Source organism: Camelus dromedarius, chromosome 35 (genome assembly GCF_036321535.1).
Source record: "Camelus dromedarius isolate mCamDro1 chromosome 35, mCamDro1.pat, whole genome shotgun sequence".
NCBI classification, from domain to species: Eukaryota; Metazoa; Chordata; class Mammalia; order Artiodactyla; family Camelidae; genus Camelus; species Camelus dromedarius.
Window position 1 is genome coordinate 3,643,606 of NC_087470.1, and position 72,089 is coordinate 3,715,694.

At 40.1% G+C, this 72,089-nt stretch overlaps 1 long non-coding RNA gene across 1 annotated transcript; it reads left to right on the top strand.

Moving 5' to 3' along the window:
• Positions 1 to 31,282: 31,282 nt before the first annotated feature.
• On the top strand, positions 31,283 to 45,801 carry LOC135319941 (uncharacterized). The gene is made up of 4 exons (XR_010379016.1): positions 31,283 to 31,399; positions 35,128 to 35,371; positions 37,992 to 38,115; positions 44,791 to 45,801. It is a non-coding gene; the product is annotated as an uncharacterized LOC135319941 (long non-coding RNA).
• Positions 45,802 to 72,089: the final 26,288 nt, after the last annotated feature.

Sequence of the window (72,089 nt, forward strand, 5' to 3'; positions counted from 1 at the left end):
TTTAAATCACTGAAGTCTTTTTGTTTGTTTCACATTTTATGGAAAGATTCAAACACGTACAGAAGTAGAGAGAACAGCACAGCCAGCCTGTCTGTATCAGTCACCCATCTCCAGAATTATCAACTCAGAGTCACTGTTGTTGCAACTTTCATCTCCACCTCTTCCCCTCCCCCACTTCGGGATCATTTTGAAGGCAATCCTACGTAGCTTAACCTTTCATTAGTGAAATGACAAGGTCTCTTTCAAATACAATTGGAATATTCATTTTTTTTAGGGTTACAAAATAATTCCCTGATTGTCACAAAAATACACTTTTAAGCAGTTTTGGGGTTGAAATCAGGATCCAGACTAAGTTCACACATTGCAGCTAGCATATCTCTCAAGTGGGTTCTAATCTATAATTTTCCTGTTTCTCATTTTCCTTGAAATTGCTGAGGGATTTCTCTATTTCCTGTTTGGTTGATTTCATTCTCCCCTGTGGTTAGACTTATTTCTCCATCCTATGTATTGGCTTTAGCTAAGTGATTTGATCCTCCCCTAAAAGCTTGATCTGAACGAGGTTCAAATTTGTGCAAGAATATTTGTTATATGGAGTTTTGTACTCCTGTCATAAGGTACATAATGTCCAGTTGACTCTCTTTTTTGTGATGACAGCAGCCAATAATGATTGTCACCCGGGATCATTATTTCATAAGGGATTTTATTTCATGTGGTCATACTCTAATTTCCTCCCACAATTATCAGCAGGATCACAGTCATGAAGAGGCACTTTCTCATTAACCCGGATTATCCTGTAGAACAGTTTTAAAAGAGGAAGTTTATATATTTGTAAATATTTAAAGTTGATACATTTTTCTATTGTTTCTAATGTTTTTTTTCTAATAGAAGTACTGAAGATTGAATCTAGGACCTTATGCTTGCTGAGCACACACTCTGCCACTGAGTGTACCCCATCCCCCTTGAGATTCATATTTATATGATATATTCCTTCTGTTATTTTTGTTTTATGTTATACAGAATTTGATGGCAGGGCAATGGGTTTGATGGCTATTTAATCATTCTTTATGGGATTTTGGGGTTGGTGTGTGTGTTTGTGTTTGTAAAGAAAACAATTTTCCCACTATTTTACGTATGTTTTGTGAAGGAAATTATGTTGATCTGTTCCCTTCTCCTGGTCCATGTATTCCCTTGTTGCTTCCCACTAGTGGCCCCTTGAGCTCTGTGACAAGACTGGCATGTCGTTAATCCAGGTTGAAGGAGATCTGAAGAGATTTATTCAAGGAGATGAAATTTGTAGACAATGAATTGGAAAGTATTGAGAAAGTTATTCATTAGGAGAAGGTATGGGGTTGAATTGTTAAGCGCAGAGAAATCTAAGCTATGAACCACCAAGACAATTATTAACTCCAGGAAAAACAAAGTAGGGAATAAAAAAGTAAGCCTAGCAGACAACTTGCTACAGCTGTGAACAGTCTGTACAGTGTCCTAATAATGTAAAGCAAGGATACTGAGCTGATCAAAATTATAATGTATTTGTATCAAAAGGTTGGAAGAATGAAGGTTTGGGTGTGTAGAGGAGATGTGGTTTGAAAGAGAGCTTAATATTCATTTTCCAAAATAGAAAGTTAAATAGGTGATACATAAAGCTGAAAAAGTCAGTAGGCTGTGTTACAAGGATATTAGTCAGAAATAGGGAGTTTTTATTCCAAGAGTCAGCAGTAGGAGCTGAACATTGTTGCTTCTGACCAGGAAATGGGGTGGTTGTTGGGAACTGCTCCTTTTTACAATCGGTGTTCGAGAACTGTTTGACTCTTTAATGAATGTATGGTATAAGTTTGATAAAAAGAAATCAAAGCTGAATTTTGAAAAATTGATGTTAAGAATTGGGGTGTTTTTGACAGAGAGAGATAACAATCAGACAAAACTACATTTGAAGGGATCCTCATTATTTCTAGCATTTCAGCAAGGACTAGGGGGCAGACATCTGTTTAAGGTTCAAAAATTCTTTCTGACATTCTTGCCGACATGTAACCTTTGGAAGTAATGAACTCTCCGTCATTGTAAATATGCAGGCAGAGGCTGCCTGACCAGCTCTCTAACTGTAGCAGGGTGTGTTTACCATTGGCCAGTTGGAGCAAGCAACTTCTAACATTCTTTCAGTTTTGAATGTGGCATTTTCAGGATGGATAGTTGATAAGAATGTATTACAAAAAGCTTAACAAGAAAGAGTCCAAGACATCTCAAACCCATTGCCAGGGTTTTCTCTGCCAGACACCATCCTGAGCCTGCCATCTGTGAGCCAGGCCACAAAGACCAGTCACATGAGAATGAACACACTTTGTCCCTCCTATCTGATTTGGCATCGGGCTCAGCCATTTTCCCCATGGAATGGTCCACGCCCAGGTCTCTGACGATGGAGCTGGTCTCACAGCAGCCCTGTGAGCGCTGGTCCAGCCCTAGGGGTTCCTGCGTGAAGTTTCTCAGGACTCCAGGCTGTTCTCAGAGCTGAGTCCCCCCTAGGCTAGGCCCTCGGAGCTCATCTCAGCTCCAGACTGAGCCGGAAGCTTCCGAGAGAACTCAGAGCTGAGGAAAGTCACAGGTTTTACCCAGCACTGCCGCGTCAGCAGTGCTCCAGCTGAAGGAAGTATCAGCAGCAGCAAACACACCTGAGCCGCTGCCTCATTGTTCCGCCTCATCCCTAAGCCCTCTGTGTCTGCCTGTCTGTGTCTGTCTCCCTTTCAGGACCAGCCTGGCACCGCTTCGTGCCCTGCCTCCTTTCTTCTAATCTTGCCTCCCTGGCCTGTTCCGTCTACTCCAGATTAACTGAGTAACATTGAAGGGTTTTTGAAACCTAGGAACAGCCGACGTGCTAGATACAAAGAATACAGGGCAGTTCCTTACTCAGCCACATCCCTCCTGCCCTCTCCCATTCCCACATGAGTTTTATAAATATTTTGTCAGAGAGACATTGCACTCCCAGTTGTTATCATTATCAGCCATTTCCTTATTATCTGTGGTTTACGTTGCATTTGCTCCAGGGAAGTTCCCGAGATAAGGCAGACGCAGATGACTGAGCCAGTAGTTGAAGTCCACTTGTGTCAAGCCTGTTAAGAATGATCTTTGGTGGGATTTGTTGAATGTGCCAGACTGTCCAGTGAGTGGTGATGATCCCCTGCATCTGCTCCGGAGTCGGCCTCGTCCCCTCCTTTGCTCTGTTCTCATTTATCTCTCTTCAGCAGGTGAACCAGTGATCTGTATTTCTATGATACGTAAAATACTTCTTATTTCACGGTAGAATTTGGGGGCTGCTGTGAAAACGCATATGTTTTAAGTGTGAATTGAGTCAGAGGTTTAAACTTAAAGCCCCCTTGATTTAGAATCAGAAATTAGTATGATGGAAGGAGGGTATAACTCAGTGGTAGAGTGAATGCCTAGCATGCATGAGGTACTGGGTTCAATCCCCAATGCCTCCATTTAAAAAGCAAATAAATAAACCTAATTATGCCCTACCAAAAAACAAAGAAAAAAGAAATTAACATGAGGATGAAGCTACAGAGTGAATATGTGTTTCTTCTGAAACTACCTTCTGTCTTTCTGCAGGAAATTCTACGGAGAGAAGGTCGGAATCTACTTTGCTTGGGCTGGGCTATTACATTCAGATGCTCCTCCTGGCAGCAGTCGTGGGGGTGACTTGCTTTCTGTATGTATATTTTAATCAAAATAACTGTACTTAGAGGTAACTTCTCTTTATTCCTTGTTACGGTGCTTACTTAACTTAGAATGACATTCTCCAGGAGCATCCACGTTGCTGCAAATGGCCCTATATTGTCAGTTTTTATAGCCGAGTAGTTTTCCATTGTATAAATATACCACTTCTTTAGCCAGTCATCCGTTGATGGACATTTAGGCTATCTCCATATCTTGGCTATTGTAAATAGTGCTGCTATGTATATTGGGGTGCAGCTGTCATCCTGAAGTAGGGTTCCTTCAGGATATATGCACAGGAGTGGGATTCCTGTGTCATATGGCAATTCTATTCCTAGTCTTTTGAGGAAACTCAATACCTATTCCACAGTGGCTGCATCAAACTGCATTCCCACCAGAAGTGTCGGAGGTTTCCCTTTGTCCATATCCTCTCTAGCATATGTCATTTGTGGATTTTTGAATGATGGCCATTCTGACTGGTTTGAGGTGATACCTCATTGTACTTTTGATTTGCATTTCTCTGATAATTAGTGATATTGAGCATTTTTCATGTGCCCATTGATCATTTGTATATCTTCCTTGGAGAATTGCTTGTTTTGGTCTTCTGCCCATGTTTGGATTGGGTTATTTGGTTGTTCCTCAGTAAGTCATATGAGCTGCTTATATATTCTGGAGATCAAGCCTTTGTTAGTTTCATTTGCAAAAATGTTCTCCCATTCTGTAGGTTGTCTTTTTGTTTTACTTAAGGTGTCCTTTGCTGTGCAGAAGCTTGTAAGTTTCATTAGGTCCCATTTGTTTATTCTTGCTTTTATTTCTATTGCTTGGGTAGACTGCCCTAGGGGAAGATTTCTGAGATGTATGTCAGATATTTTGCCTGTATTTTCTCCTAGGAATTTTATTGTATCTTGTCTTATGTTTATCTTGCTGAAGAGACTGTCTTTATTCCATTGTATATTCTTGCCTCCTTTGTTGAAGATTAGTTGACCTTAATATTTGGGTTCATTTCTGGGCTCTCTATTCTGTTCCATTTGGCTATATGTCTGTTTTTGTACTAATACCATGCTGTCTTGACGACTGTAAGTCTATAGTATTGTCTCAAGTCTGGGAGAGTTACTCTTCCAGCCTCTTTCTTTTTTTCTTCAGTAATGCCCTGGAAATTCTATGTCTTTGATGGTTCCATATAAATTTTATTGTGATTTGTTCTAGTTCTATGGAATATGTCCAGGTTAATTTGGTAGGGATTGCATTAAATCTGTAGATTGCCTTGGGCAGTGTGACCATTTTAACAATATTGCTTCTTGCAATCAAAGAGCATGGGATACCTTTCCATTTTTTAAAGTCTTCTTTAATTTCCTTCACCAATGCTTTATAGTTTTCTGTGTATAATTCTGTCACGTCTGTGGTTAGATTTATTCCTAGATATTTTATTACTTTGGGTGCTATTTTAAAGGGGATTGTTTCTTTACTTTCTTTTTCTGTTGATTCATCATTTGTGTAAAGAAATGCAACTGATTTTTGAACATTAATCTTGTAACCTGCTACTTTGCTATATTCTTCGATCAGCTCTGGTAGTTTTTGTGTGGACCTTTTAGGGTTTTCTATATATATTGTCATGTCATCTGCATATAGTGACACTTTTACCTCTTCTTTTCCAATTTAGACCCCTTTTACTTCTGTTACTTGCCTGATTGCTGTGGCCAGGACTTCCAAGTCTATGTTGAATAGGAGTGGTGATAGTGGGCATCTTTGACTTGTCCCAGATTTTAGTGGGAATCTTTTGAGGTTTTCACCGTTGAGTGCTATGCTGGCTGTAGGTTTGTCATATATAGCTTTTATGATGTTGAGATATGTTCCCTCAATACCCACTTTGGTGAGAATTTTTATCATAAATGGTTGTTGAATTTTATCAAAAGTTTTCTGCATCTATTGAGATGATCATGTGGTTTTTGTCCTTTCTCTTGTTGATGTGAAGTATTACATTGATTGATTTTCATATGTTGAACCACCCTTGTGTCCCTGAGATGAACCCCACTTGAGCATGATGTATTATTTTTTTATGTGCTGTTGGATTTTATTTACTAGTATTTTGGTAAGGATTTTTTCATCTGTTTTCATCAGTGATATTGGTCTGTAATTCTCTTTTTTGGTGGTGTCTTTGCCTGGTTTTGGTATCAGGGTAATGGTGGCTTCATAGAATGAGTTTGGGAATATTCCTTCCTTTCAATCTTCTGGAAGAGTTTGAGAAGGACTGGTATGAGTTCTTCTTTGTATGTGTGGTAGAACTCCCTGGTGAAGCTGTCCAGTCCTGGACATTTATTTGTAGGGAAGTTTTTTATTGTTAATTCAATTTCATTCCTAGTGATCCATTTGTTCAAGTGGATAGTTTCTTCTTGATTCAGTCTTAGTGGACTGTATGTTTCCAGAAACTTGTCCATCTCCTCTAGGTTATCCACTTTTCCATGTAGTTTTTCATGATATTCTCATATGATATTCTGTATTTCTATGTTATTTGTTGTAATTTCTCCATTTTCCTTTCTTATTTTGCAAATTTGTGCTCTCTCTTTCTTCTTCTTTGTGAGTTTGGCCAGAGGTTTGTCGATTTTATTTACTCTTTCAAAAAACTAGCTTTTGGTTTGATTGATTATTTTCTCTATTTTTTTAATCTTTATTTTATTTATTTCCTCCATGATCTTTATTATTTCCTTCCTTCTGCTGACTTTTGTGTGTTTTTGCTCTTCTGTTTCTAGTTCTTTCAGCTGGTGGGTTAGATTGTTTATTTGGTATTGTTCTTCTTTTTTGAGGAAGGCCTGCATTACCCTAAACTTTCCTCTTAGTACTGCTTTTGCTGTGTACCGTATGTTTTGTGTGGTTGTGTTTTCATTTTCATTTGTCTCAAGGTATTCTTTAATTTCAACTTTGATTACATCATCGACCCATTTGTTTTCTAATAGCATGTTGTTTAATCTCAATGCTTTCCTTTCTTTCTCCTTTGTTTCTCTGAAGTTGATTTCTAGTTTCAATGGCATTGTGGTCAGTAAAGATGCTTGAGATAATTTCTATCTTCTTAAAATTGTTGAGGCTTCTTTTGTGACTAAGTACATGATCAATCCTAGAAAGTGTTCCACACACATTTGAAAAGAATGTGTATTCTATTATGGAGGATTGTAATGCTCTGAAAATATCCACTAAATCCAATTATTCTCTTGTATCATTTAATTTCTCTGTTGCCTTATTTATTTTCTGTCTGGAAGATCTGTCTAGTGATGTTAATGTGGTGTTAAAATTTCTGACAATGATTGTATTCCCATCAATTTCCCCCTTTATCTCTGTTAGTAGTTGTTTAATGTATTTAGGTGCTCATGTTGGGTGCTTATATATTAATGATTGTAATATCTTCATCTTGTATCACTCCTTTAATCATTATAAAATGTCTTTATTTATCTTTCTTTATGGCCCTTGTTTTAAAGTCTATTTTGTCTGAAATCAGTACTGCTACACCTGCTTTTTTGGCATTTCCATTTGCATGGAATATCCTTTTCCGTCCATTCACTCTCAATCTATGTGTCCTTCTCCCTAAAATGTGTCTCTTATATGCAGTGTATTGAAGTTTCTTGCTTTATTATCCAGTCTGCTACTCTGTCTTTTGACTGGAGCATTTAGACCATTAACATTTACAGTAATTAATGATAGATGAGAGTTTATTGCTATTTTGAACTTATTTTTGCAGTTGATTTGGTATTTCTTCTTGGTTCCTTTCTTCTTCCTTTTGTGGTATGGTAATTTTCCTTTGTATTGTATTTAGTTTTTGTGACTCACTTGTAAGTTTTTGGCTTGTGATTACACTTTTTTTGTAAGTCTGTTAACCAATTACTGTAACTGTGTATACTAAAGAGATATTAATGTAATCTCAAACCCATCCTACTGAGAACAAAAGATTTAAAAACAAAAGAAGAAAGAAAAAATACTCTCACATTCATGAATTCTCATTTCTGTAGCATCCTGCTTCTTTTCTATTTAGAGTAGACCTTTCAATATTTCTTTTAGCATGGGTTTAGTGTTGCTAAATTCTTTTAGTTTTGCTTCTCTGTAAAATTCTTTATCTCTCCTTCTATTCTAAAGGATAGCCTTGCTGGAGACAGTATCCTAGGCTGCATCTTTTTTTTTCATTCAGGACTTTGACTATATCTTGCCACTCCCTTCTGGCCTGTAGTGTTTCTGTAGAGAAATCAGCTGAGAGCCTTCTCTTGTAACTCACTCTTTGTTTTCCTCTTGCTGCCTTTAGGATCATTTCTTTATCCTTCAGTCTAGCCATCTTGATTTATGATATATCTTGGCATGTTTCTCTTTGGGCTCTTCCTGTTTGGGACCCTCTGATCCTCCTGTTCTTGGGTGTCTGATTCCTTCTTTAAGTTTGGGAAGTTTTCAGTCATGATTTCTTTAATTACCTTTTCCATCCCCTTTGTTCTTTCTTCCCCTTCTGGAACCCCTATTATGCATAGATTGGCATGCTTTATATTATCCCATAGGTTCCTTATATTGTTTTCATTGTTTTATATTTGTTTTTCTCTCAGCTGTTCTGATTGGGTGCTTTCTGTTGTCCTGTCTTCTAGGTCACTTATTCGTTCTGCTGCATTATCTAGCCTGCTTTGTACAGCCTTTAGGTCAGATCTCATTTCAGCCAATGAATTTACCAATTCTACTTGGCTCTTCTTTATAGCTTCTATTTTGTTTTTGATATATTTTATGTCTCTAAAGACTATCTCTTTTAGTTCCTTCAGTAATTTGATCACTTCTTTTTTGAAATCTTGATCTAGTAGGCCATCAATGTCTATTTTATTGATCGTTCTTTGAGGGGATTTCTCTTGCTCTTTTAATTGGCAGGACTTCCTCTGCTTCTTCATTCTGCTCATATCTCTCTGGCACTGTGGCTTAAGGAGTATCAGTTATCTATTGTGGTCCTTAAAGGAGTTTATTTATTTATCTATATAAAGCCTATGTGGGAATAAAACTTAAAAGAGAGAGAGAGAGAATTTTAAAAGAATGGAGGAAAAGAAGGTTTGAAAACAGTGTATAATCAATAATAGAAGAACAAGTTGAAGCAGAATAGGAATCGAGTTGAGATATCTTTTAAGAATCTTAATAAAAAGAAGAGAAAATTCAAAATACAATATTTGAAACCTGTGACTAATAAATAACAGATCAAAATCAAGAGAATTAGAAATGAAATGAGAATTGTAAACATATAGAACTGTTTAAAAATAAAGATTAAAAATGTAATAGGTATAAAACAGATATAAAAAGATTTTAAAAACAAAGATGTGTTCTCCTAGAGACTGTGTGCTCTTAATGGTTTTATTGAGAGGCCTTTGTGTCTTCGCCCTGTTTCACGAACTCACCTTGCTCTGTTGGCCCCCTTGTCTGTGCTGCTCACAGTGTCTGTCGGCAAGAAGATTGCACCCCTCCAACACTGGGTCAGGTGATCCTTTCCTTTGTGGTGGGTGGGTGGGTCACTCCCCCTCCAGATGCTGCAGTCAGTGCTGGGCCAGTTGCTCCATATGTGGGCTCAGCTTCAAGAGTAACAGCTTTATGGAGATATAATTCACATACCATAAAATGCAGCCTTTGAAATTGTGCATTAGATTTTTAAGTACATTTCAGGGTTTTGTAGCCATCACTCCCAAAAGGAACCAGTACTCTTTAGTAAGTCACTCCCTAAACTTCCTTTCCCTTAGACCCCAGCAGCCACCACTCTACTTTCTGTCTCTACGGATTTGCCTGTTCTGGGCATTTCATATAAGTAGAACCATACAGTATGCTGCCTTTTTTGATTGCCGTCTTTCATTTAGTGTGACGTTGTCAAGACTCATCCATGGTGTAGCATATATCAGTACCCAAAGTCCTTTTTGTGTTCAAATAATATGCCATTGTTATAAATACACCACTTTGCTTATCCATCCATCAGTTGATGATGAATAATTCTGCTGTAAATGCTCATGGACAAGTTTTTGTGTGAACACATATTTTCAGTTCTCCTCAGGATATATCAAAAAATGGAATTGCTGGGATGTATTCTACTTTTAACATTTTGAGGAATTGCTAAAGTAGTTTTTAAAGTGACTGCACCATTTTATATTTCCAGTAGTAATGTATGAGGAGTCCAGTTTCTCCACAACCTCATCAACACTTTTTATTACCGGGTTTATAGATACATATTTATATATCATATATCATATATATGTGTCATCCTAGTTGGTATGAAGTGGCATGTCATTGTGCTTTTGATTTCTGTTTCCCTAATGCCTACTGATGTTGAACATCTTTTTATGTGCTTATTTCCCATTCGTATGTCTTCTTTGGAGAAACATCTATTCAAATTCTTTGCCAATTTTAATTGTATTTGTCTTTGTATTGTCATGTTTTAAGTCTCCTTTGTCTATTCTGGATAAAAAGTCCCTTATCAGGGAAAATATTGGAAATATTTTCACCCATTCTGTGGATTGTCTTCTTACTTTCTTGATGAAGCCCTTTGAAGCACAGAAGTGTTTAATTTTACTGAAGTCCAGTTTACTTGATTTTTTTTCTTTTGTTTTTTGTGCTTTTGCTGTCATATCTTAGAAGTATTTGTACTTCAAAATCCTGAAGATTTTCTCATTGTTCATTATCTAAAAGATTTATAGTTTCAGGTCTGTGATTTATTTTGAGTTAAATTTAATAAATGGTTTTAAGGTAAAAGTTCAGTTTTCTTTCTTTCCAGGTGTATGTTCAGGTGTCCCAGCATCATTTTTGTAAAGATTACTTTTTCCCCATTGGATTGTCATGGAACCTTTATGAAAAATTAACTGGCTACGTGTAAGAGTTTGTTTATGGACTCTCAGTTCTTTTCTCTCAATCTATTTGTCTGTCCTTTATGCAAGTACCACACTGTATGGATTACCATTTTGTTACTGAGTTTTGAATTTGGAAACTTCAAAACTTTGTTCTTTTTCAAGATTGTTTTGACTATTCTGGGTATCTTGCATTTCCATATTAGTTTTAGGATCAGCTTGTTCATTTCTCCCAAAAAGCCAGAGTTGCACTGAATCTATATGTCATTTTGAGGACAAATGCCTTCCTAACAATAATAAGGCTTCTGATCCATGAACACAGAAGAGCTTTCCATTTATTTTAGGTCATTTTTAACTTCTATCAGTAGTATTTAATTTTCAATTTACAAGTTTCAGACATTTTTCTCAGTATTCCACATATTTTTCTTAATATTCCTAAGTATTTTATTCTTTTTGATGCTATTGTAAATGAAAATGTTTCCTTCATTTTATTTTTAGATTATTCACTGCTGTTGTATAGAAATATTATTACTTTTTTATATATTGATTTGTGTCTTACAATTTTGGTCAAACTATGTTGTTAATTCTTATAGTTTTTTCTCTCTCTCTCTCTCTTTTTTTTCTTTGTGGATTCCTTGTGAATTCAATGTATAATATCATGTCATCTGGAATTGAAATAGTTTTATTTCTTTCTTTCTAATCTAGAGGCTTTATTTTCTTTGTCTGTTTGCTTTGACTAGAACCTCTAGTACAATGTTGATTTTGGGAGGAAATAATTCAGTCTTTCACCATTATGTATGATCTTTGCTCCAGGTTTTTCATAGATGTTCTCTGTCAAGTTGAGGAAGTTCTCTTCTATTCCTAGTTTTTATCCATTATTCTATTAATATGGCATATTACATGAATTGACTTTTGTATGTTGAAATTCCTTTGCATACCTGGATACATTCCACTGAATTGTGGTCTATTTTATATGTTACTGGATTGGATTTGCTTGTATTCTGTTGAGGACTTTTACACTTATATCCATAAGAGATAGTCTTTAGTTTTCTTGTGATGCCTTTGTCTGGTTTTGGTATCAGTGTGATACTTGTGTCATTGAATGAATTGGGAAGTGTGCCCACCTCTTTATTTTTAGATGAGTTTGTGAAGCATTTTTTTGTTTGTTTGTTTTTTGTTTTTGTTTTTTCTTTAAGTAGTTGATGGAATTCACCAGCAAAGCCACACTGGCCTAGCATTTCCTTGTGGGAATGTTTTGGATTACTGTTTCAGTCACTACTTATTGTAGGATTATTTGAGTTTTCTATCTCTCCTTGAATTAGATTTAGTCACTTATATCCTTCAAGGAATTTATCCATTTCATCTAGATTATCTCATTTATTGGCTATACAAGTATTCATGGTATTCCCTTATATTCCTTGTTATTTTTGTAAGGGCAGTAGTGACATCCTTCCTTTCATTTCTCATCTTAGTAATTTGAATCTTCTCTCTTTTTTTCTTCAGTACTAGCTAAAAATTTGTCAGTTTTCTTGATCTTTTCAAAGAACCAACTTTTCCTTTTGTTGATTATTCTCTGTTCTTCATCTATTCTCTATTCCATTTATTTCTGCCTTTACTATTTTGATTAGAATATTTAATTCATTTACATTAATGTAATTTCTTATCAGGTTGAAGTTACATCTGCTATCTGCTTTCTATATGTCTTTTTATTTCCCCAATGCTCTATTACTACACTTTTTTGTACAAAGTAGGCATTTTCAAGTGTGGCATTTTAATTTGTTGTTTATTTTATCTTTTTCTTCTCCTCCTCCTCTTCCTCCTACTCATTCTCCTCCATTGCCCTGGAGATTACTATTAACATCTTGTTTTAAAGCAATCTAGTTCACATGAATGCCAACTTAATTTCAATAGTACACAAAAACTTTGCTTTGGTATCAATCTTTTCCCTCCCCCTCCTCATGCTGTCACTGTCATACAAATTACACCTTTATGCATTTATAAGTGCATCTACACAGTTTCAAAATTATTGTTTTATGCAGTTGTCCTTTACATCAATTAGAAGAAAACACTTACATGTAATACTGTATTTATACTGTTTTATTTTTTTACTCATGTAGTTACCTCTACCAGTGCTCTTTATTTTTCAGTTGAGTGTCCTTTCATTTACAGCTGCTGGACTATCCTTAATATTTCTTGTAAAACAGGCCTGCTAGCAATGGATTCTTTCAGATTTTGTTTTTATAGGAGTGTCTTAATTTCTCCTTTAATTTTTTTAAAGAATCATTTTGCTGGCTATAAAATACTTGGTGACAGTATTTTCCTTTTATCACTTTGACGATACCTTCCCACTGCCTTCTGGTCTCCATGGTTTTTGATGAGAAATCAACTGTCTTACTGAGGAGCCTTTGAATATGTTGAGCCTCTTTTCTCTTTCTGCTGTCAAGATTATTTGTTCTCTTTTGACACACTGAGTCTGATGTGCCTATTTTCGATGTCTCTACATTTATACCACGTGGAGTTTGTTGAGCTGCTGGGATGTACAAATTAATGTTTTCATCAAATTTGGGAAGTTTTCAGCCATTATTTCTTTATATATTTTTTCTACCCCTTCTTTTCTCTCCTTTCTGGCTCTCAAATTATGTGTGTATTGGTATTGTTGATGGTGTCCAACCTATCTCTGACACAGTGTTCATTTTTTTTCATTCCTTTTCCTTTCTGTTCCACAGACTGGATAATCTCAGTAGTTTTAAGTTAACTGACTTTTTCTTCAACAATTTCATATCTACAGAGAAATCTCTTATTGAATTTTTCATTGTAGTCATTATTTTCGTATCTCTAGAATGTCCAGTTGGTTTTTAATATAAATTTTATCTATTGTTATTCTCTGTACAATGAGATGTTCACATACTTAAATTCTTTAGGCATGGTTTCGTTTAGCTCTTTGATCATATGTGTAATTCCTTATTTCAGTCTTTGTCTAGTAAGTCCAGTGTCTGGGTTTCCTCAGGGAGTTTCTATTGACTACTTTTTCCCCTGTGTTATGGCCAAACTTTTCTGTTTCTTTGTACATCTTGTAATTTTCTGTTGAAAACTGGACATTTAAAATATTACAATATGGCAGAACTGAAAGCCAGATTTTCCTCATCTCCATGGTTTATCGTTGCTTCCATTGTCATTGCTGCTGCAGCTATTTATGTAGTTACTTTCCTGAACAAATTCTGTAAAGTCTGTATTCTTTATCATGCATGGCCATGAGATCTGTATGTGTGCAGAAAGCCTAGTTGTCGTCAGTGTAATAATGATTGGACAGTGATTTCTTTCAATGCCTGGAGCCAATCGTTTGAGCTGTTGCCAGGTGGCTGTGTGCCTGCATGCTGACGGATGCCCTCAGCACCGGCAGGCAGTCTGCAGCTATTTTGTAGCCTTTAGTTCTTGCTTATGCAGAACCTCAAGTTCAGCCAGAGTTGAAGGCTTAAGATTTTCTCAGATCTTTCCTTGCCATATGCCACACATGTGTACGCACTTCTACAATTCTCAGAATTTTTTGGAGCTATTTAACCCTACCTCCACCCCCAGAAAGTCTCAATACTCAATTTTGCCTTCTAAGTTTCCTAGTCAGCATCTAGTTAGCCTGTACTGGTACCACTGCCTCAGGCAGTTGTAATGTTACTCACTGCTGATTGTTTTCCACAAACACTCTGGGGACAGGCTGTTTGCACAGCATGAGTTTGAGATAGGTGAAATAGTGACAGTTCTCTGGGGGCGGATTTTTTGGGTAACTTCAAATCACTTCTGCCCCTTCCTTGATTGTGAGACTGTTGCTTTTAAAGGCCACCATTTAGGTGAGGATTCTCGGATGTGGTAGATCAAGTTACAATATGACAAAACTGATTATCTTTATGGAGATTTAGCTGTTATTTTTTCTCAAATAAACACTCCCCGGATTGCTGGAAGCCTTGGTTAAATTTCCAGAGTTCTGCAGAGTTTAATTTTGACAAATTTTGCCATTGTCATTGCTTAACAGAGGAGTAAGTTTTCCAAGATTTTTACTCAGATATTGTAGAAGTGTATCCCATTTGCATTTGTTTTTAACTGAGTTACTTGCAAGAGTAACTAATTCTACAGCTCCAGCCCCATTCACATAAGAGTTCATCTGCATGGCTTCTCCTAAAGGGATCAGTGTGCAACCTGTTGTCCGTTTGTTGTTTTACTTATTAAATTGTAGGGGTTTTTAAGAATATGCTCATGAATATCCCTTTGTCATTTTTACACGTTACAAATCTTCCAATAGTCTGTGGCTAATTTTTCCCTTTCTTTTAGTTGCTTTAATGAAGTTCTCAGTTTTAAAGATATTCAGTATAGCAATATGTGGATGCTGATTACAAGGGTGAGGCATTTAACTACTGTCTAAACCTCAGTCTTTGCTCTGATTCACTGTCTAGAATATCTGAACACATCTACTGAACCCCATATACCAATGGACACTGACAGTCCTAATTAAAAAAATGCTTTTTAAGTAAAGCAAAAAATATTATCTTTGACACTGGAAAAGACAAATTTCAAATTTACTAGCTGATCTTGTTTTCTGTGATCATTAGCTACATCATGTTTATAGAGCCAACGGGCATATTGAGCTACTGATTTTATTTCATCGGATTTTAGAATGCAGAACACATTTCAGGCCCACGTATAGCACCGTATGTGTATCTTTAAGGATATGTACATATGATGATGTCTTTATTATAAGTACCTTATTTTATTTTAAGTACCAACTGCTGTGAACCTCATTAAGGAAACCTTGGAACTGCAGAACTGAAATTTTTCACACCACCACCATCCCGTAGCATCTCTTTTGCACTTAGATGTTGTGTGGCAGAGTATTTTTCTGCTCCCTAGAAATGATCAACGTTGAAGGGGGAAAAAAAGCCCTCCTCTAATAAATATAGTCCAAATCACATATTTATCTGAACAATGGCCACCATTTTAGTCCACACCAATCCATCTACTCATACTGACTCAGAGTCCTTAACACAGACAATCCACCACTGTAGTCAGGGTCCTCAGCACACGTTGTATCCCCTCCTCATTCTTTGTTGATTCTGACCTACTTTTGTCCAACACGTCCTGCCAGTCTCTTCACTGCCTGACTGCAGTTTTTAATTTTTACCTTTGAGTCCCAGGCTGTGCCTAGTGATTTCCAGAGAAACGCCAGACACCTGGCTCATCAGGATGGGTGGGGAGGATTTCAGGAAGCTATTACCCTAACTCACTTGCAGATCAGTAAGTGGCTGTTGTGAGCATTCCTTCTAGATCTCTGCCATGCCAGCTGCATCCATCCCAGCAAAATAACGTAGCTCCTCCAACCACCTCTGCCTCTACTCATCTGGGTTTCTGCTTTCAGTGACACTCAGATGCTGCTGATGGGCTTTATATATATATATATTTTAATTGAAGTATAGTCAGTTACAATGTGTCAATTTCTGATGTACAGCACAATGTTCCGGTCATTCATATACCCATATATATGTATGAATTCCTTTCCATATTATTTTTCATTAAAAGTTATTACAAGATATTAAATATAGTTCCCTGTGCTATACAGAAGAAATTTAGTTTTTTTAGCTATTTTTATATATAGTAGTTAATATTTGCAAATTTCAATCTCTGATGGGCATTTTTAAAGCCACATCTGGAACCCTTGCTGCAGAAGAGTCTGAGAAATATATTTTCAACCTCATAGCATTTTGGTTAGGAAGTTGGAATAAAGGCTGAGCTGGCTCACCTAACTTGTCTGCCTTTGTGAGTAAAGAGGTCTGGAGTTTCAAGGCCCAATGAAATGTCCCAGCCCTTCAGTAGCAAACTCTTAAAGCAACCAAAATGCTCCCATCTGCCAGAGCATGACTTGTCCTTAAATACTGCTGGCCATAACCACCAACGCTGTCTAAGTCATTGTCTTCATCTGGTGCACACTTTCTTTAGATGTCGAATATCCTGATTAAGAGGACAAGCTGGTTTGGATTCCCAAGGTCACAGGCAGCCTTCTGCCTGACTTTGGTGTATATATGTTCATTGAAGAGTCCTCTCTCAGATCAGCTAGAGCTGCCTGGTGTGTGGTTTGCCAGAGAATGTGGGTATATTGCTCCCCACCAGAGTCCTACCAGTTGTTTTATTGCAGGAAGAGATAAAGCAATAGAGACAGAACAGAAAGTTCTTGTCCATTCTCAAACACAGTCACCCCTGCCCAGGGCTCTTGCTCTGGGACACAAAGAAGTACAGGTCAGCAGCGACGTGACCCTGGTGTACTCCAAAACATGGTGTGGTTTTACTGGGCTATCTGTGTCTTTCATGGACCCTGCAAAGTTCTCCCCATTTGTGAAATGGGGAACCAAGGAACTCCCACCCATGCCTGTAGCTCCCAGAGTTTGCACCCTTATGGGTTTTGAGGATTTGCTGGCAACTCATTCTTTTTCACCAGGTCATTTCTCTGTTACACAGCAGTCCTGTGACTTCCTCATCAGAACTACTCCTTAAGTTCGGGATTCAGTGAAAGATGCCATTCATGTTCAGGGAGGAGGAGGAAGACAGCACAGATCAGAATTGCTGTTTTGCTTTTTTTGTTGTTGTTGTTTTCATAAGCCGTCTCCAGTTGTCGAATAGACCCTGAGCAAATGAATGACTGTTACACTCCCATTTGAAGGATGAGGAAAATGACAATCAGGGAGAGGAGGCAAATATCCTGAGGTTCCAAAGACAAAAAGGGATGAGCACAGAATAAGATCCCTGCAAATTTCTTGGCTGTCATCAGCCTTTAGGTCAGTGACAGAGTGCCGTGTGTAGTAGTAAAGTTGTAGCGTGCATTTAGAAGGGTGCAGATGTTCTTGTTTTAGTTGATACAATCACACTGTGTTGTCTGGGACTCTGAAAAAGAGAAATGGGTTAGAAAATGTTGGTTTCTCATCCTTGGTCCTTCCTCACCCTCACAGATACGGACCCTTCCATCTGTAGCTGGAATAATACAGACCCAGCCTTCCCATCTCATGAGATCAGTACTCATTCATTTCATCCCTGCCCACCTGTAGGTGATAAAGCACAGCATGATTTTCATGTCCTGCTTCACTGATTCTTGTGAAATTAGGTGTTTGAAGATAGGAAGTCATGAAAGAAGCTGCTTTTTTTAAATAAAGTGCAGTAATTTTCTTAGCAGTGTAGGAAATTGAGGATTTTCTTCATTGAAAATCAATAGAGATTTCAAGAATATCTGTATTTCTGATGTGTAGATTAAAATGACAAAATCTAGAGGGATTACAGAAACACAAGGAAGATACAAAAAGTATCTTTAAAGAGCTTTCCTAAGACTGGGCTTGTAAAGAGACTGTTAGCTGACAGAGACCCTCTTCTCACCCATAGTCCCTCTCTTTAGGTTGCAAAGGGCCAGCGTTTCCCCTGTGTGCAGTCCTGGTGCTTCAAGTGAGTTGTGGGGTAGGGCGGTGCACATGGTGCTGCCTTCAGTTTGTCCACCCTAAGTAACCTCTAACAGTCAAGGGGCGAGTGTGTTTTAATGGCATGAACCATGCGCCATGCTCTCCGGGGTGTGTGCCCATCTCAGCTCATCCCAGCTCAGGTGATGGCAGAGCAGAGAGTGGTGGCAAGAGGTCAGCCATGAGTAGCAGGGAGCACCTATAGTCAGCTGGGACCCAAGAGGCTAGGAGTTCCAGGTGGAAATCCCAGGACTTCCCACAGCTCATTCATTCAGCTAATACTTCTCCAGCACCTGTGATGTGCTGGTGCTTCCTTTGTGAACAGAACCAAATCCTTGTCCTCCTGAAGTTGATGTTCTAGTGGAAATAAAAAATGATACACACAGAAGCAGATCCTGGTCAGGACACATGAGTGCTGTCTATTTTGGAGTGCACAAGGTGAGATCCTTTGGGAAGCAATGTATGATACAGGAAAATGTGGGGGAGAGGATGGCCATATCCCAGGTCGTATTTCGGTCCCTGGGATGCACCTCACCAAGTGTGGGTCCTTGGTTTGCCCAGCAATGAATTCGAGAGCCACAGTTCAGTAAAAGTAGATTTATTCAGAGAGATATATACACCATAGACAGAGTGGGCTGTTTCAGAAGGCAACAGAAAGGCCATGAGGCATGGGGGTTGGGTGCTCCAGTTTAAAGCAAAAGTAGATACACACTCCACAGACAGTGTGTGGGCTGTCTATCTCAGCAGAGAGAGCAACCACGAGGTGTGGGATTGTTAGATTTTATGCACTCAGTATCTTCATATGCTAATAAGTGGGAGGAATATTCCAACTGCTTTGGGAAAGGTGTTGGGATTCCCAGAAATTGGGCCACCACTCACCCTTTGACATTTTATGGTCAGCCTTGAACCTGTCCTGGGACCTGTGGGAGTGCCATTTAACATCCTGCTGTATTTCGGTGAGTGTGTATTGAAGCTCAAGATCTACTGGGAGTTGACTTTTCCACCATCTTGGTGCTAAAGGCTGTGCCATTCCTTTATTGGATTTGCCCGGCTCCTTCCTTCCTTTCTCATGAGGGAGCTCTGGACTGATTGCACAATTGCAGAGCAGGGGACACAGTGGAAAGAACTTCATAAGTGGAAGGTGGAAGGCAGTGTTTTCAGTAGAATTCTCAAGTCAATTACAAAGTAACGGTCTTCTTTTTGCTGGGGGTACATGGTGTCACATGAGGGAACTGTGAGCCTTGGATACTGTAGTGAGTGGGTGGCTCACTGTGTATACTGTGTTGCTTCTTAGGTGGCCCGAGGACAGTTGGCTTATAGGTGACCCATTCCCTCAAGCAGGGGTCTCTTTGGGGATTTTCTGCATGTGAGGGTAACATGGGTCACTTGGGGGGCAGGACCAGCCAGTCACAGCTTGGTCCACAGTCACCTAGTGCCCTCAAGGCTTTCACCCCATGGATGCGTCACCTCCCCCTGGATGGGGACAAGGGCACAAGTGGTGGGGCAGCTTCTCAGTGGTGGAGGCATTGCTCTCCAGACCCAACACTCAACAGCGTGGACCCCTGGTGTTGGCCACAGTCTTGGCTAGATGAGGCTGTTCGGTAGCTGAGCTCATGAGACGTGGGTGCCATGCTTCCATTCTCACCAAGAGCTCTAGTTTCGAAGGTTCTCGTCAGACAGCCACAAATACTCCATAGCCCATAAACAAAGAACAGTCTCCTTCAATCGGGGAAGGGCACACAGAAGGAGAACGGATGATCCCGAGAGCAGGAGAGGACAAATCCGTCCTGCCATCAGGGATCTGACAGACGAGCCAGCTCAGTTCCTCTTACTAGTTGTTTACTTGGAGGATCTGGGGTATTTGGGTGACCTGCAAGTGTCAGGAAATAGTACACGAGGGCTTTGTAGATTTTCTGGTCCGGTGTTTACTCACCCCATTGTAGCTGTCGTGTAAGGAAACAAAACTTGTTGGACAACAGGCCATGGCCTCTGCTCCCTGGTGGAGCCAGGATATTACAATATTAAGTACGACTGCGGGGGCATCATTTCTATGTTGAGAGGCCAGATGTCCTTACATAACTCTCATGCTGGATGTCTAAGTTGCAGAGGGAAACTGGATTCCATCCAGCTCTCCAGCCAAGGAGGATACCAGAAGTGGCCTCCGCCACCAACTGTGAGCTCTTTCCCTCCACTGACAGCAGCATCTATAGCAAAAAGCTGGGCTGCCACCTGCGTTTCCGTGTAAACATCCGAGTACCCACAGCAATGGCCTCGTGAGGGTTGGTGTGCCCAAGGAAGCGGTGTGTGAGATGGAGGGAGCAGTGCCGGGGTCAGACACCGGGCGGGCAGGCAGGCAGTGACGACATCTGTGCAGCGCAGGGCCCATGGAACTGAGCCAAAGGGAGGCGGGTTTTGGAGCAGGGAGCCTGGGCAGTGCCGTGTTATTCGTAAGAAGATCCTGGGCTCTGGATCCACGAAGTCATTGGCTTGATTCCAGACACTAACCTTCATCTTGGGCAAATGTTTGAAGCTTTCTGTGACTCTGTTTCTTGGTGTCCCAAATGGGGACAATAGTAGCAATTACCTCTGAGAGTCAGGAGTGCCTTTATAGTTGTCATTTCATTACGCTCACAGCAGCCCACGAGCACGGTTCTAGGTCCCCCAGTTTACACGTGGCGGACCGGTAACCTTTTAATCAGTAATCACGCAGCTAAGAATGGTCAGAACGAGCATTTGAATTTGATCCCTTTGTCCAGATTATTTCTATTCTCACCCAGTATTACTGGAAAAGTAGTAAACTCAGAAGAAACACTGCTGGGAAGTGGGTGCTTGAAACATGTTTGTCATTGGGGAGTGTTGAGTTCACGTTCCTCACAGCCCATCCGAGGCTCCCTGCATCTCCAGCTGCCCTTGCTGGGGTCTGCAGGGCTCTGGGAAGCTTCTCCTTGATCTCTACCCCAAGGCTCTCTGCTCTCTACAGGTTGATTCTCAACCCTGACTGCTCAGTAGAGCTAATGTCTAAAAACAAAAAAATGGTGGGGAGGGTATGGCTCAGTGGCTGAGCACTTGCTTAGCATGCAAGAGGTCCTGGGTTCAATTCCAAGTACCTCCATTAAAATAAATAAATCTAACTACCCCCCCAAAAGGAAAGTATTTAAAAAACAATAAACAGTACAAAGGCCTCACACCAGGCTGGGGCGCACTATGTTTTAAAGGCTCCCAGATGCTTCCCATGTGCAGGACGGTGAGAGCTACCCCTCTACATCTCTTCTCGTGAGCTTGTCCACTCACAACAATTAGCCTCTTGAAGCAGGAAAACTACTTGGCTCAGCCTAGAACTTTCTCCCGATTTCTAGACTTTTATTTGCCTATTGGACATCTCTCCTGGAGCCCACAGGCACCCAGCCAGAACTGAATCAGTTGTCTCCTCTCACGACTTGCTCCTCTTCCTGCCCTTCTTGTTTTAGGAAATGGCACTATAATTTAGGACACTGCCAAAGCCAGAAAGCTGGCCGGCATCTTTGACCTCTTCCTGCCCTTCCATCACATCTGTGGCCAATCCGTCCACCTGCTGAAATGTTTTCTTCTCTCTCCTCCTAGCGGGGCCTCAGCAGGCCTTCACATGAACCTGCCAATAGGTCTCCCTGCCTCTATCTTTTTTCTTTCTAGATCACTTTGCATGTCTCCTTTACCTTGGAGGCACACAGAGTCCTGTGTGATGTGCACCTGTGATCTCTCCACCTGGTTGCCTCACCTGCCTCCCACACCCTGTTCTCACTTCTAGACTATTTGCAGTTCCTGGAAGTGACCTGGCTCTCTTTGGCCTCCCTCCTTTGCATGTGCAGCTCCCCAGGGAGAAACGGCCTTAACATTATAAATTCACCTGATCACTTCTAGGGCATCTCAGAACTCACCACAGTGGTTCCCTCCTCTGGGAGAGCGTTGGCTACAGTTCCGGCTCTCTGCCCCGAGCACCCACTGCTGACTGTTATCCAAGCCGTCTTAACACGCCTCCTCAGCCATCATTTCATGATGAGTCCTGTGCACCTAGGAGCTCCCGGAAGCAGGGACTGTGTCTTTTTTCTCTTTATTCTCAGAGCATGGTAGAGACTCAGGTATAATGGTGGAGGGAACAGTGGTTATTCTGGAATTTCTCTAGAGTTAGGGCCTAGGGGTAACAGTCTGGTTGGAAGAAGGGCTTAGGGGATTTACCCTGAAGCCACATTTTTCAATAAACATTTCATGTTGTTTTTGTCTACTATTTGAAGTTACGAGTCTTAAAACAGATTGACGATTTCTAAAAATTACTTTACCGAAGATTGAGGAAAATGGCAGTTTTCCATATTTAAGAATATTATTTTAATTTTGTGTGACTGGGGTGGTGGAAAATAGAAATGCAAGGGTTACTAAAGCATTGTTATCCCCTTCCCCACCCTCAGGTCCTTTGGACAGAAGAGACAGGGATGTGAGGAGAAGGCTTGGAGGGTGGACCGTGCACTGCTTTTAAATTGTGACAGTTAATTTTACTTTTTTTTAATTTTCTTTTTTAATGGAGGTACTGGGGTTGAACCCAGGACCTTGTACATGCTTAGCACGTGCTCTACCACTGAGCTATACCCATCCCCCTGATATTTGTGTTTTTAGTGGGCATAATGTGCTGGTAGCAGGTACTTTAGCATCAGACACAGTCACCTGCGTCTGACCATCACTTTAATACCTTTTTCATGAGCTAGAGAGCTAGTCTGTTTCCAAAAGTTCAATAAATAATCTACATTTTCTTTTTTCTTAAAAAAAAGGCATTAACTCATGTTTCTCTTTAGTATCGCCTATAAATAAATGTGATTTTATTAACCGTTTACCAAAGTGTTAACGGTAATAAATATTAAGTACTGGTTTCTGAAGCATCAGTCATCACTGAAGATCCACATTCTGCTGTTCTCTCTCTCTGTTAGTCACCTTACTTCTGGAGTTCTGGAAGCGGCGCCAGGCAGAACTTGAGTAAAAATGGGACACGTTTGAACAGGAAGAACAAGTCCAGCCAGAATAGGAGGCGCGGTGTCCCCACGTGGAGACAGATGAGATTACCCAGGAAAAGCGGGCGCTGTTTAGATGCACTTTAGTCTGTTTACTTCTGGGCTTGTCAGCCTTGGCTGCATGTTGGAATCACCAGGGTACCTTAAAAAATGTTGGTGCCTGGATTCCATCACTGCTAACTTGGATGGTACTTAGTGGCCTTTGGTGCATTCTGGCATAGGGAAGTTTTTAAAGCTCCTCTGGTTATTCTAATGTGCAGCCAAGTTGAAGGAGCACTGACTGGAATGGTGTACACAGAAGAGAAGTGTGGTCCTTCATTCATAGTAACAGTAAAAAGGGAGAAAAGAAAAAGTCTGGTATAAGCGTATAAGAAAAGAGGCATTGACTTTTATCCTTTCATAACACCAATAAATAAATGCAAAATATAAATTAGCTGCTATGACATAGATGTAGGAGGAAAGACACATTGGTTTTTATAGTTGACTCCCATTTTTTCACATGTGCCTTCATTATTGCCGCCTCCTTTTCATCGTAGACTAGGTGCCCCTTTGTCTTTAACTAAGTCCCGGTCACTGCTCCCACTTCCGGTTGGGATGTGCACAAAGCAGCATGACTCTCATCCTAAAGTCAGAGAAAGGGTAGGAGAAGCAGGGAAACATTTGTTGAGATGCCATCAGTGTTTGAGCAGTGTTTGAGCTAGGCATTTTATATAATTGGAAATGTAAATTTATTGCTGCCACTCCTGCTGCAAAATTAAAAAAATAAAACTATATATCTTTGTATCAACGTTCCAGAGCTATGAAAAGATGATTTTTTGAGTCATCTGTATTATTGCTTCTTTCCATCAGCTGAGATAATTTAGAGCTGATGGTACTTGCAGTCAGCAGCAGCAGGACAGTATGTTGTGAACATGAATAACACTTGGAAAGAAAATGCTTTTACTAGGAGCATCTGAAAATGTCTCCAACTATAGATTTAATAAATTGAATCACAGATCTACAGAATGTTGGCACTGAAAAGTTCTGGAGGGAGCAGGTAAAACTCCTCTTTTTATAAATGGAAAAAAATGAGGTTCAGCTACCAATAGAAAGTGACATTTGTCTTTTACAATGTAATAAGCTTCTAATAATCCCCATTATGAATATTTCCCATTGTTTACAACTGAAGATGGGGGTCAAAGCATATGTTGGTTAAAGACTGTACATTCAGAGTTGAAAGCTGAAACTTAGACAAAATTAGATGTACATAATGCTTTTGAGTCCTGAAAAACAAAAACGTATCATATTGGCAGCATACAAAACATACTGAAGAAAAGTTTTTTGGTCATTTAAACTGCCAATTTTAAATTTAAAATTGCCAGCTAATAAGTTTAAATTTTCATTAGAACATGCTTGTTGAAAAATTGAAGATGAAAACTCATTTCACTTTATCGTACTTCCTTTTTTAAAAAATTGCCTAATATTTTTTTGTTTAGTTTTTTAATTGAAGCATTTTACTTTACTTGCGAAAGTATGCTCCATTGTTTAGAGAGGCCAGCGTTGTGGTAGTGAGAGCTTGGGAATGAAGTTGCCTAAATTCATATTTGAACACAGCAGCTTGCTTCCTGAGTGATCTTGGACAACTTAACTTCTCTGTGCCATAGTTTCCTATAAAATAAAAATAAGAGGGTTGCTTCTTCATGACTGTGGCAATGACGGGTCGAAGTAATGTACAGAATCTACTTGGAAGACTTCCTGGCACAGAGGAAGGGCCATGTACTTAGGGACAGCTATTATTATACTATATCTGTTTTTATAATCCAGGTAAACCTTGATTCTTACTGATTTCATCTCTTAAAAATATTCGAAATATAAACTCTAAAATGTAAACACTAAAACTTCATAGTTGTAGCTAATTAACACATAAAGCTCAACCAAGAAACACACAGTGGAGACCAGTTAGCTGCCGATACCTCTGATACATTCTGTCCTGCACAGACTCTATGCTGTCACTACCGTCACTTCTGAAATCTAAGGCAAGCTCAGGCCTCGTCAGGTACCCAGACCCCCAAGCTCAGACCATGGCAGGGAAATAGTTTACTGTTCACACATGCATTTTCAAAAAATAGTATTAAAATGAACACTGTACGTATTTTGTTGTTTGTTTGACATCGTTAACGGAAAAGAAAAGAACAAAAAAAAGGAAAAAACCCATGCAATTACAAATAATGAGGCTATGTCTGAAAATTATTTTTTTTAAATTATGTTTAGGATTTATTGACCAATTAGGAGAAAAGTCATTTCATTGGTGTAATCCCTTGATTGACTTAACTTGTTTTTTTAATTAGGAAGAAGAGAGTTTTCCATTTACCACCTGGGGAAAGTTTATACATATAACCCTTTGTGCAAGTGCTCTTTTTCTGGGTAAGAACCTGCCACAGACTTTTTAAAATCTAATGTGAAATCCTGAGAAAACTGAAAATCAAGCTGGGAACTATGAAGTCTCATAGAGAAAACTTTTTCCAGAGAACATCTGAGCCAATGCAGGGCGCCACTCTGGAGGTTCCACAGTCTCTTCTGCTCACAGTGCTTCCCCCTATTCTTTTCACCTTATTTGTTCAAATCAGATCAGTGGTTTAGGATTCTCCAGGGTCTGATTAAGAGACCAGATGGAGGCATTAAGATTTCTAAAATTTCCCAAGAGTAACAACCAAGGTAAAATGTCTAAGAATAACCTAAGAAAAGGATAGTAGGAACTATCAAAAAATAAAAGTAAAAACTACTGAAAGATATAAAAGATGCTTTAATCACATGATTCTAGATTAAAAGATCATATCTCCAAAATATCAGAAGTTATAAAATTGATTTGGGGTTTATTGTGAATAAAATCATATTAGTAATATAATAATTAATAAGATAATGAGACTTTTAGTAGTTCAAGAATAGCCAGATTAGAAAATAGGACAGGAAGTCCAGATATGGGCTCTGATATCAATAATAATTTAATATAAGAGATGGAAGGCATTACAAATCAGGGAGATAAATAAAGGTTATTCAGTGAATGGAACACTCGTTAGCTACTTGGGGGGAAAAGAAAAGATTGAAATCATACAGTGAACCATATATTGTGATAAATTCCAGAAACATTTAAAAAGTAACACAATTAGAAAAAAACTAGAAATAAATATGGATGTTTACACAAACTCTAGATGAACAGTAAGTTTCTGAGGAAAGTATACAAAGATTTCCATGCATCAGAAGCATCCTAATTTTAAACAAAACACCAGAGGATGTTATTTGTTTACAAATCCAACAAGGGGCTAATTCCTTCAATACATAGAGAGTTCAGATCACTTCAAAGGTAACATCAAAAAATCTCAGGAGCATAGAAGGCAGAGAAAAGGAACACACATTCACAAAGAAAAATAGATGTCACACTCCAATGGTAATTCACTCAGTGCACATCAAAATGAAGTAGTTTTCCACCTCTCAAGTGACACAGCTCTGTTTATAAGGATGAAATGCCAGTGATCACCAATCCCATGCCTAGGTTACTGGATATTTTTTGTGAAGTATGGTTGATTTACAATGCTGTGTTAATTTCTGGTGTACTCCTCAAGCTTTCTTAGAAAGCAGTCTGGCAGTTGATATCAAGAGTCAAAAATATTCCTATGTTTTAATCCACTAATTCAGCTTTGAAAAACTTTTAATCAGGAAGTATTTCAAAATGGCAGGGAAAAGTCAGTACGGATGCAAGTCACAGACATACTTTTATATGTATATATATATATATATAAAATCTCAGCCAAAATATTCTTCCAAACGTTCACAAAGTAGAATAGTTTGCAGCCATGAAAAAGTGTGTCCATGAAAATATTTTATGACATGTCAAAGTGTTACACTTACGATAGGCTTGAGAATAAAATTAATATATAAAATGATTTGTAATATACAAACAATGTACCCTTCTGAAGGAATTATGTCTATAGGTAGAAGCATTTTCCTTATTTTATTTTTTATTCATTTTCAGAGTTGGAGTCCTTTCATTGTAGGTGACAAAATCAATTTCCAATGTGTTTAAACAACACCCAAAAAATGGGGATGCATGGGATTTATTGGTTCCTGTAAATGAAAACCTCAGATCTGAGGTCTGGCTTCAGTCAAGGAGAGATACTGTAGCCCAGATGATGTCAAGGGCTGGTCTTGTCCTGTGTCCAATGATGTCTCAGCATGCTGCTTCTAGGCACTCAGCATCCCAGATCATCCATCCAAACCAAGAGAGGTCTCTTTTGGCAGCTTCCTCTCTTGATAGAGGAAGCTTATCATTCACATGGGCACAAGCACGTATCTCCTCACATAATAGTGGCTCTTACTGGGTTATTTGCCAATTCTCCAATCATGTGTGAGGCCAATACAATGAGGGGTATTATTTGTCTTAAACCAACTGAGATCTACCTCTGGTGCTTCAGAAAGAGTTGGTTAATCGAGCTTAAATCACAGGACTAAAAACAAAAGGGAGGTTATTTATCCTAAAGCAAATTCTGGGCCCTCTTCTAAGACTGGGGACAGATCCAGGACAACAGTTCTGTCCAGTACTGAGTACTTTTAAATTTTCTTTAATGAGCAAATGTTAAAATTATGATCAGAAAAGATGATAAATAAGAAGAAACTTGAGGAAGGAGAATGGAAAGCTTTCCTGTTTCGTAAGAAATATTGAACCCATTAAGTGCTTGGAAGAAAAATGGAAATGTGTCAAGTTTGTAAAAGTTCTGAAATGAATTACAATTGATTTCACAGACCATGTAGTAGACAGTGCTCTACAGTTAGTGTGTCTTTGGGCTCTTTGAGTTTCTCAGTTCTTTCACTTAATAGTTGCTTCATTTGGGGCAAATTGCATCATCTCCATGTGGCTCTATTTCCTCATCTGTAAAAGAGATATAATATTACCTTCCCAACAGGGTGATTGTGAGGATTTAGAAAAATAGATGTGTGCTGAAGCAATAGTAAGCATTTAAAGAATCTTAACAATTAAGATTACTTAATACATAATTAAAAAATTATTATGCAGACTTTTTAAAAATGCATAGTATTTAAATAGCCTATATGTGCTGTACAAGAGAGGAAGGCTTAATATACCTTGTATAATACATTTTTCACAGCCTTAACTAATTTTCACATTTAATCACACACACACCAAAAAGTTATTCCTTTCACAATCATGAAGACTTACTGTGAAGAAAAGGATGATGAAAGAGAGTAGAGGAGAAAATAAAATGCTTTCTCTACAAAGTGATGGCTTAAAAACTAAGAAAAACACCTTTTTAAGACTTTGGTCACCATATTCATAGCTAATACTTAGGTAGAGTTTTTCACATGCCTGTGGTTAATGTTCTAATTGTTTTCACAATTAGTAAATCATTGACTCATCACAATAGTCCTATAAATTGCTATTATTATCCCCCCATTATATGGGTGAGGAGATTGAAGCCCCTAGAAGTTAAGAAATTTGCACAAGGCCCCACAGCTAGCATCAGAGCTGGGATCCAGATGCAGGAGTGTGGCTCCAGGAGGGGCTTGTAAACTCTCCATCTGCTCTCCCCTGCAGGTGCAAGCCAGCCTCCCGCTGTTACTGTAAATAACATGATGTGGTTCACCTAGTCTTGAAATTCACATTCTTTGTAGCTTTCTCTCTGGGGCAGCCATCAGGAGCAGCCAGGGACCCTGAGTACATGCTTCTGGACTATGACCAAGAAGGTAGATGGAAGGAAAACAGTTTAAAAATGGGACCTTTAATGTGCATTCTTCAGTGGGCAGAAAAATACCTGCCTAGTGAGAAACTGAAGCCTTACCAGCCACGTGCAAATTATGCTTCAGACACTCCCGTTGCCCTTGAGTCCACACAGTCAGAACTACAATGGATCAGGGACATGAATCTTGTGCAAATGCAGGGAGTAGGAGTACCTGTCATTTTAAGATCTCAAGGAGTATGAAAAGCATGTGAAGCTTTCATCAGCAGAGACCTGCTGTCACTTCCACTATTTCCCTCAGGGCATGTCCACAGCTTCACTGGTCCTATTCAGAATGAAGATGACAGCTAGCACCTGCTGACCCCTGAATCAGTGATAGGTTCTCCCTTGAAAGGAAGCATATCCCCTTCATGGGTTACAACTAGTTCATAACCAAAGTAATTCTATAGATGTAGAAGGGATACTTTCATTGGTTCTGCTATCACAGACTTGTCTCCAAAAGAACATGCCACCAGTTACTCCATTTTCAGCCATTTAAAGATATACTTAACAGGCTTCCTTCTTTAGTGCAGTTTTAGGTTTACAGAAAAATTCACAGAAAGTGGAGTTCCCATATATTCCTTATGCCCTGCACACAGCTGCTCCTGCTGTCAGCATGTTACATTAGTGGATGCACTCATTCTTTTTGACATCCTTCATTCCTCCTCCCCTAAAATTTAACATGCCTGATATTCACGTCTCTTGTGGCATTTACATGCGATTTACATCACTTCTCAGGTTTATGTGAGGTTTACAGCACGTGCATGTTGTCTGTTTAAGCGTAGATTGGGGGCAAGTTTTCTGTGTAAAAATACGATCATTAGTGAGCCTTATGCTGCTGGGCTTTTGGGTTGTCAGGTCCTGTTGACCATTGCTTCAGTTATTGGGATCATTGTCTACGGACTTTCAGTGTTCATTGTATTTTCAGCAGAACTTCCCAAGAACCTGAATGGAAGAGACCCAATCCAGAAGTACCTGACTGTGCAGGTGGGCCACGCCCATCACTGCTTCCCTCATCAGTTTTAACATCATCGTGACCCTGAACGCCATATATGAGAAAGTGGCAATCAAGATGACTGAGTCTGTTAAGCTCCTTCTGCAGCTGAGGTCATTTCTACACCAGTTTTAGAACCAGGTCAAAACAGAGACTTTATCTTTTAGGCACTTCAATTCCAGTACATTACAGTCTTTAGAAAACTTCAAGTGTAAACGTATTTTCTCTAGCCTATATGAGAAGTGAATTAGCTGCAGCTATGCATTAGTAAAAGGGACAAAGAAAGCTTTAGAATGTCCAAGCTCTGTGTAAATATGTCAGTGCTTAATAATAATTTCAATTACATTAGATCATGTACCCTATTGTTGAAAGTAAATAGTCTCTCTATTGCAAATAAGTGGAAGAGGGTCGTGGTTCCAGTGGCAGATTTGCTTGTGCGTTACGGAGAGGACAAGTAATCACACTGTTATGTGTCCTCCCCCCATGCTGTTCCTGTTAGTGTAGCTCCATTCTCATCAGCTGTGGCTTCTATAACAAATGTTTCTTCTCTCTGGCTTGTATCCCAGCCAGCGGCTTAGCGGCCCTAGTTAACTGCTTCCCACACACTGCATGTGGCTGGGTCGTTCTCCCAGTTGTCTGCTCAGTGGTCATCTTCTGAAAACACTAAGACCAATTCAAATTTTGAACTAGGAGGATGTTTTATGTTCCCCAAATGCTTCTAGCAAGTTGCCCCGTGTTTTGTTTGTTTTCTTCAATAGTCCTACCTTCCTGCCGTTCAGGGAGACAAGAGAATTTCACTTAGCAGGATGTTTAGAAGTAGCTTTCTTTCAACTTACACCTGACAGAGGACAGTTCTTGCCCAATGGATACTGTTGTGCTTATAAATTTTAAGGAACGGGTGACTTTGTTTTTTTTTTTGCCTTGTGTGATATTGCATTCATAGTGGGAGAAACTCTTACAACAGTGTGTACAGTTGGAATTAACATAGTAGCTATTTTAAGGAATTCAAAACAGCTTATATGAAAAAAGTGTGAATTGTGTATATATATATATATACATATTTAGCTTGTTAACTCATGTGTCCGTGGGTTTGATGATTATGGTCTCAAAGCTGTTCACAGTTTTACAGACTTAACTTTTCTTTATTCTAGCTGCAGAGATCCCAAGGACCAGACTGACTGTGGGAACAACCTAGCCATGAAGGTGTTCTTCTTCCAGTTTGTCAAATACTACTTCTCGTGTTTCTACATCACATTCTTTAAGGGCAGATTTGTGACTTATCCTGGAGATCTGGTGTATTGGCTGTGAAAATACAGAAATGAAGACGTGTGCATACAGCTTTGTGTTCGGACAGTCTAACGTGTTTCATGTTTTCTCTTAGTTGCCCAATGAAGAGTGTCTTTACTCTCTGTTCCTTAGATTTTTTTAGGCATAAAATAATGACTTTATTTCATGTTAGAGCTATCTAAAATTTAAATGAGATTTTCTGTCTAATATTCCTGTGTGACCCAGGTGGCTGTCTCCTTGAACTGATGATGCAGCTGACAATAATCATGGGAGGACAGTCCATCTGGAATAACATACAAGAGGTGTTACTTCCGTGAGTACTAAGTCATGTGATCTTGGGGTGAGAACGGCCCACCCATCCAAGTAATTTTCCTGCATGCCCATCTCTAAAACAGGGGAGACTCTCTGCTTATTAAAGCTCTGCAGATAAGATGATCCAGCCAACAGTGTAAACATACCTCCTGTTTAATAATTATGTTTAAATTCCTTCCTTTTTATGTTTAAATTAAATCCTCAAGTGCTATAGTTTCTGCTTATTAGCCCATCACTGGGGACTGACTGATCAGAGCCCGTTGAGAGATGGCCCTTTTTGGGGCCATGAACTAAGTTTTCCCACAACTTCCCGCAACTTTCTCCTCCTTTTATACATGCATTTAAAAATCCATAACAGGAATTTGTTGAGTGCCTAGTATGTGTTAGTCGCTGTATTAAATGTTGTACATATATGTGTGTGTGTGTGTACAATTTAATCACCCAAACAATCCTTATTCTTATCTTCCTTTTCAAATGAAGATCCTGTGGCTTAAAGAGGGTAAATGATTTGCCCAAGTTCTCATTGCCAATAAGAGACCACTGTGGGACTCAGATGTAAGACCCTATCTCATGGAATTCATGTTCATCTAAGAACAGAGACTCTCTTGGTGTCCTAAGGCACAGGGCTACATAATGTTTTAAGAGACACTTGTCTAAAATAATAACTACAGAGGTTTTGACTTACTGTTCTCTTCCTAAAAATGAGAAAAGCAGATGTTAGCAAAGGTCACACTGTCCTTTGGATTTTCACATAAGCCCTATCCCATATCAAAGTGGACAGTCCAGTGTTATCTGCAATTTCTGAACATTTCAAGGAGCTTAGTGTATTCACTTTCTGTTGTAACAAGTATCCCCAAATGACATGGTAGTAGGAAGAAAAAAGAAATAGTCTCCACTAAACAACACAAATTTAACCTTGTAGGGTTCTTGAACGCAGGAGCCTGCTGAAGTCAAAATATTGGCACGGCTGTTTCTGAAGGCCTCAGGGGAAACTGTATCTTTGACTTTTCTGGCTTCCAGAGGCCACCTACGTCTCTTGGCCTGTGACCTCTTTTCCTTCTCTCAAGGTCAGCATGGTTGTGTGCCTCTGACTCTGATCCTGTGGTCAAATCTCCTCTCCTCTCTCCCCTCTTCTGTCTCCCTCTTCCTCATTTAACTACCCTGGTGATTACAATGGGCCCACCTCTATAATCCAGCTCATCTCTCTTAGAGTAGGCTGGTTAGCAACGTTAACCACAACTGCAAACATAGGCCCCCTTTGCCAGGGAATATTACCTCTTCCTATGTTCTGGGGATAAGGACATAGACATATTGGGGGGGACATTTTTCTGCCCACCACACTAAGCTTTTTAAGATAATTTCTGGCTTTGAGTTTCTGTCCTCATGAAACTGTTGATCTCTCTTCTGTCTTGCCTTCCACAAAAGCATTCTGCTCCTGGCCAACCGAACTGCATTGCTCACCCCTCTCTGTGGTGTCCCCCAAAACCAATTACACAAGCAGATCTTACTGTTGTTTGGAGCATGGAGGAGAAACTCAAACAACTTGAATTTTGAAATAAAATCCTCCATCATTTTACAATCTTCCATGTCACTATAGAAAAATTATTTTTTAACTTCATTTTTTAATTTTTAAACTATTTTAAACTTTGTAACTTTTTTAAACTTTACTTTTTTTCTTATCATCCTTCATTGTAAGCTCCAGAAACCTGCTATTCTGCCCACCGCATCCAAGTTCCCTTTCACTGTTTCTCCTCCCTTCCCTAACTTTCCTTCACTCTCCCTTATTACCAATTTTCTGTCCATTCTCTTTATAGGGCAGTTAAATTATTTTTTCTTTCCTTCTTTCTGTTTTTGCAGAGTGAACACATTTGTGTGTCAGTGTGTCCTTCCACATTTCTTCACAAGGTCTTCATCTTTCAGCTTCAGGATGGATTACTGTGGTCTGTCTACAAACAAAGGCATTTCCCTTGTCCCCCAGCTCACCACGCCCCTCAAAAAAAAGATTCTGATCTTTGCTGTGAAATGAATCTTTTTTTTCCCTACTGTGCAGTAGACAACTCTTACCCTGAGCTCACAGTCAGATTTCTCCAGAGGAGTAAAAGTAGCTCATGTGCAAATAATACTACTTTTCTCTGTGAAAAGAAATAGATCAGATAGAGGAAATACTTAACTCAGATTACTCAAAAGCATTTCCTGAAGGAAATAGGTTAATTATTTAACACTAAATTTTGTTGAATCTGGTTATCAGTGAGCTATTTTTACCAATCAAGAAGGATATATTTCCTAAATTGGTACTGAGCAATTCATGTGAAATGAAACTTGCTCACATTAACTAGTTTAAAGTAAAGGATGCATTATAGTATCTGTGGTCTGTTTATACCTTCGCTTAAGTAAGCACATTGTTGTAGGTTCCAGTGAGCTGAACTTTGCCTACATGTATTTCTACTCTGGGCTAAAATATTTAGGGAAAATATTTTGAATTATGTTTCCCTTTTTTGAATACCAGAAATTCTGAATGGTAGCCAAGTTCGAGGGTGGCTTGTGTTTTCCTCACTGCCTCTTCCCTTTGTATAAGGTGCCAGTTTCCTTCTTAATTTTTCATATAAAATCCTAACATACTAAAGATCTATCAATTACTCTTGCTGCCCCAAAACTATACCCATCCTCAAAAATACATCGGAAGGGAAAAGAAAACTTATCAAAGTTAGTGACTATTTTCATGCTATTTAAATATGTCTAAAGGAACATAATGAAATGAATTTTACCATATCTCACCTGCCTCCACCCCCCAATCCCATGTGGGTTTGTTGAGTAGGATTCTGGGAGCAAATGAAGGACAGTGATGCCGTGATCCAGGCTCTCTCTGGGGTCTCCCCAGCACTTGGATCGGCACTTGGTATAAAGTAGGTCTCAGTCCGAGCCAGCTGAGTGAGTGAGTGACTCACAGGCATCGAATGAGTAACATCAGTGAATTAACAGCATTCTTTGTAGGACTCAGAGAATAAGCTGAGTGCCCTATGGCCTTCCCAGCCTCCCGTACTATTTTGATGTTGGGGTCATTTCTGGGAATGTTATTCTGTACTTGACAAAAGTCTAGTACAATTCCAGGGTTAAGTAACTTGCCCTAGGGAAATTTTATGATAAAATATTAAGAAAAATGGTTAAATGCCCAACATGACATAGCACTGTCCTTTGGTGTTTAGATAATGTATGGCTGTAATTTTCTTACTTTATATGCTTTCTACATTTTCCACCGTGTGTACGCACTACTATATAGTAAGAAAATGCAAATATTTAAAAGAGAAAATCTCTCTTCTCCAGATATGATTTGGTTAGAGGATGAGTCAGATAGATATATTAAGAGAATCTTAAATACATGTGTCCATAATTCACTCTTTAAATCCAGGAACAGGAAACTCAGGAATGAAATAGATTAAGAGAATCAAAGATACTTGTATTCAAGATTAGCAAGTAGGAGTGTCCTCAAAAGAAAAGGTGATTATCTATAATTCAGGGATTAAATGTGATAATGAACGTACTAAGACAACATGAAGTAGAAAATGCCACGTGGAAAGCACTGAGTAAAGGGCAATTTACCATGATTATGCCAATATGTGTGGTCAATTCCCAAGCAAATTATTGTGTAACCCCTGCTAGAGGGAGAAAGCTTCCAGCCTTGGCTGAAGAGTGGGGAGGATCCAGTGTCTGTATTTTTTAAAATGTCTACAGGTGTTTCTCATGTGCAAATTGGTATCCCTGCATGAGAACCATAAACCAACAGAAAACCCAAAAGACCGAGGACAATGATGGGTTGCCGACAGCCCAAGCTTTTCTGCCACAGAAGAGTGGTTCCAGTCAGGAAGACTGAGCAAGAGGCTCAGAGTCTTAGCTAAGGACAAGCAAGTCGGGACTTCTAATACGACCTAATGTCATCGACGGGGGAGGGCAGTTCAGCACAAGAAGGGAGCACCAGGTGAGTTAACATGGAAGTTACATCCTGGATCCAAACAGTGATGGATTTGGGTCCCGGAGGGTTAAAGCCCTGCTTCCGTTGGGCATGGACCGCATTCCACAAGAGGCTGAGACAGGAATTATGAGGCAGAGAAAAATTCCCCCAGGGGACTCCCGAGTCTGGGTGCCTGGAAGGGTGATGGACGAGCACGGTCCCAGCTCCACCCGCACCGCAGGGCTCCGAGTGGCTGTGGAGCTGTGCGCTCCCGGCCGGACCTCAGACCTGACTGCAGTGCTCCGGGCTGCGGCCTGGGGAGCGGCATCAGGAGCAGGCTGTCCCCGTCATTCTCGTAGGTGCTGCAGTGACCCCCACCCCGGTGGCCACGGCGTTCCCAAGCCAAGGGTCTAAGTGACTTCAACCTTATTTACAGGTGACCACAGCTGGTTAGCCTGTGCTGCTCAAAAAGAAGATCCCATATGGGGTTTTGATGTGTTAGGGGGTTTGCTAATACCTGGCCTGCTTTGAATCGTTTCATCTTGACAGCAGCCTGGGCAGTCGAAGTTTCACCTCCCAATTTTATTTCAACATTTTTTTGTTGAAAGTATAGTTGGTGTACAATATTGTGTTAATTCTTGGTATACAGCATAGTGATTCACATATACATACATATATATATATATATATTCCTTGTCATATACTTTTCCACTATAGGCTATTAAAAGTTTTTGAATGTCGTTCCCTGTGCTATGCAGTAGGATCTTGTTGTTTGAAACAAAAATTACTAAACAAAGTAACAAAGGAAGCAGACTAAACCTAGCCATGTATACGGCACAGTTGAGTTTATCTCAGGATTTAAATGTGGTTTTGAACTCCAGGATCTCTTGATCAACTTATCTTATGTAAAGTGCCTGTGGAACACTTCTCAGAAAAATGTTTAAAAATCATAAGATTTAGAGAATAAAGAAGGAAGATAATTATACTGAAAAGCAGGTATCAAAATATAGAAATGGGCATTTTGTGATACAGTAATATCTGAATTATTGGAAGGACGTGTTGAATAAGAGGATCCAGTGATGGGTCTACTGACCGCAACATTCTGCCACAGCAGTGAGTGTAAATCAACTTCTGAGATCTGCAACAATTGCATTTTGAATGTAAATAAAGTTAAATAACAAATAAGCCATGAAGTGTGGATTCAGATTCAGGGGTATCACGAGTCCATATCCCCACCCCTTCACAGAGCTCCCTGCTCTTCCCCTAATATCATTGAAAGAATTGGGGAAAGTTTGTGAAGCGAAGGGCATGTTCCATTGCAAAGAAATCTCGTAGCAACCCTGGGAGCATGGCCAGGGAAAGTTTAACGCTGAGATCAGAGGCAGTGGGAAACCTAGCAGGGGAAGCTCTTTACAAGTCACATCATATACTCTGTGTGTGTCCACGTGTGTGTGCATACAGACGTGTGGGCATGTATGATGTATACACCTGCCTTTCGTGTGAAGACGCCTCACTGTCCAAATTTGAAATCCATCCAAACGTGCAGTGCAGTCAGCCGAAGCTCCGCCAGACGCTAAGTTGTCTGTTGTTGCTCTGTCTCTTCTGCTGAGCTCCACGAGTAAACCACGCGCCAGCTGTTGCTTTCAGGAACAACAGCTCTGTAGTCTACAGGTCCATGCCTTGTTTCACTGCCAACTCCGAATTCCTTTCAGGACAAATTGCCATTTGAAAAAGGGGGAAGCATTCAGTTGTCCCACAAGCCTCTGAGTGAGGAAAAAATTTAACCTTAGAGACAGCTCTGTGGGACAACATCCAGAAGGGTGCAGAGCACTGGGCTGCGAGTCGAGGCTGTTTCTTTCAAGCTCTGCACTGAATTTGAGGTGGCATGTCACTTCTTTGGCCCTTGATTTGTTCAGCTGAAGTTAGGGTCTTGGACCTGTTCGATCCAATGGTAGAGTATCACTTTTCTGATCAGTGATCCTCCATGGTTCTACAATTCCTTCAGAGGGAAAAATGAACATCCTCACGGCAGCCTCTAAGGCTCCACCCCCCAAAACCACCACTTATTTCCTATTCATTCTGGCCCACACCAGCCTCCATGCTGTCTGTCCAGCGTGAGGGACCTCAAGGCCTGTGATCACTCTTCCCTCTGCCCACACCTTTGCCTCCGTCTTTGCCTTATTCAAAGGTCACTTGCCCCATCCACACTCCTCCCTACCACACATTCCTCGCCCTCCTTTATTTTCCTCTGCAGCACTTATCACCAGCTCACCGACCCTGTATTTCTTTCTTTTACTTATTTTCTCTGACAATTTACAAACTGGAAATGCCATGGTGGATAATAGCAGAGAAATAGGGGGAAAAAACTAATGAGGGTAGGTATCTTCTAAAAGCTAAAGTGCCCACCTGAAAAGGAGGTAGGAGATAAAGTAGTAGTAGTCGTTACAATTTTGGTAAACACAAGGTACGTAGTCAGGACTAGTTTTCACAATACTTGAGTGTAGGTAGGCAGCAATAAAAAGAAATTTATCCTGAAAACAAGAAATTAAATTCTTGGGAAGATGATGTGTTCAGCTTGAAATGTCAGTAATACTTTTATGACCTTGGTCTGATAATATCTTGCTTTATAATTTGATCTGTTTGACAGCTGGGTCATGAATCTAATGATGCCACAGTTTCGGAAGCAGAACAGACCACCCCACGATGGGAATGGGACAACCATCTGTATCCAACGGGCAAACTGGGGTTATTTTATGAATACCCTGAAATGAGTAAGTCATCAGTGGGGATTTCTGTGCTGTCGGTTATACTAGAATATGCTTTGGGTCTCAGAAGCATCGGTTACCGAGCCAAACAAAGACCTAGCATACCGAAACGGATCCCGCTTTTCTCAATTAGATGCAATTATGCAGTCAGGCTTTCAAATAGGTTGCCTGTGTATATCTTTGTCAATATTTATGTTGTACAATGCTGAAGGTTTACTGCCAAGGAATGAAATGGAATACTCATTCAGGTAATTCTCCATCATTGATTCTCAGATCCTTCTGGTCATGTCGTCTAAGGATGAACTCAGAACCGTTACTAGATGTGACTCAGCACGGGCTGCAGCCCGTGTGGCACAGCTGTTGGCTGATATCCTTCTAAACAGAGTCATGTGAGCCCGCCAGCCTGTGCAGAAAGCCCGCAAGAGCATCCTGCCTCATGGCAGCAAGGGTCACAGGGTCACCCCTTCCACACCTCACACCTGCCTTTGACATTTTTCCTATTTCTTCTGGCCGATGGTTTCAGCCTGGTTCCTTGAGTCACCTCATGGCACATCACTGGCTTGAATTCAGGATGAATTTGCTGATCTGGAGTATTGGTAGAACACAGATCCCCTCCTTCTCCAATGTCTTTGTCCATTTCTGTAAATTTGCTTGGCCTTTGTTTCTCTTTGTTTGAACTTGGTTTTGAGCTCTCGGTTGCCTTTAAATTGTTGCATCTCAAAATAGATTTCCCTAGGAAACTTCAACTTTTCTATTATGCATGGCGCACTTTTATCTACTAGAAGGCTGATGATGTGCACGTTTTGTATCTGAGACCTTTGAGCTCACCACTGCCTTGAATTACTTTTTTTTTTTTAAGCTTAGGAGACAGGAAAGTATTTTTGTCAATAGGCTTTGCATTTATGCATGCCGGTTCATGTCTGCAAGACACCCCATTGGGCTTCCTGTTTATAAGTCTACAGAAAGAGGGAGTTTTCTTTTTCCTAAATTACATGCTATATATATAATAATTGCTTTTAAAATATATAATATACATAGAAAAGCATCTGATTCCCTCGGTGAATGAAAGGTCATTTTGTGTCATCTTCAGTCAGCTATGCTTTGTGGCCTGGTGTCTGATTTGAGTTTCATCTTTGCTTTTGTTGTGCTTAGTGACCAGGTTCGATTAAGGGTGCAGCTCCTGTCCCTGGTGTAGAAATTATGTTCTTTTTTTCTGCTTATTTTCAAAAGGACTTTAATCCAATGACCTGTTATTCCAAAATGAGTCATAATTGTAAATATTTCTTATTGGGGCTATTATCAGCATTAATAATAACAACAACATTCTGAGGGCAGCATATCATTTGGTATTTTAACACACACGAAAAAAGCCTTGGAAAATAGTTATTGTTCTAGTTAAGTCAAATAAAGGTCATTGAAAGGAAAAGTTGCACGCTTTTGGGAGAAATGGATAGGACTTTTAGAACTTTATAGTCTCATTAAAATACTAATTAAATAATTCAGCCTAACTCTACCCTACATAACAGGATGGAGTAACAGCTATTCTAGAGAGATTGTTCAGATTTATTCGTTTTCCTATTCTCTAAATAATCCCTAACGAATTAGAAATTTCAATCCATTTTTGAGAGTAGGCAGTCTGTTATTCTGTATTCAACGCTGGAGTGAAACTTATTTTGTGTTCTTTTCGTTCATGGGAGATAGGATTTCCAAGTGCTTTTTGAATTATTTTTGTTCCTCTCAAATAAAGTGCCTTTGGTGGTGATCTCCTGACCTCAGTTTCCTCCTCCCAGTTTTCCCCATGATCATTAATGACACCCCACCTGCCTTTTTAGTTAGGCCTCTTAGCTGCTGAAGGGGAACAGCTTCTGACAGATGACCCTGGAGCCCTCCACCCTTGCTTCTTTAGGCCTCACACCCAGCCACCATCCCTAGTCTCCTTCGCCAGAAGTATCTTTCTCTGCTTTTCTGCCTGGAAGGGCTCTTGCCAAGCCTTGGCAGCAAACCCTCAACATTTTAGAGATTTTCTGCTCTCCTTTCTAAGCATGAATTGCAGTTGATTCTTGTCTTGATGGTGCGTGATCATGTCTGTGTCCATTGCGCTCCCCGGCTGGACTGATCCTGTCGGAGGCAATAGTCAGGCTTTTCATCTTCCCGTGCATGTCTGAAGCACCACAGCCTGGACCCTGGTTCTCATACGTGTTTAAGTGACTTGAGCTTGGAATTTCAATGCACTCACATACAACTGTTAGATGAGTTGGCGGTAACATTGCCCCCAAGGCCCCCACAAGTTTCTATAGGGCATATGTTTTTTTCTGAGTGAAATTTCTCTTTTATTTGTTCTAGTGATTTCCCCACTGTCCTTTGAGATTATTGGAGTAACCCTGAGTTATTAACCACAATAGCTCACCCCCAGAAGCAAAAGATCCTGCTGTTTGAGAACTCAGACACGGGACATAAGAGAAATAATCTATCAGTCTTAAAATCTGGAAGCCATAAGATACCGTTTTGTACTTAGAGCACCCACAGCACAAACACCAGTCTCTCAAGAACTTGGCGCTGCCTTCCCAGAGGGCGGGTGCCGTAAGTGAAATGCAGTAAGTGATGAAGTGAGAGCTCTTCGTCTCTGGTACTGCCTTTTCCATCCTTGCTGTGTTAACTTGATCTTCCCTTCATTTATTATGTTCTCTATTTAATTTACTGCATTTAATATCAGTTGTTCTTCAACATCTCCTTGCACCCGCCCCCTCCATTCCCTCTCTCTCCAGTGCTCTCCCACCCACTCCTCTCCTGCGCTCTCCAGGACCGCCTTTCTCCCCCACGCCCTTACCTCTGTTCTGTCTGCTCACCACCTGCATTGACATTTCCTTAACTCCGCAGAATGAACTTTCCAAAATGGCAGCTGAGTTACTGGGGGGGATTGTAGACCTCTCATCACTTTACTGATTCATTCGTTTATCTATCCAACAAACACTGAGCACCTGCTATGCCAAACACTGTATCAACTGCTGGGGAGACCAAGACAGGTAAGACATGGTGTCTGCACTCTGCAGGGCAGGCGAGACTTGGCGAGTAGTTGATGGATTGCTAAGCAGGTGAACACACATTGGACTTCATAGAGCTGGAAATATTTGAACTGAATTTTGAAAGGTGAAAGGAAGTTAGCTCTCTAATGTGTGGTAGAGGGAGTGGACACTTCATGCAGAGAGGTAGAGACATATAAGAGTACACGGCATGAAGCGGCTTGGCCAGACTGAAGAACAACAAGTAGGGTTAGAACAAAGTATCCACAGGTGGGAATATCAGGTGCACAAGGCCTCTGTCATGATGGGTCTTGTGTGCTTAGACTTGAATGTATCCTTAAAAAAACAGCGCTATATTGGAATATATGTAAGCAAGAGAATTGCATAATGATTATGTTAAAGAAGATCTGGTTATACTGGCAGCAGAATGGAAAATAATATTTTTGGGAGAAGGCCCATATTTTGGTGGGAAAGGATATTTCGGGGGCCACTCCAGGTAATCCAGACAAGTGGCACATGCCTGCAGAGAGGCCCTGGGCAGAGGGATAGAGACGTGGGCGGCAGAAGTGGTGACTGCTGCAGAGGGGACTGCAGGGCCGCGGCGGCGGGCCACAGAGCTGCTGAGGTGACTTTCCAGTGACCCATCTGGAGAGCGGATCTGCAGGGGGAGTGTAAGGGGAGGAGATGGTTTCCAGGAGATTGTTCTGTGTGTGGCATTTTGATTGCAAAGTGTCTATGGGACATCTGAGGAGTGATGCCCGTTGTTAAGCTGGATTCAACAGTCAGGAGCTCAGAGGAGCTGCGGGTGAGGCCGTGGGGGCGATTCATTCCTGCCAAGTGAAGGATTGAGGACAAGGCCCTGGGGAAAAGGGCCATGTACATGGCACATGGGAGAAGAGAAATCCAGCAAGAGAAAGAATAATATCAGAGCAGTTGGGAGAAACTAGTTGAGGCAACACAGAGAAGGCTGTAACTTGGCTTCAGAGGGATTTGAACACTGACTAAAAGGAGCATAGTGAGAAAGGGTGTGTGTGTGGGGCAAAAAAGCAAGAGCTAAAACCCAGCTTTAATTGCCAAGACTGGGGAAAAGGCAGAGGAGGACTATACTTAGGTAGACTTTAAAAAACAGATCTGTGTGTATCTGTGTGTGTGCATATGTGCACACACAATTTTCTGTCTGGGCTTTTTAAATTTATTTAAGTAAAACAAAAATTAAGGGGGGAAAATATTCCACTGAGAGGAAAATATTTGTCCACGGCAAAAGCTAACTGGTAATCAAATAAATAGGAGCTGGAAGTGCCGACTAGTTTGAAACACGCAGCCACCGGCAGTGCAACTCCTGTCTCAGTGCTGCGATGAGGGCCGTGGGGGATGCAGGGCTCTGAGCCCTGGAGAAGTCTTCAGCGCAGGTACTTCTCCAAGAAACTGGACTTTAAAGGGAAGAAGAAAGTGTAGAAAGTATCAGAGAGCAACACAGGACCGTGAGAGAGGGTTGGGCGAGGGTTAGTTTTGTTTTACAGTGGGCGTTTCTGGCCTTGCTGAGTTGCTGGGCCTTTGCTCTTTTTGGTCTTTGCTCCAAAAGCTTTTTAGAAAGTTCTTCTCGCTTGAAAATCTGAACAGATTAAATCATGTTGGGTTATTTCTGGTGTTTTATTTTTTAATTAAAAAATTATCTGGAATTTATTTTAATGTCATAAATGAGGACACTGTACCAGGTCTTCCAATGATTTAGCTAATTACTGCAGTACTTGAATCCACTGATTTGAAGTGTCAGTTTTATAATATTACTAAAATCTCACAAATATCCACGTCTATTCTTGAAATGTAATCTATTTCATTCATACTCTCAGTGCACTATTTCTATAATGTTTCCATGAACATAGATTAATACCTCCTAGAGTTGGTCCTGTTTTATCCTTTTCCAGAATGTCTCTAATACTACAAATTCAAACATCCCTCCTCATTATTTTATTTGTATATATGGGTATATTTCTGGAATACATTTAGGATCACCTTTCAGATTTTTTTCTTAAATCCATTTGGGAATATTAACTAAATTTTCATTCAGATACTAAATTTATTTTGGAGAAAAAATGTTCTATGTCCCCCAAATTTGAGTCTGCCCACTGAAGAGGGTGGTGCATTCTACTGTTCATTCAATCATCTTTTTTTTTTCTTTTTTTAAATCATTTATCAGAATCTTCTTAATATTTTTCATTAATTTATTTCTGAATAGTCTGTGCCTGCTTTGTCATTATAAAATGATATCTTTCCTGGGTTTTGATCTGGGTTGATTGCTAATAAACTCATAATTTCTGGCTTCTCTTGAATAAGAAGGAGATCTGACACTGTGAGGCCCTATTTCCAATATGGTGATGGTGAGCATTGCGTTTCCTTAGGATGTCCACTTGCCAATTTGCCAGTGGCTGCACCCACTCCAAGCATTTCTGCTACTTACCTGCCCCCGTAGGCAGATGAGCTCATGTAGGGTTAGGTGGGTTATGGACACAGATACTGACATCAATGCTGCCACGCTGCTGACCCTGTGGCGTCACTAACTCTGGTTCTTGCTCTCTGACCTCCCTGAATATGACAGCTCCTTTTGGGCTGTGGACCTACTGCATCTTTCCAGCACTGTCGGCTTTTCTGCAACACACGCCTGCCTCTCAGGTCAGAAGCAAATGTCAGCTCCTCCTACCCATCCACCCCATTCACGGTCTTGCCGTTCCTGGCCAGAGTGGTCCCTACCCCTTGACTGAGCAGTAACACTAAAGGGACTATAAATTTGCCTCTCATCCACTGTCTTAGTTACATACCTGTGCTAGTTTACTTTAAAGGTCTGCCAGTTAGGAGGGGAGGGTCTAAAAGTCTTTTAGATCTCTGACCTTATCATTTCTAACCACTCCCCCACCCTATGGAACAGCTTACCACAGATCTCTGCTGCCCCATCTGTAGCATTGCCCTGTAAATTACACACAGAGAGAAAAGAACTTCTAAGCCACCACCATAACTTTGACTTCCTGTGACCACACAGACCATAGAAATATCAAGATAAAAATTCCTGAAGAAGAATATTTTGCTTAGGAAGACACTTTAATTGCATACCTTTCTGTGACTTGTAATAACTTCATAGACCCTCTGAATGTGCTGCACTCACTTTCCCAGACTCAAGGGAGCTTGCTCACTTGCCTATATTCAGTGTATTTCCTCCAACATTCTCTATGCATAGCTTTCCCAAAGGTACATTTCTTATTTCTATTTAAATTGTTAGATACATCCACAATATTCTTTTTTTAATCCTCAAATACAAATCATCTTCCAAGATTGTATTATTTCAACACTGAGAGTGAATAATATGCTTCAAGATTCCCAAGTTTATTATGAGCAAATAATTATGGTTGGTTGAAGATTTTTAAGTATGTTATTCCTACTAAGGGTATATATGTGAAAGAAACAGGTTGTAATGAGTCTTCTTCCCAGAGATTTTATATTTGCCTTTTGTTTGGATTCTTTCACTGTTGAACATTATTATTACCATGAACTTCTTTTCTCTTTGGGATTTAGTTCACCATTTTCCCCTCTCTCTTTACAGGAGTAAAAGAATTTATGTTGTCCTTCCATCCATCCACCACTTCATGTTTTGTGTCCATTCCTTCAACAGGTATTCAGTTTGGGTTCACCACAGTATATGTGGCCTCTTTCCAGTGGCCCCTCTGTTGGCTCTGGAGAACAATATATTGGAAATCAGAGTGGGTACGTGGAACCTTGACTACCCAGTATAGATGCATTGTGCCAGAAAGCCCAGAACATCGCAGCATGGCAGCCCACCATGCAAGGAACTGCAATTCTGGCTTTGGTGGACCAATGTGAATAAAAAGGCTTCATTGGGTGAAGACTTAGAAAAGTCCAAAAATGCATTGGTGTTGTTTCCTAAGGAATCTAGTGTTGGGTACTGTTTAATATGAGAGGGAGATGCTAACACTATCATCGTTATAAACAACATAGTTGTTGTAACTGTAATTGTTATTATTTTTAATATATTTTCTTTATAATTATTATTTGTGACTTACAAGACCCTTACAGAGGCAGTTGTTAAGGAGCGTGGCCGTTATACTGTTGCTGAAGTGTTAATTCAGTAGAAGCATGGTAATAGCATTAATAAGTACTCACTCTTTTGATCCTCACATTGACTATAAAGGTCACCCAGCAGTGCTTGTATAATGGAGATAGAAATCTATCCGTTTAAGTGTTTGTAGAACTTAAAATAAGAGCAGACATTCCACCGCATTTGACCATATATTCCAGACTATCAGTTTAAAATAGGAACTACCTGATGAGGCCATAGAAACACTTTGTGCATCCCCAATCATTCACTACCTTCCTGGTCCCCTGGGGCAGCGGTTCTTCCAGAAGGTGGCCCCATCTCTCCTCCCCACCCCACTCTTGGCCTTTGATAACAACTGTTGGTCATTAGCTAAGCATCCTCATGTCCTGCATGTGTCTGAGCTGTGAGGGAACAGAACTCAGCTGTTTACAAACTGTATTGACTATGACCAGTATGAACAGCCTCTCTCCTTCCCTGCCCACAACCCCACAGTGCAACACGGGGCTCACAACCACAGCGATTCCCATGCCAGCCCATCAGGGAACCTTCTTCCCTAGAAATATTCTTACAACCAGAGATGTTTCCTCACTTACTTCACTGCCAGTTTCACTCCCAGGTTACAGTCCCCAACAAAAGGCTATCCCAGTTTGAATTTCTTAATCAAGTCTCATTGACCCTGAGTACCTGGCTTTTTCCTATGAGCACTCATAGAAATAGAACAGGGCCAGGCAGTGGCTGTGGGCCAGGTTCCTGGGTGAGGGGACTTGCTGGGAGCTTCAGGTTCTGTAGCCTGGCCCGAGCTGAGCTCCCAGCACGGCGTCTTCCCATCTGCATTATTTCGGGCCAGGCTTCAACAGTTCAGAGTTTCATTTTATCATCTGCAAACAGAATAATCCCCTGCTGCATATTTTAAGACTGTTATGTACCACAAAGGGTTCTTAGGGAATTCAGTGAGTCAATGCATGGAAGTCACACAACCTGGTCCTCAGGGAATGTTAGTTATCTTCATTATGCACCATCGATAAAATTGGCTCACAGACTTGGCCAGGTATCAAAGCTACAGGCACAAGAATTTGACAGTGTGTTACTGTCTGGATCATAGTCACAATTTTACACAGTAAAACAAACTACCTGGGACCACCCAGCTGTCAGCCCACCTGACTCCCCACCCCAGGATCCCTCAATTTATCTGATTTGCTTGCTACCCCTACTTTTTGGAGAAAGTTGGCAAATCACACACAGTCAATGACTGCTAGGTTATGTCCATTCCCATTCACTCAAATTGCCCCATTTTCAGTATCCACTGTGCTGCAAAACATAGACTAATGTTCAGAAATATGACAGCAAGGCCTTTCCCGTTCCACAGTCAGAGAACTAAGAATCTGTCATGTTTAATATGCCATGTGACACTAAGCAAAGCAGGAAAACAGGCTTCTGTGCTTTAAGAAACTTTTTAACAATGACGTTTGAAACTAAAAGTGTTTTTGTTTGGCCTTCAGCTAACCAGAAAATTCAATTGACTCCTATTACCCATTACTCAGGTGTCCTGGTTTGATTGTATTAGGCACTTTTTCCTCATCTCCCCAGCATGGCTTTGCTCCATCAGCACAGATGGAGTGTCTCCAAGGCTGCTCCGTGTGCATAGGCGTGTGTATGCACACATGTGCACCCACTGATTGATGCCACTGATTCACATCCAGGAGTTGTTCTGTCTTATAACTCAAGCACTGCTTTATTATATCCTAGAAAACTGCTTTTAGATCATTGATTGAACTATAGACCATCCTTTTGCCCACATTAGAAAGTGACATCTTCCAAGACACAGGTCCTGTGTGCTTGTATTTATGTATAAGTAAGAATTAAATATGTATGTCATCCCCTCACATATTTAATTTGTGCCTTCCCAATTGAATGTGCACAGTAAAGGCTAACTTCCCATAACAGGAGAACTTTTAGGAAGTAAGAAGAAGGAATTAGCCACCATGGAGAAGACAGGATATCAAGCAGGAGTTTGGTATAAAGTCATTTATTCTAAAGCTGCTCTGGCTCAATAAATAAGTGGAATTGACATTGTTGTATCATGCCAGAGCATCTGCTATTGAAGACTGATTTTAATTTACTTTGATATAAGTGGAAAATTGTGTCAGAACAGCATGGGAAATGAAGAACACTGCATCTATCTGTACTCCTGAAGTGTGTTTCAGAGCTGCTCAATTTTGAGGAAAATTATCTTGTCTGGAGACAATAGAATTATTTTCATTGTTGGAATTTTTGTAGCTCCCAGAAGCACATCTGCAGGTGATTGTGTAAAAGTCTAGAGTTGACTTAAATAGCAGTAAATTTTAGCCTATTGAAATCAGGAGATGTGAAATATTTTTGCCTACCACCACCACCGCCACCACCACCACCAGGCAAGCACTTGTACACCCAGAGAGATTTCACATCAGAGGGAATGACAAAGCTGGTTCTGTTACTGAGGCCAAACTTGTTCTCCTCACTGCACAACAGTGATAAATAAATAAATCAGGAGACAAGGTTTTGGGGCAAGGAATAGTAACTTTATTCAGAAAGCTGGCAGACCAAGAAGATGGGGGACTAATGTCCTGGAGAATCATCTTTCCCAAGTCAGAATTAAGGCTCCTTTTGAACTAAAAAGGGGAGGGGGTGTGGTTGGTTGTGAAACTTCTTGCTGCCGGGATTCTTTGTTCTTGCAGCCATCCATGTGGCTCAGGCTATTGTGTCCCTGTAAGCCTCCAACAAAACAAAGGTTATTCTCTATTTTGCAACTTGCCATCTCTGCATAAGTGCAGAAGTGCTAACATCCTTAAAGGTCAGAGCCCCGAGAATAGGCTTTCCTGTAGGTTTTAGGCTAAAGGCAACGTTGTTTTACAAAAGGTGCAAAGCCAGCAAGATTAAGCCTGGAAAACAGGGCACAGTGCTTCAAACTGAAGGAACAGATCCAATATGGCGTCAGATTTGTTCTCAATTACAGTTTTAGTTAGGGGAAATTTTGCAGCAGAAAATCCCCTCAGTTGTTTTTCTTGCTTTGCCTGAGATCTTGTTTGCTGGCTTGTGGTCTCATGGTGTCAAAACCGTATGTTCAGATGAATACTATTAAAATCATATGGTGCACAAAACATACCTATTCTGCTTCAAAAAAATGACTGAAACATTTAGCTTTGTTTATTCCCATAGAATTTGGATTGAATCTATTCTCGACTTTCTTCTTCTTCAAACCAGTTTTTTACTGGAGGATTTAAAGCCCAAATTAAAGAATTTTGGAGAAGACTCATGTAATTTATAAGACGTTTACATCCGAATTTAAGACTGACTCATATTTGTACTTTTAATCAAGGAACACAATAAACTTTTTTAGTCAATCATTTATGACGTTTTAAACTTTGTCCATGTAATCTTTTGGAAGTTGAGAGGCTTAGACAATTGATATAACAAAACAGGTATCATTGCTTAACTGTGTGAATGAAAGAATCCCAGTATAGTTTCCTGAAAGTATATTTTATTAAAAATAATAATGAATTCTTGCTCTCTAATAAAGCAACAGACAGAAGCACATACTGAGTGTTTAAAATAAATAATACTGCGGGAAAAATTATCTAAGCAACTCAAGATAGTATAGAGAAAAAAGGATGAACTTGAAGGAAAATACATATTGTGCAATTAATATCTTATTTTTAAGAAGCAAATGATAAAAAAAAAACAATTTTTAAATGATTTATCGAAAAAGGATTTATATAAAGCCAACTTATTTTCATAAGTATTACATAAAACAGGGCTATCTAAATCTATATTATTAAAGAATAAAATATATGAAATATATCTCCAAGGTTAATTGATTTTCATAATATTATAATTTTTGAAAATATAACTTACATATACATATTCAAGAAGCTCTTCAGATAAACACAGTAACCTAGTATACAGTTATACCTATTCCACATAAAAAATGAAAAGGCAAAGATAATGCCCTTGCTTACGAACTGCCACTGGACTTCTGGATATTCCTTTAGATTAAAGACCAAAAGCAAATAACTAGTCTACTTTGAAGCGGTCGCTCAAGATTTTAAGATATTCACTATCTATATCCAGTTACAGGAAAAACTTAAGTTTTCTGAAGTTTAAAAAAAAGAAATCAACTGCTGAAAACGAAATTCTGTAATGTCTCATGGCCATAACTATAAAGGCTCTAAATTAATGCTCCCTTAACTGCTTTTTTTACAAGCACAGGTCATGATCATCACTTTCAAATTCCATTTATGCTAGATGAACGAACGTCTCCCCACATGCTCAATTCTGAGAGTTAAGTGTGTGTGAAAGCCGTCAGTCACCTACCTTATTGAGAAAAAACAGTTTCATTTAAGTGGGAAACAACACTACATACATACATATGGGGAGGAACAAGTTCCAACTGGGAATTAAAGTGAAAACTGCAGGAACTTAAAATCGGCAGAGGAAACATACTGAGAATCCAGAGTAAGTGTTTTAACTGCAAACCATTTCCCTTAAGCTAGATGAACGAATGTCTTTCCACATGATCAATTCTGAGATATAAGTGTGAGTGAAAAAGTCAATCACGTAGCTTGTTGGGAACACAGCTTCTTTTCAGTGGGAAACTACACTACATACATATATATGGGGAGGTTCTAGCTCCAAATCTGTTTTACAGTAAAAACTGCATGAACTTTCAACAGGCACTAGGAAACATACTGAAACCAGAGTAAGTGATTCTACTGAAACTCACTACATTTGAGCTAGATGAACGAATATCTCTCCACATGCTATGGTCTGAGATATAAGTGTGAGTGAAAGAAGACATTCACTTAGCTCGTTAGGAAAACAAATTTCTTTTCAGTTGGATTCTACACTACATAAATATATATTTATTGTTACTACCTCGAACTCGGGTTTACAGTGAAAACTGCATGAATTAAAACCCGGCATTTCGAAACAGAATGAGAAACCAGAGTAAGTGATCCTACAGCATCCAATTCCGTTTGTGCTACATGAAAGAACATCTCTCCAAATGCTCAGTTCTCAGGTATACGTGTGTGTGTGGCCGTCAATCATCTAGCTTGTTGGGAACATAAAGTTTCTCTAATTTGGAAGCAACATGACATACATATATATGGGGAGGTACAAGCTCCAACTCGGTTTTACACTGAAAATTGCATGAACTTCAAAACGGTACTAGGAAAAATACTGAGAAACCAGAGTAAGTGTTTTTACAGCAACCCATTTCCTTTGTGCTAGATTAACGAACGTCTCGCCACATGATCAGTTCTCAGAGATAAATGTGTGTGAAAGACGACATTCACATAGTTGGATGGAAAAAAAGGTTATTTTCAGTTGGAAAAAACAGAAAATATATATATGTGGGAAGGTACAAGCTCCAACAGGGTTTTAAGGTGAAAACTGAATTAATTCCAAACCAGCACTAGGAAACATACTGAGAAACCACAGTAAGTATTTCTACGGCAACCCCTTCCGTTTCTGCTAAATTATAGAACGTCTCTCCACAGGCTCAGTTCCGAAAGATAAATTTGTGTGAAAGCCTAACTTCACCTAGACTATAGGGAACATACAGCTCCTTTTATGTTGGAAATTACACTCCATACATATATATGGGGAGTTTCTAGCTCCAACACGGTATTACAGTGAAAAATTTAAAGTTCAAACCGGAAATAGGAAAAAGACTGACTAACCAGAGTAAGTGTCTCACCTTCAAGCCGTTCCCTCTGTGCTAGATGAACGAAAGTCTCTAAACAAGCTCAGTTCTGAGAGATAAGTGTGTGTGAAAGCCGAACTTCACTTAGATTGTTGGGAACACAAAGTATCCTTTCACTTAGAAACAACACAGCATGGATATATATAGGGATGTACTAGCTCCAAATAGGTTTTACAGTGAAAAATACAGGAATATCAAACCGGCACTAGGAAAGAGACAGAAAAAACAGAGTAATTGTTTCACCTGCAACCCGTTCCCATTGTGCTAGATGAAAGAAAGTCTCTCAACATACTCAGTTCTGAGAGATAATTGTGTGGGGAAGCCGACTATCACCTAGCTTGTTGAGAACACAAAGTTTCTTTTTAGTTGGAAACTACACTGCATAAATATATACGGGGAGGTACAAACTCCAACTCTGTTTTTCATTGAAAACTGCAGGAATTTCTTACCAGCACTAGGAAACAGACGGAGAAAAGAGAGTAATTGTTTATCTTTCAAACAGTTCCCTTTCTACTACATGAGCGAACGTCTCTCCACATGCTCAGTTCTGAGAGATAAGTGTGTGTGAAAGCTATGCTTCACCTAGCTTGTTGGGAACACAAAGTTTCTTATCAGTTGGAAACAACACGACATACATATTTATGGGGAGATACTAATTCCTAGTCGATTTTACAGTGAAAACGGCATGAATTTGAAAACGGCACTACGAAAAAGACTGAGAAACCAGAGTTAGTGTTCTACAGCAACAAATTCCTTTTGCGCTAGATGAACGAACGTCTCTCCACATGCTCAGTTCTGAGAGATAATTGTGTGTGAAAGCCGTCCTTCAACTATCTTGTTGGGAAAATAAAGTTTATTTCAGGAAGAAACTACATAATATACATATATATGTTGTGGTATTAGCTCCAACACGGGTTTACAGTGAAAATTGCAGGAACATCAAACCGGCAGTAGGAAACAGACTGAGAAACCAGTATAAGAGTTTCCCCCGCAACCCGTTCCTTTTGTGCTGGATGAACGAAAGTCTCTCCACATGCTCAGTTCTGAGAGATAATTGTGTGTGAAAGCCGTACTTCACCTAGCTTGTTGGGAACATAAAGTTTCTTTTCACTTAGAAATTACACTATATACATATATCTGGGTTGTTACTATCTCCCGCTTGGTTTTACAGTGAAATCGGCAGGAATTTGAAACAGGAACTAGGAAGCAGAGTGAGAAAAAATAGTGTTTCTCCTGAAAACTTAACTTTTGTGCTAGATGAACAAACGTCTCTCAAAATGCTCAGATCTGAGATATATGTGTGTGTGAAAGCCATCCTTCACCTAGCGTGCTGGGTACACAAAGTTTCTTTTAAGTTGGAAACTGCAATATATACATATATATGGGGAGGTACAAGCGCCAATACGGTTTTTCAGTGAAAACAGCAGGGACTTCAAACAGAACCTAGGAAACAGACTGAGAAAACAGAGAAAAATATTTTCCTGCAACCCGTTCCCTTTCTAATAGGTGAACGAACGACTCTCAACATGCTGAATACTGAGGGATACTTTTGTGTGGAAACCGTCCTTCAACAAGCTTGTTGGGAACACAAGATTCTTTTCAGTTGGAAACTACACTACATACATATATATGGGGAGTCACTAGCTCCAATTCGTCTTTACAGTGAAAACGGCAGGAAAATGAAACCGGTACTAGGAAAAAGCATGAGAAACCAGAGTAAGTGTTCTCCTGCAAACCGTTCCTTTTGTGCTAAATAAACGAACGTCTCTCCACACGCTCACTTCTGAGAGTTAAGTGTGTGCGAAAGCCGTCCTTCACCTAGCTTGTTGGGAACACAAAGTTTCTTTTAATTTGGTATATACACTTCATACATATATATGGCTATGTACTAAATCCAACTCAGTTTTACAGTGAAAAGGGCAGGAATTTAAAACCGGCACTAGGAAACAGAATGAGAAACCAGACTATGTGTTTCTCCTGCAAACTGTTCCCTTCGTGCTAGATGAACGAACGTCTCTCCACATGGTCTTTTCAGAGAGAGAAGTGTGTTTGAAAGCAGCCCTTCACATATCTTGTTGGCAACACAAATTTTCTTTTCATTTTGAAACTACACTACTTACACATATATGGGGAGGTACAAGTTCCAGCTCGGTTTTACACTGAAAACTGTAGGAACTTCAAACCGACAGAAAGAAAAACACTTTGAAAGCAAAATATTTCTCCTTTATCACGTTCCCTTCATGCTAGAGGAACGAATATCTCTCAAAATGCCCAGTCTGAGAGATACGTATGTGTGAAATGCGTAATTTACCTTAATTGTTGGGAAGACAAAGATTCTTTACAGTTAGAAATTTTACTACATACATATATATTTGGGGATGTTCTAGCTCCAACTCTGTTTTCAGTGAAAATTGCAGGAACTTGAAACGGGAACTGGGAAACTGACTGAAAATCCAGTGTAAATGTTTGTACTATTACACTTTCCCTTAGAGCTTGATGAACGAAATTCCTCCACTTGCTGAGTTCTGAGAGCTACGTGTGTGGGAAAGCCACCCTTCACCTAGCTGTTTGGGAACACAAGGTTTATTTTTAGTTCAAATTACACTGCATAAATGTATAAAGGGAGGTACAAACTCCCACTCATTTTTTCATTGAAAACTGCAGGAATTTCTAACCGGAACTAGGAAACAGACTGAGAAACAAAGTAAATGTTTCTCCTACAACCAGTTCCCTTTGGACTACATGAAGGAACGTCTCTCCACATGCTCAGTTGAGAGAAAATTTTTTGTGAAAGCCGTCTTCAACTAGCTTGCTGGGAACATAAAATTTTTTATCAGTTAGAAAGTACACTATATGGATATATATATTGAGGTACTAGCTCCAATAAAATTTTACAGTGAAAACTGCTGGAACATCAAACGGGCACTAGGAAACAAACTGAGAAAGCAGTAAAAAGTTTCCACTGCAAACCGTTTCCTTTGTGCTAGATGAACGAACGTCTGTCAACATGCTGTGTTCTGAGAGATGTTTCTTAGAAAGCCGTCTTTCATATATCTTGTTGAGAACACAAATTTTTTTCAGATGAAAAACATTATCTACATATATATGGGGAGGTAGAAGTTCCAACACGTTTTAAGTTTGAAAACTTCATAAACTTCACACAGGCACAAGGAAAAAGACTAAGAAACAAGAGAAAGTATTTTCCCTGCAACCCGTTCCCTTTGTGCTGGATGAACGAACGTCTATCCACATGCTCAGTTCTGAGAGATAATTTTTTGTGGAAGCCGACTTCACCAAGCTTGTTGGGAACGCAAAGATTCATTTCCTTTAGAAACTACACTACATACATGTATATGTAGATGTACTAGTTCCAAGTATTCATTACTGTGACAACTGCAGGAGCTTCAAATCGGCACTAGCAAACAGACTGAGAAAACAGAGTAAGTGTTTCTCCTGCAACCCGTTTTCTTTGTGCAAGTTGAACGAACTTCTCTCCACTTACTCAGTTCTGAGGGCTATCTGTGTGTGAATCCGTCCTTCAGCAAACTTTTTGTGAAAGCAAAGTTTGTTTTCATTTGGAAACTACACTTCATACATATATATGGGGTGGTACTAGCTCCAACTCTGTTATAGAGGGAAAACTGCATGAACTTTAAACAAGCCCTAGGAAACAGAGTGATAGAACAGAGTAAATGTTTCCCCTGAAAACCGTTCCCTTTTTGCTAGATGAACGAACGTCTATCCACATGCTCATTTCGGAGTATTAAGTGTGTGTGAATGCCGTCCTGCAGCTAGCTTGATGGGAACACAAAGTTTCTTTTCAGTTGGAATCTACACTACAAACATATATATGAAGAGGTACTAGCTCCAACTCGATTTTACAGTGAAAACTGCAGGCACTTCAAACAGAAACAAGGAAACAGACTTAGAAATCACTGTAATTGTTTCCCAGCAACCCGTTCCCTTTGTTCTAGATGAACGAAAGTAGATCCACATGCTCATTTCTGAGAGATAATTGTGTGTGGAATCAGTCCTTCAACAAACTTTCGGGAACACAAATTTCTTTCCCTTTGGAAACTACCAAACATAAATATATACAGGGAGACACAAGTTCCAACGCAGTTAGACAGGGAAAAGAGCAGGATATTGAAACCTGCACTAGGAAACAGACTGAGAAACGAGAGTAATTGTTTATCCTGCAAAAACTTCCCCTTGTGCTAGATGAACGAATGTCTCTCCACATGCTCTGTTATGAGAGATTAGTGTGTGTGAAAGCCGTCCTTCAGATTGCATGTTGGGAACGCAAATATCTTTTCAGTTGGAATCTACTCTTTATACATATATATTGGTGGGTTCAAGCTCCAACTCGGTTTTACAGGGAAAACTGCAGCCATTTCAAACAGGCACTAGGAAACACTATGAGAAAACAGAGTAAGTGATTTCCCTGCAACCCGTTCCCTTTGTGCTAAATGAACGAACGTCTCTCCACGTGCTTTTTTCGGAGAGATAAGTATGTGTAAAAACCTTCCTTCACCTAGCTTGATAGGAACATAAAGTTTCTTTACATTTGGATACTGCACTTCTTACATATATTTGGGGAGATAATAGCTCCATTACGGTTTTAAAGTGAAAACTGCAGGAACTTCAAACCGGCACTAGGGAACAGACTGAGAACCCAGATTAAGTGTTTTCCCTGCGGCCGTTCCCTTTGTGCTAGTTGAACGACCGTCTCTCCACAAGCTCAGTTCTGAGAGATAATTGTGTGTGAAAACCGAACTTCACAATGTTTGTTGGGACCACAAATAATCTGTTCAGTTTGAAACTACAGTACATACGTATATATAGGGAGGTACTATCTTCAACTCGGTTTTAGATTGAAAACTGCAGACACTTCAAGCAGACACAAGGAAACAGAGTGCGAAAACTGAGTAAGTGATTTTCTTGTAAACGTTCCCTGTGCGCTAAATGAACGAACGTCTCTCCACATGCTCAGATCTGAGAGATAAGTGTGTGTGAAAGCCGTTCTTCACCTAGCTTGTCGGTAACACAAAGGTTCTTTTCAGTTGGAAACTACACTACATACCTCTATAAGGGTATTTAATAGCTCAAACTCGGATTTACAGTGAAATCTGCAGGAACTTCAATCCGGCACTAGGAATAGTCTGAGAAACCAGAGTAGGTGTTTCTCCTGCAATTCGTCCCCTTTTTTCTAGATGAAAAACTTCTCTCCACATGCTCACTTCTCAGATAATGGTGTATGAAAGCATTCCTTCCCCTAGCTTGTTGGAAACACAAAGATTGTTTTCAGTTGCAAACTATACTCGATACATATATATGGGGAGGTACTAGCCCGAAATCGATTTTACATTGAAAACCGCATGAACTTCAAACAGGCCCTAGGAGACAGACTGAGAAACCAGAATATTTCTTTTACTAGAAACCACTCCCTTTAAGCTAAATGAACGAACGTCTGTCTATATGTTTAATCCTGAGTGTTAAGTGTGTGGGAATTCTTCTATCTTCTATCTTGTTTGGAACACATATTCTTTTCAGTGGGTAACTACACTGCTTACATATATATGTGGAATTACTAGCTCGAACTCGACTTTACAGAGTAAACTTCATGAATTTCTAAAGGGCACTAGGCAAAGATTCTGAGAAACCAGTGAAATTTTTTCTACCTCAATCAGTTCCATTTTTGCTAGATGAAACATCGTCTCACCACATGCTCTATTCTGAGAGATAAATGACTTTGCAAGCCATCCTAAACCTTACTTGTTTGAAACACATTTTGTTTTCAGTGGGTAACTACACTACATGAATACATGTGTGGAGGTATAGCTCCAACTCCGTTTTACAGTGAAAACTGCAATAATTTCCAAGCGGCACTAGGAAACATACTGTGTGTCCAGGGTAAGTGTTTCTATTTCAACCCTTTACCTTTGTGTAGATGAACGAATGTCTCTCCACTTGCTCAATTCTGAGAGTTAAGTGTGTGGGAAACCTTCAATCACCTAGCTTGTTGGGATCACACAGTTTCGTTAAAGCCGGGAAATTCACTGCTTACATATATAATGGGAAGTACTATCTCCAATTCGGTGTTACAGTGAAAACTTCATGAACTTCAATCTGGCACGAGGAAAACATACTGAAAACCCAGTAGAAGTCTTTCTAGTAGAAACCATTCCATTTAAGCTAGATGAACGAACTTCTCTCCACATGCTCATTTATGAGATTTAATTGTGAAGCCATCAATCTCCTTGCTTGTTGGGAACACACAGTTTTTTTTATGTGGGGACTACACTTCTTATATATGTATATGGATGTACTAGCTCAAACTCGGTTTTATCGTGAAAACATCATGAACATCAAACCGGCTGTAGAAAACATACTGAGAAACCCGAGTACGTGTTTCTACAAACCCGAGTACGTGTTTCTACAAACCCATTCCCTTTATGCTAGATTATCGAACGTCTCTTCACATTTTCAATTCTGAATTTTAAATGAGTATGAAAGCCGTCAATCACGTAGCTTGTTGGGAACACACAGTTTCTTTTATTTTGGGACTACACTACTTATATATGTATATGGATGTAGTAGCTCAAACTCGGTTTTACCGTGAAAACTGCATGAACTTCAAACTGGCAGTAGAAAACATACTGAGAAACCCGAGTACGTGTTTCTACACACCCATTCCCTTTATGCTAGATTATCGAACGTCTCTTCACATTTTCAATTCTGACACTTAAATGAGTATGAATGCCGTCAATCACGTAGCTTGTTGGGAACACACAGTTTCTTTTGTGTGGAAAACTAAGCTAAATAAATATATTTTGGGAGGTACAAGCTCCAACTCGGTTTTTCAGTGAGAACTGCATGAATCTCCAACCGGCATTAGGAAAACATACTGAGAAACCAGAGCAAGGGTTTCTACTGCAACCCATTCCCTTCATGCTAGATGAATGAACGTCTCTCCACTTGCACAATTCTGAGAGTTAAGTTGTGTGAAAGTCTTCAATCAGCTAGCTTGTTGGGAACACACAGTTTCTTATGAGTGGGTAAATTCACTACATTTGTGTAAATGCGAAGGTACTAGTTCCAAATGGGATTTACAATGAAAACTGCATGAAATTCAAACCAGCACTAGGAAGCTTACTGAGAATCCAGTGTAGGTGTTTCTACTGCAAACCATTCCCTTTATTATAGACAAACGAATGTCTCTCCACATTCTCAATATTCAGAACTGAATGAGTGTTGAAGCCATACTTCACCTACCTTGTGGGAAACCCAGAGTTTCAGTCCAGTGGAAACTACGCTTCTTTCATATATATGGGTACTTTCTAGCACGGACTCGGTTTTACACTGCAAACAGCTTTTATTTGAAACCGGCTTTGAGAAACATGCTGACAAGTCAGAAAATGTGTTTCTGTATACCATTTAACCTTCAATGCTGGATGAAAAAATGCCTCTCCACAGGCTTACTTCTGACATCTGAATTTGTTTTGGAGACGTCCTTCAACTATCTTGTTGGAAAACCAGTTTCTGGTATAGGGGAACTACGCTACTTACATATCTAAGGGGAGGCACTCGCTCCAACGTGGTTTTCCACACTAAATCGCTTTTACATTGAAAACGGCATTAGGAAACTTGCTGAAATTTTAGAGAATGTGTGTCTATAATACCTCTGCATTTTATGCTGCATGAAGGAACTCCTCTCAACATGCTCAATTTTCATAACTGTATGAGTGTGGAAGCCGTATTTCACCCAGCTTGTTGGAAACCCAGAGTTCCAGTCCAAGGTAAACTACGCTCCTTCCATATATATCGGGAAGTACTAGTACGAACTCGATTTTACAGTGCAAACCGCCTTTACTTGAAACCGGCTATGAGAAACATGCATAGAAATCAGAGTATTTCTTTCTGTATGTCCCTTAACCTTCAATGCTGGATGAAGGAACGCCACTCCACAAGCTCACTTCGGATATCTGAATGTGTCTTGGAGCCATTCTTCAACTAACTTGTTGGAAACGCAGAGTTTGTGGTATAGAGGAATTAAGCTGCTTACATATCTAAGGGGAGGCACTTGCTCCAACTTGGTTTTCCACAGCAAACCGGTTTTACATTGAAAACGGAGGTAGGAAACCTGCTGAGATAACAGTGTGTGTGAAGAATACCTCTGCATTTTATGCTGCATGAAAGAACGTCTCTCCACATGCTCCATTTTCAGAGCTGTATGAGTATGGAAGCCGTACTTCACCTAGCTTGTTGGAAACCCAGAGTTTCAGTCCAAGGTAAACTACGCTGCTTTAATATATATGGGGACCTACTGGCACCAACAAGGTTTTTCACAGTAAACCACTTTTATTTCAAACCGACTTTGAGGAACATGCTGAGAAATCAGAGTAATTATTTCTGTCACATAACCTTCCATGCTGGATGAAAGAACGCCTCCACACAAGCTCACTTCTGACATCTGAGTTTGTGTTGGAGCCGTCCTTCAGCTAACTTGTTGGAAACCCAGAGTTTCTGGTATAGGGGAACTACGCTACTTACATATCTAAGGGGAGGCACTCGCTCCTAAGTGGTTTTCCACAGCAAACTGGATTTACATTGAAAAAGGCGTTAGGAAACATGTTTAGAAATCAGAGAATTTGTGTCTCGAATACCTCTGCTTTTTATGCTGCATGAAGGAACGCGTCTCAACATAATCAATTATCAGATCTGTATGAGTGTGAAAGCCGTTCTTCACCTAGCTTTTTGGAAACTCAGTGTTTCAGTCCAAGGTAAACTACGCTGCTTTCCAATATATGGGGATGTACTAGCACGAACTCGATTTTTTTCATTGCAAACCGCTTTTACTTGAAAACGGCTTTGAGAAACATGCTGAGAAATCAGAGTACTTGTTTCTGTATGTAACTTAACCTTCAAGGCTGGATGAAAGAAGCCTCTCCACAAGCTCACTTTTGACATCTGAATTTCTCTTCAAGCCGTCCTTCACCTAACTTGTTGGAACCCCAGAGTTTCTTGTATAGAGGAACTATGCAACTTACATATGTAAGGGGGGGCTCTCGCTCCAACTTTGTTTTCCAGATCAAACCACTTTTACATTGAAACCGGCGTAAGAAACACGGTCAGAAATCAGAGAATGTGTGTCTAGAAGTCCCTCTGCCTTTTATGCTGAAGGAACGCCTCTCCACATGCTCAATTTTCAGGAATGTAGGAGTGTGGAAGCCGCATATCACCTAGCTTGTTGGAAACCCAGACTTTCACTCCAATGTAAACTTCGCTGCTTTCATATATATGGGGATGTACTAGCACGAACTCAGCTTTTCACTGCAAACCGCTTTTACTTGAAACCGGGTTTAAGAAACATACTGAGAAATCAGAGAACGTGTTTGTACATCTCACTCTGACTTTTATGTATACTGTGAAATGCTGGTTTCAAAAAAATTACTTTGCTTTGGTAAACTGTTTTGAATCGTGTTCCTCTGCTTTGATATGTAAATTGGGTAGTTCCCGTATTCCAGAAACTCTGGTTTTCCAACATGTTAGGAGAAGGACGTCTCCAACACAAATTCAAATGTCAGAAGTGATCTTGTGGAGAGGCGTACTTTCATCCAGCATTGAAGGTTAAGTGACATACAGAAATACTTATTCTGAATTCTCAGCATGTTTCCTAATGCCAGTTTCTAAGGAAGAGTGCTTTGCTGTGGAAAACCGCTTTGGAGCGAGAGCCTCTGCTTAGATATGTAAGCAGCGTAGTTCCCCTAGACCAGAAACCCTTGTTCTCGAAGAATGTGAAGAATGGCTTCAACTCACATTTAGATGTCAGAAGTGAGCATGTTGGGAGGCGTTCCTTCTTCCACCATTGAAGGTTAAGTGACATACTGAAACACTCACTCTGATTTCTTAGCATGTTTCTGAAATCCGTTTCAAGTAAAAACGTTTTGCAGTGGAAATGCGAGTTGGTGCTAAGACGTCCCCAAATATAAGAAAGCAGCGTAGTTCCCCTAGTCCTGAAACTATGGTTCCCAAAAAGTTAGGTGAAAGACGGCTTCCGTACATATACAGATTTGAAAATAGAGCATGTGGAGTGGCGTTCTTTCATCCATCATAAAAGGCAGAGTGACATGTAGAAACAGATTCTCTGATTTCTCAGCGTGTTTACTAAGGCTGGTTTCAAAGTAAAAGTGGTTTGCTTAGGAAAACCGCGTTGGAGCGAGTGCCTCCGGTTAGGTATGTAAGTAGCGTAGTTCCCCTAGACCAGAAACTTTGGGTTTCCAACAAGATAGGTGAAGGACAGCTCCAACACACATTCAAATGTCAGCAGTTATCATGTGGAGAGGCGTTCTTTCATCCAGCATTGAAGGTTAAGTGACATACTGAAACACTTACACTGATTTCTCAGTATGTTTTTCAGAGCCGGTTGCAAGTAAACGCGGTTTGCAGTGTAAAACCTTTTTGGTACTAGTGCATCCCAATAGATATGTATGTAGCGTAGTTTCCCTATCCCAGAAACTGTGGGTTCCCAATTAGCTAGTTGAAGGATGGCTTCCAAACTCATACATATCTAAAAATTGAGCATGTGGTGTGGAGTTCTTTCATACAGCATAAAAGATGGAGTGACATATAGAAACACTAACTCTGATTTCTCAGCATGATTCTGAAAGCCGGTTTCAAGTGAAAGCTCTTTGGAATGGAAAAGCCTCCTGGAGATTGTGCCTCCCCTTATATATGTAAGTACCGTAATTCCCCGAGGCCAGAAACTCTGGGTTCTCAAAAACCTAGGTGAAGGTTGGCTTCTACTCACAAATGTTTCCAAAATGGAACAAGTGTAGAAGCATTCCTTTATCTTACCTAAACAGCAAGGCTTCATCTCAAGCACTTACCATGATTTCTCTGCATGTTTACTTGAGTAGATTTAAAGCTAAAAGCATTTTTCGCTCAGAAACCTAGTTAGAGCTTATTCCTGCTGTTATATATATCTGTCGGGCAGTGCCCCAACACCACAGTTCTGTGCTTCCAGCAGTGTTGGTGAAGGATGGCTTCCACACACTTTCGGTTTTCTCTCCTCCTCACTCTTCTGCTTAGACATCAATGCAGGTTGTGTATTGTGGAAGCCAAGAATTTTTTTTTCATTTAGGATCATCCTCGGAGAAAACTGAGACCTGCTTCTGCTTCTTTTCCCTGCTAGATTTCCCCTTGGTGCATTTCAAATTCTCAAAATTGAGTTCCTTTAACCAAGTAATTATTTCAAAAAAAATGAGCAGGTTTCCATAGGGCCATTACTTCTTTTATATTCTTGCTTTTTAATACCTCTCTTCCATCTCTTTATCTCTAGGTGTCTTATTTCTATGTCCTTTGGTTTGGGCTGATGGCTAATCAGCATTAGTGTAGAAATTGTTGCTTGATATTACTGATCTATATTCTTTCCATGGATATTTGATTTATCATTGGATTTTAGGGAAGATAGTTTCTTTAAAAAAATTCTGGTAAGTAACTTGTGGGGGATTCTGATTCTCTTGGCCTAGAATTATAATGCTTAATTTCTGAATAAGTGATACTTTCATAGAGCTCAAAATTCCAAAGGTTTGAGTGCCACCACTTTCCCGAAGCCTTTTATAATTTTCTTTGGCGGCACCCAGAACTGAGTGTGTGTGTGTGTGTGTGTGTCCTTCTGGACTTAGTTTAGCCTGAAATGAGCAAAGGCAAGTACCCCCCATTTTACACAGACGACTTTCACAAATTGATACCTTTTAAAAATTTATGAACTGTAATGTTGTAGAATTTTACAAGAGGCAGTGACCTTCAGGGCTGTCAGCAATGGAGGCAGAACAGTTGGAGGGACAGCAGGTGCTCGTGCTCAGTGGCTGAAGTCACACAACATCCACGGCCACCTCTGGTTAATCTTATAGAGTTGGTGCTGTCTGCAGGCATTCAGGGCTGTGCCCCCCTCCCCACCATACATATATATTAGGAAAAGTGGTGAGACTCAGTATAAGAAACAATAAAGAATGAGTAAGGGAAATTGAGTTTATTGTTTTTAAAAAGAAAAATTAGCATCCATGTAGTTTAATTTCAGCTCCTAATAGATTGATGTGTTGACATTCACAAGGATGCGTAAACACCTGCAAGATCTTGTGGCGGCACCGGAGACTCTGAAGCAGCAATCACCACACACAAAGTTCACTGCTGCCCTTGACAGCCTTATAGATTTACTTGATTAAGAAAAGGCCATAGATGTTAAATATCATCATTTTGAGAAACGAGTTCTTTTGAAATCTTATATACTAATGTAACTGAATTGGATAAAGAAATGCTAAATGTGTAATAAAGTATTCAAAGAGGAAATGATTACTGAAAACACCACAAATTGAAGAGGACCACAGCATAATGTGCATATATATTTTAATTATCTGGAAGATTCAGCTCAGCAGTGTATTCAAGACATCTAGATATGATGTCAAAAGGTGGTGTCTTTGGATAGCTTTTTGTGAATGTTAGAGTGAAGTCAGGGTCAGGTACACAAATTAGGTTTAAAAGCAAAAGGTGAACCAGATTTCTTTTCAAAAATCTATTGTGTCTGTTTAGAAATCATCAAATCCATGGGTCAAGGTAAGAAAAGAAAAAAAAAAAACTAGTGACCACGTGACTGTTTCAGGAGCTGGTTGTAAAATGACAGTTGACAATTGTGTAAATTAGATATGATCTTGATGTCCAACTGACCCAAAGAATTTTAGTCCATGTGCCAAAAATATATCAAGGAATAAATAGTGATCTATGTTTTGTCAGATCTTTTATCCCCCCTTCAATCCTGCATTGTGATTGGGAAACTAAGAACTTCTACTGCAGGGAGGGGGATTTTCAGAAATGGAATGTCCCCCAACCGAGAAAATAAAGAAAATGTAGCCATACACTGTAGAGACACAGGGAGATCTGTTGAGCCAGATGACACTTGCTTTAATGTCAACTAGTAGGAGGTGCAGGTTTTGATGAATTGGGTACAATGTTGCTTGAGAAACAAGGTATTGCCCAAGGCTCTTGAGAAGCGATGAATTGGGGCCAAGGAATTAGCCTCCGATTGCCCTTTGCCATGGATGTTGTCTGTATTCTCCACTTTTAAGCTTTAGCTAAGACAAGTTGTAGCGTGTTGCCAAGTGAGCTACAGACAGGAAGTGAGTCTTGAAGCACACGGCTCTTTCCTCCTCACTGCAGCAGAGAACCTCTGCGTTGGAGCTTCCTGAGATGTCATCGATGGTCATTTTTCATGTCAGGAATCAGTAAGAATGCTATGTCCATATGGATGAGGAGGGTAAGATTTCAGTCTCTAAAGTGGTAATGATGGGTTGACATTTTCACTTAAAGAGACTCACATCAACAAATGCGTGTCTGTTCTGGACCAAGAAGAAGCAAGTGTTTGAAAAAGAATAGCTTGAAAGGTCAGTGGGACATGTCAGGCATCTTCTTCATGTCTTCAAGTTCGGGTATCAAAAATGCTTTTCCTATCCTGAGTGATACTGACAATTTGCCGTGCTCTGTGCCTCATGAATACCAAAGGCTTTCCTAAATAAAAATCTAGAAATGGTAACATTCTTGATATGTGTTAAACCAGGGGAGATGAAGGAATTAAAATTAGTCCCAAATTCTGATTTTTTTAAGGACATCAATTTTATAGAAACTTTTGAAAAATTAAAGTGACAGAAAATTACAAAGCACTTTTCCTTCTGGTAAGAAAGGGTTCTGTGTTCCTTTATTGATGAGTGTAACATAGAATCAGTACTAATATTGTTTGTATTGTACTTAGTGTTTACAGAGTGATTCACAGATATTCTCCTATTTCATCTGTGCAATGACCTCTGGAAGGTAAGATTTCCTAGTTATGCTTTTTAATGTCTATTTTTAGCTCTGTCTAAAAGCAGATTGATTGAGCTCCATTTGCTCAATTTAGAAGGCTGGACTGATTAATTGTGTCAGAAAATTCCAGGAGGCAGAGGAAAGGAAGAGACATGGGTTCTACACGATGGAAGCTGCTCCTGAAATGATTTGACCAGCAGTCTTATCCATTTTTCCCAAGGCTGGAAACAGAACACAACCCAAGACATGGATAACAGGGAGCCCATGTGACTCCAGCCTTGGCATGTATAGTCACGGCTGTACTCCTGTGCCTTGGAGAGGAGGATGCTTTGGGTCTCTGTTCTACAAACTCTGTTTTGCTTCATCTCCGCAGTGTCTTGTTTTATTGGCATATGCTGAAACTTGATTTACATTTCATAGCATTAAAACAAAAATCAAGATCTCTTTATAATTTATTAACTATTTGGTAAATAGTTTTTGGTGAATATTGAACTTTATTATTAGGTCTTACCATGGCAATGTACAACACCTAGTTCCCCAGATAACAGCAGTGGCTTAAACATGCTAAAATTGTATTTCCCTCTTACATAAAGAAGTCAAGCAATCGGTAGCCCAGGGCTGGTTTGCATGATGGCCCCTGGGTCAGAGAACAAGATGCCTGTTATCTTCAGCCCATCAACCTGATGGCTCAAAGTGGCTGCCTGAGGGTCAACCATCAGGTCCACATTCCAGGAGCAGAAAGGAGGGAAGAAATGTGCTTCAGTTCCCTTTTGGGATGGTTCTGTAAAGTCCCTTGTAGCTTTCCTGCTTTTATTTTGCTTTAGACAGAGGGCTGAGAGACAGCTTTCTATGAGGTAAGATCAACTCACGACCAGCCATCTCCCTTGAGAGGAGTGGAGGGAGTGGGCGGGAAGGAACCGATCATCCTGCACATGGTGTAAGACACCACGATGAGCCGCCGGGGGCCTCTGCAGTCCGTCCATTGCTTCGGGCTGCACTGAGCAGTTGGTAACGGTTGAGATTTTCACGTAGAGGTGCGTGTATGCTGGAACAATTGCTCGGTTCATTTAAACTAGTGGCGACCAGAGCACGTTGGAGAACACATTTGTTCTCACCTTCTAGCCAGTGACCCTCCCGCCAGGTTTCTGTCCTGCTGTTCATTTCCACGTTATTTTCCAAGACTTCCGGAGGAAATGTAAGCAGCCTGATGCTCAAATGCTTTTCTGTGTGATTACCCCCTTGTTCTTTGCAGGAACAATAATTTGCCTAGAAAAGAGTGGACGAAATTCCAACCCTCCATTTCTTTAAAGCTCTGAGATTTGGTGTTAGGAAATAGAAGAAAATTCCAGAAACACCCTTAAGAAACATTATTCTTTCAAATGTGATATGGAACAGCAAAAGACAATATATTTTATAGAACAATTTTTAAGACAACTGAATTGGCAGTAAGTTCACATAATGAAACTTCCAACAATTCTTTATATTTCTCCTGGAAATTCCTTGGTACTTGGTGTAAATTATTAGTAATTAATATCAGCTTTCTATTCTTTCTCTTCCTGTAGTTGTAGAGTTAACATGAAAATAGCTTCTTGTGTAACTGAGAAAGCCTCCTGGTCAGCCTTCTAGTTAAACAGCATGTGTGCATTTCGGTGGCAGGTGTGCTAAATAGTAGTTTTCAGGCCCTTGAGGGATGCCCATCACACCAGCACTGCGGGAGCCTATTTCTCACCCACGACCATGTGAGACCCTCCTTCCTTCCGCTGCCTTGCCCAGGCCCCAGCATTCTGGTTCTTTCTCATGACCCATTTTCATAAAGTTCAGCCCTGCACCAGCCGAGCAAGCCTTGGTTTCTCAAAGACCAGGGTCTTAGTTCTAGGCTTTCTGTTAAAGGACAGTGTATAAAATCAGGAAACTTTATATGTCTTTTGAGGCCTCAGGATCTCTGCAATTAAAACAAGAACTTGAGTTACAATACTATTCTTTTCCACTTCTGAATTTCTAAAACTCCACACAATAGCTTTTTTATTAATTAGCTAAAAATTTTTCCAGAATATATTTTTCGAAGGTTCACAAATATCTGTTAATTTATATTTAAAGATGCTATATTTAAGAAATGGAATAATTATTTACTTTAAAAAGTAATTTAAGTCAAGAAATGTTTGATACTGAATGTTTACTATGAGCTTAATTTTTGTGGTACTGTCAATAAACCACACAATGTGAGAGTTCTGGGTTAAGTTTTATCTGGGGCAAAATGAGGACCAGAACCCAGGTGACAGCATCTCAGAGAGCTCGGAGGAACTGCTCTGAAGATGAGGGGGATCTCAGCATAATATGAGATTTCATTGAAGTGGGACGTGCCGTCAACTATACATTAAGTCAGAGGCTGCTGCTAGTCGAGGAACAGGTGTCTCTGTTAATGATTTTAGTGCTTTTCTAGATAGGAGGAAATGCAAGAACTTGGGCTCTTAAAGTTTCCTGAAAATGTCTATCTGAAGTTTTTCTGCCCATTTTCCCAGAGCACAGAGCGCCCCATTCCTGATCTCCACACAGATCTACTTTCAGAGGGTGTTGAAGGTCAGCAGCTGCAGTGGCTCATGACTTAATCAAATCAGAGGCAGATGGCACGTGCCAATTTTTAGTTGACAATATGTATATATTGTAGGAAAAAATTTACTTTTCAACCCTACCCCTGTTTTACTCTTAGTTAGAGATCACCTGATAACTGTTAGATGACTTAAGTCAGACGAGGGGTTGAAGGAGTCATCTCTTGAGCCAGCCAGTGCTCTATGTCAGCCTCCTTGATCACATTCAATTTTCTTTCTCTTCAAACAGCATGCATCTGATTTTATGAAGTTTGGAGCCTGTCCTGAGCACATGGGGTCTGGAAGTGGCCCTGTTCCTGTGGTCTTTGTTTATTCTGTGAATTATGGTGTGAATCTTTATGTGCCCAAGCTTCATCAAAATTTCAAACTTAAATGATTTAAATATGGGAGATGGATGCCAAGTTCTGGGAATAGATTTTCAGGATAACAGCCAGGATTGGTAAAAAGTAGGGAGAATGGATACAGCCTTTAAAAAGAAATGTTATTTTACAATTTCTGGCAGATAAATTAAAGTGTTTGTTGGGATTCTGTCAGGAATGTTTAATTGGGAGACCTACCTCCCATTTTCATGAAATAAAATAATTTTATTATTTGTTTACTGCCTACTGCCTAACAAATAAGTATCCCCTATGCATATAGTTTTATCGTTTAATCTCTACAAAGATTCCCTGGAGAACACAAGTGTCACAGGTGAGGGAACCCAGATCGTCCAGGGTATGTGGCTGGAAGGCAGATGGGCTGGATGGCTTACCCTCCAGGCTGAGACAGAGACACCAAGGTTTATTGACAAGCCTGTTGTTGAAGTGATTTATTTAATACTTTGCTTCCTTGATGAAGTGGATCTCTTGAAATTGTTTATGTCTGGATTATCTTCCCCTCTCTCCTGTGCCTCAGGACTTCTCCTCATAAGTAGTATGAATTCAGCCTGAACTGATTCAGGAAAATCAGAAAATAAAAAATTAGCCCACACAAATGCCTGATAAGTCTTTGTATTTCAGTACTTCTTAAAACTCTTAGAAACGCAAGGAAGGTGTGTTACCTCGGGGACTGAGTGCATTTGAAGTGTGAGAAATGTAAGTGTGATCTGGTAAAGGCACAGGCTCTATAGACAGTGATCCGGGTTTGGATACTGGCTCCCCTAAGTACTGGAAACATGACCACCTAGAGCCTCAGTTTCTTCATGTGTTAAATGGGCTGATGGAGCTCACTTCCAAGTGGCTAGGTCAAAATGAGATGGTACGAGTGACTCTCAGGCAGAATGCTTGTAACAGTGCTAGTTGCTCTTGCTGCTTTATACTGTCTTCTTAGGTAATTCCGTTGTCCATTGGCTTGCAAATACCTCCTCATTTGATTTAAAAAAATAGCATGCCCTAAAAATTTTAAAAATAAGGAATGAAGATTTACTGATTAATGCTGGTTGTATTTTTATAGGTCATTTATTAAAAAAAAAATTAGGAGTTCTCTAAAGAGAATTTATTCTGTGTGCCTAGAATATGATTCAGTTAAAAATGATTTTCCTTTAAATACTTTTCAGAAATTATCTGTGATATTTTTCTTGAATAGTAGTTTAAGCTTTCTGAGGAGGTTTTACATTTAGAAAAGTTTATTCTTGTAACAATTGACACGTTAAATAAATGTATCAAACCCTGGACAGCATAAAGCCCTTGCTTTTTTTTAAATATCTATAATTTTGGTGGTTAGTGTTATGACATATTATTATTTATTAACGGTTTTGATTTTGCTTCTGGGTTGTCCTAGATTTCGGCGCATGTGCCTGGGAAGGCCTCTCGGGCAAAGATGGTTATTTAAGAAGGTTGTCATTGTAAATGCTCTCAAGAGGATTAAACAAATTCCACAGCAAATAAATGAACATGTTTGGAAGGTTTTCCACCCTCATGTAATTTCCAGAAAACAGACATGATTCACTTGCTAAACCATACACACTGGTACAGTAATGAGCCTGGCTCACATGACTGGACAGCACGGAGGGAGCCTCATCTATTGGCGTGGGTTACGCTGCAGGAAGCGCAACTGAAATTTTAATTAGAATTTATTTCCAGCGAGTGCTGCTTCCGTGTTTTTCTCCCCAATATAAGGAAGTGCCCTCTTTGCCTCGCCATCAGTCTGCAGAGCCCCTCGTCTCACACACTCCCCTGTTCATCAGAAGGCTGATGGAGCCAGTTTGCTTAGACACACTTAGCTACACTCGCAGCGGGGATCATCAGTCTCTTCTGTGTGTTCACCTCCACGTGCAGGGGAGAAAATCGACTTTTGCTGCCGACAAACGCTAATTGACTACCAGTTGTTTCAGAGGGACTGTGATGTTGAAAACTGGTGTCCCTTTCATTTTTATATGTTGGATGCTGACAAATTGCACGGCCACACCCCCACTGTAAGTACACCCACCAGGGAGGGTGTCGGAGCTTGAATCTGTGTGTTTTAGTATTCTGATTCTGGCACTTGTCAGCTTTCAGTGTTCTCGCTGGGTTTGGGAGACTATTTCTCAAGCGATTTCTTTGGCTACCAATAAATTTGCAAAGCCGTCTCCTTCAGTGGAGTTCCGATGAGCTGAGTTGGGAGGGGCATGTGAAATTGAGGCTGGCAGAGAGGTGCAATGAAAACTAGCCACCATCTGGTTACCTCTTATTTTTTATGGGCCAAAGATGCTTGTCTTCTTTTCTTTCCTCCTCCATCCATCCCTTCAGGTCAGGGAGTCATCTTCAAGAATTTCATCCTAAAATGTAAAGTAATGATGAAGGCATTGTGTTTCTGTTGTTGATTTCATTTGATTTGCATTCATTGTTAAAGATTTTCTGGTGAGGTTCTTATGAGCACTTAAAAGCTGGAAGAGCAGCACAACCAAGGAGAGAAAGTCAGAGAAACGAGTCAGCGGCCCCTGTGAGGTCTGCGGGACGAAGGCAGGAGGTGGGGCAGAGGCAGCACCGTGGCCTCCCCTGCAGCCCTGAGGGCAACGTGCGCATGTAAAGCCAGCGTCTCTTGTCACCATGTGTTCTAACAGGACTCCAACTAAAGGAATGCGAGGAGATTTGGGGAGGCCTTACCTTTTACCCTCTGGTCAAACATCTTTAATGCTGACTTTATTTATTCAAGATGACACAGAGATCACCTGCAGAGCGAGAGGGAGTGGTGCTTGCTTCCTGTCTTGCCCGCCCCAGGCTCACTCATCTGACACCTGATCCTCGTAGGCACTGCAGTGCCCGTGGGGGGAGCTCTGCTCCTCGGGGAGCTGGGCACGGGAGTGCGCACATTGGAGCCGGCTGCACCAGCGCTGATACATCTCTATATGTTGAGCCCTTTGTGTAAGTAGTAGAGGTGGGATCCAGAGTCTTCCTGTGTCCACGGAGTTCTCCAGCAAAGCCAACTTGGAGGAAAGAAAGAAAATTCCTACTGTTCCATGACTGTATCCTAAGGGTTTAAAGCTCATGCGGAGCACACGTGAGATCTCATTCAGTAAATACTCTGGGGTCTTTACTCTGACTTGTCATGAATTTGGCATTCTCATAATGTTATTTCTCTTAAAACATGTCTAAGCAACCATTTTTGTGTGATGGTTATTGTGCGTAAGTGTCCTGAAGAAACTGTTGTGGATGGAAGTGTGGGCATCAGTGGTACAAGAATGTTTGGTGGCCCTGGGGGCTGCCCGAGCTCCACACAATTTGTTACCAGCAGTCTTTCAGATTGCATCTTATTCCAGAGCTCACCGGGGCTCCCATCTCTCACTACGTGTCTTGAGAGAATATTTGTTCAGAGGGGAGGGGACAGGATGCTTCCAAGTCTGGGTTCTGGGGTTCCCTGTCTAAAGGTGGCACTGGCACAAATCCTTTATTCATGGAGTAATGAAGCCCCCCAGTCTCGTGGCTAATTGGGACTCCCTGTCCTTCTTCATGTTAGGAGCCTGAGGGCTTGGGTTAGGCCCCCAAACCTGTTTTTGGTGAGCTTTCAGCCCTATCACACCACCTGTGTTTTCCCATTTCAGTCACATGACTTTGATTTTTGCAGGTAGGTGTGAATCCTGGACATTACCTGGGACATCCAGGTTTCCCCTACAGTAGGGACAGTGAAGAAATTTCACCCCGTATGGTGTGTTCGGTGTCCTCGAGGACAAGTAGGGACCCACAGATAGATGTCTGGATGGGTGGTGATCAGGCCCGAGTCTTGAAAGAACCGAGATTCCATTACTGTTTTAAAAGTGAAATTGAGGGATTAATTCTGGAAGGTCTGATGCAACTGAGATTAAAATTATTATATGGTTTTTATTGTTAGCAGAAGTGGTTTTTAACCCTTAGACCCAGTCCCCCCTATTTATAATAAATATTTTGTAACCTTTCTTTTCTGGTGCCCGGAAGTGAACGTCATAGAAAATGTAACCTAACTATAAGTATGATAAACAAATAGACAGGTAGATGGAAAGATGGGATACCCAAATTCTTATATTATGGGGTATTTTATATTCTATGCTAATTATTGACCTCTCAGGACAAAAGGCACATACAAAGGGAGTCACTTCTAATAAACTATTTTTCCAACCCTTACCTAACTGGGAAACAAGTGGCTTCACAATGAGCACCTCCCAGGTCCCCGGGGAAATCTTCTTGTCAGAGTTACACTTGCTTATGGTGTCCTGTGCCAAG